Here is a 59,372-nt window from a genome sequence, read left to right as displayed (position 1 = left end):
ATTGCAGTCAATTGTTTTAGGACATCATTTGGACAAACCCCAATTTCAAAAATTGTATATATCAAAATAACGGATTTTTTCCACGTTTAAAATAAAACCTTTACCAACTCAAAGGATATCCTGGATCCAAGCTTCACTGCCAAACAAGTTTAATATTTGATTGATACAGTGGCATCCTATCCTTTCACTTGCAGAGGATCGCAGCCAAGCAGGTTGCCAGCGGAGGAGAGCAGGAACCCAGCGCTATTGCAGGGCAGGCAATGGAAGGAGTGGCTTTTGACATCACAGCGCTCGGGCATGCTCCTCCCCCGTACCTCCCGCCCGTGCGCACACACCATCATGTGACCGCCACCTGCACTATCCTGTTCGGCCGCCCGCGCACATCTTCGGCTGCCCGCCCACACACATCATCATGGCAGCCCGCGCACAGCTTTTTTGTCCCCCCCCCCCTCCAGTTTGTGCACCGCTGCATTCAATCACAACAACCACACAATCACAACACAGACAGCACACATCACAACCAACAGACAAACACACAACACAGACACAACACCCACACAATCACAACACACTGGCAACACACACAGACAACACACACACACAACACATACTCAATAACAACCAACACAGATAACACACACAATCACAATACCCACAAAATCGCAACACACACCCACACCTAATCAATCACAATACACAGACAATACACAATCACAACACACACAGACAAAACAAACAGACAACACCCACAACACACTCAATCACAACACACAAACTCAAACAAGACACACTCAATCACAACCAACACACAACACACAATCACAACCAACACAGGCACTCAATCACAACATACACAGACAAAACACACACAATCACACACAACACACAATCACAACCATCACAGACACAAACTCAATCACAACACACAATCACAGACAAGACACAGTCACAACAAAACATAGACAACACCCACACATACTCAATCACAACACAGACACAACACACACACTTTAACCTGGGGGATGGGGGCGGGAGAAGTACTAAGCATGCTCTGGCACCCTGTGTGCTGCTGAAAACTGGGGTGGGTAACAGACAGGAAGAGAAGGAGGGGATGTCGGTGTGCAGGGAAGGCCCCACCCCCGCAGTAAGCCACAGAGAAGCAGCAGCAGCACGGAGCTGCTTCTTGGCCGCCCATGCACAGCTCTGCCCGCCCCCAGGTTTCCCCGCACGCAGCCTGCGCTCCCCATAAATAATGTTGCGACCCCCAGTTTGCGCACCGCTGGAGTAGAGGCGTGCAACTGCAATACCTGGAAGATCATTGGAGAGGCCTTCATTCAGCAGTGGATCAACAAGACCTGGAAAAAAAAATTGTGTGTGTACACACACACACACACACACACACACACACACACACACACACACACACACACACACACACACACACACACACACACACACACACACACACACACACACACACACACACACACACACAATAACCAAATCATGAAAAAAACCTTAATCACTCCCTGGGGCTTACCTCAGACCCTTAGGCACGACACCTTTAATCCATACCAATAAGCTTGGACAGCGTCCCGGGACTTCACAACCTCAGTGTACAGGGTCTCCAGTCTCAGGAAAGCAGGGCTGCGGTAAGAGAAGACAAGTCGGGCATTTTTCTACTTGTGTGTGATCATGTAATCGCATGACGGCACATGCGCGCCTCAAGGTGGAAACAAAATCTGTGCCATAGACGCAAGCAGCAGAGTGGGGAGGAACACAGAACGTGCACTATCCCCATGAGGGCCAGGCCTAGACCGCCGTCATTCAAGTTGCAACCATGGCGGTATTAGCAGCTTAGTCTGTTCAGGGCTCCCCTGCGATCGTTAAGGCCTCAAAGGGATAGGCCAACAACTCTCCTGGATCAATCTCTTAAGAGCAGTCAGGTAAATCCCAAATCTTTAGGGGGAAAAAAACAAACAGATAACCTCAGCTAGTAGGAGAGAGTACCTGGACAGGAGGTGGTGGCTACATATGGGTCATCATACAGGTAGAATTGATTCTGTCCTCTCTCTGCTAAAGGGTGAGACTTAATTTTCCTTGTTGTCCCCATGGCAGTGGGCACCCAAAAGTTACATATCAGAATTTGGGGAGCCCTAGAGCTTTGAGTGCCATGGTTCAGCTCCAGCGGATCCCCTGGTTCATACAAAGGGTGTGTGTGTGTGTGTGTGTGTGTGTGTGTGTGTGTGTGTGTGTGTGTGTGTGTGTGTGTGTGTGTGTGTGTGTGTGTGTGTGTGTGTGTGTGTGTGTGTGTGTGTGTGTGTGTGTAATACAATTTAAAAAAATCCTTTTTTTGGGAGGGGGTATTGCTGTTGTAACATTAATGCTTCTAGTTTGAGCACTATGCAGCCCAAGTTTAGATCTTAGTTTATGGAAACAGTTTAGTTAGCTGAATATTCCAAAGTAGACAACTACAAAAATGAAAACAAAAACACCCATTTGTTTGTAATGTATCCGATGTGAGGATTACCACTAGAGAGTTTGCTTCATCTTGGATGATTTAGGAAATGATAAAATAAACCTTCTGGGATTGTGGAAAGGGCAATGTGTTATAATCATTATTTAAATAAACCTCACTGTGCACAGTATGCAAGTTTAGATCACCTAGTACAAAACTGTATTAACAAACAGTTGTACAAGAGAAGCACTCAAAAGAATTACCCTCTTTTCTTGGGTGAGCGGTCTTGCTTTGATGTTAACGTCGCAACTGAAGTCATGGGGGTCAATGTACTAAATTGAATGTTCCGTTACGATAGCACCAAGTGAAGGAACTCCACAATCTAACACCATCCAACTTTGTGTGTTTCATAATAAAAAAAAGTAGGCACCAGATGGTTACATAAGCGTAAGCAGCCAAAATACTTGTAGCTGCATAATGGGGCAAACATGTGATAATCAGCATATCTGCATCATTTTGCAGCCAAATTTACCAGGTATCCAGCAGGTGAAGCAGGCTCCAGCAGCTACTGATCTTTGAGACCAGCCGTCTCACAATATTAGGATTACAAGACAGGGTAATTTATTTATATCCCACAAGTGAATTATTTTAAGTTAATGCATTGATCTCAGAAGGTAGCAATGAAAACCCACCCAGAACCTTATCCTTGAGCATTAGATCGAGATAGCTCGGCCAGGAGAACAATAATCTTGTGCATCAACGGGAAACCACTTCAGTCTTTCCTTAAAGATTATCGTTAATGCTTTTGGTAGTCCTGACCAATTGTGATGGCTGTTGGGTTTATTATAATTTGGGGGAAGTGTACTCTATAAAGTGTTTTGCATTTGAAAGAGTCCATCTCTTAGTTGATACCCTGAAGTTGATCGTAATTCCTTAAGGAGACAATACTAGAGCCTCCAGTTGCACCCGGCAATAATACTTGCCCACTGAACACAAAATGGCAACGGTGTCAGGCTCAATAGAAAGCCGCAATTTCATTGCAAGAGGGAATTACGACTTTATTGGTGACCCACGGCCATATTTGTATTGTTGCTGTTCAAGAGCCGGCTTTTTTTATTTGTATATTTTTTTTTTTAATATTGGACTTAGCCATTTTATGTAGAAATAGATCTAAAATACCCTTGAACAAAAAACAAGTATTGTATGTGAAGATTTCACACGCGAGTGATCAGCATAAAAGAAATGCAAAAGGAGTTTGTTTATACAATAAAAAAAGATGGGACACACCGAACCAAAGATTTGTAAGTAAAGAGCTATAAAATATCTTTGGCTAATTTAGTCTACAGAAGGGGACCGGAACATTCTAACCTTTAGATACTCCATGCTTTAATTTACCAAGCATTTGATTTACTTTTATCTTTAAGCGCTTGACCGATTTGATGGTGAAATTCTACTTGGCTGAATTTGGACGAATCACATGATCAAATAGTGACAAACATTAACACTTACAGTGCCCTGAAGACGTACCCGATACATAATGGGCCTTGGCAAAACAGTAACGCTTCCGACTTGACATGTACGTTATGGGACTTTTTCTCGTTGTTCAAGGGCAGATCAGGCTGACCAATCCCAAACAGAAGGAGCCCGCTCTACTTCTATGTTCGGCATCCGCAAGCCTGGTGGGATTGCTCTTGATCACATGATGCCATGGTCCGCTGCTGCCTCTGCCCCCCCCCCCCCCCCAGAACTGTAAAGGTTCACGCAGTCTGCCCCCCCCCTAGAGACAAACATTGCGACAATGAAAACAAAATTATAAACAAAAAATCAAATTCTAGAGATCACCCCCAATAAAACAGCATAAAAGGTCATCCAATTACCAGCTACATTTTAAGTTAATGTTTTATATGAAATCACACGGAAGGTATCAGAATGCAAAGTACATTGAAATATGTATCTGGGAAGAGTAATATGGAATATAAAATTCAAAACAGACCAGTCCAATGGACATTACCCTATGCAATAGCTTAGAACTGCCAAAAACGTGGAAGAAAGGAGATTAGGGGAATGAAGTAAAAACAAGGCAAAGTGATCACTGTGGCAAAGCAGGGGTGTGCCGCCATCTCTGTAGCAAAAAAGGTGGCGCCAACATCCGGCAGTGGATATACAGAGTTGAGTGCAAATAGCCGCATGGCTATTCGCACTCAGTAGAACTTAACTGAGTGCGAATAGCCCAGCTGTTATGAACAGGTTTCTATGCCTTTATTCACTTGAAACAATCAGAAAGTCTTATAGCTCAGTGGATATGCTGCAGGCCATTAGCATGGTGGACTGGGGTTTGATTCCTGGCAGGGATGTTTATTTTTTCAATTTTATTTTCTACTGAGTGCGAATAGCCGTGCGGCTATTTGCACTCAAGTTAACTGATTTTCCATTTTATTTTCTACTGAGTGCTCACAGCCACACCATGTGACGCGTCAAAGCTAGGGATTACAATTCTCTTGTATCCCCTAGCGGCTGACGCGTCACAGCGTGTAGTGAGCTGTGCAGCCAGGGGGGACCGGGACCGTCTCGGGAGGATTCCCCTGCTGGTGGGGAAAGCCCGTGCAGCCGCCCGCGCCGCCGGGCGCAGCGGGTCCCAGCCCTTAAGGGCCTGTGAATGGGGAAGTGTTTGTCAATCAAGCGTTTTCTTTAACCCTAGCCTACCCTGTCCTTATCAGAGAGTCAATGGGGGAAGGGGGAAAGGGGAGAGAGAAAACTGTTGTTGAACACACAGTAAAAGAGACAAAAGGAAGTAGCGATAGAAAATTAAACCCCTCCCAAATCTTTTTGGATTTTGGTTAAAAAAAAGGGATCAATTACCCAGATGTATCCCCTTAAATATGTCAGTGGCATTGTACACTTTGAAAAGAAAAAAAGAGTTGGTGATAATAGCGCTAAGAACTAAACAATACTTATTGGTGTACAATAATATAAACACTTAAATCCCTTAGAATAATAAGGTAAGGCTGCCAAGAGATGCTGACCCAAAAACAAAGTCAGTTACAATACACAAACAAAAAATACAAACCGGCGCCTAAAAATGTCCAAAGATAGTCTATTGGGGATCCAATTGGACCAAACACACAGATCCACCTCCAGTCTTGTACTTCCAAAGTTGTGACCACGACCAGATGTGGCGTAATATGTGGAATCAAGCAGAAAAATAAATCATAGTGCAAACTGCTACTAAGAGGGACATACAGTACAAACACTAAACAAACAACAAATAAATCATAGACCAACTGCTACTAAGAGGGACATACAGTACAAACACTAGACAAACAACACTGACAGATAAGGCACGGCTGACTTAAATGAAGGAGCTAAATTTAATCCAACAAGTTACAATTGAGAACACAACAGCAGGCAGCTGATCCGGTTGTTCTAAAACCAAAATCCTACTCACGACAAGTCAGAAGTAAATGCGCGGTGGATTGTGGACATACGAATGTAGCAGCTTCTCCACCAGTGGCGTCGGGCTGATTTAGAAACTGCTCCGGCGCTGCAACACCTCCTAGTTCGATCGTCCGTCGCTGGAGGTGCGTTTGGGGGCAGATCCTTCTCTCACTGCTAACTGCTACAAAACCGGATGTGCGTGACAATACGATCAGTTTGTCAAAAAAGCCTCCAAAAACGGCTATTCTCGTAGCTCGGTTATTCAAACCTCTTCTAAAAACTACAAGAAAAAAAAAAATCATGCCATGTCAAGGGTGGTGAGATTGGTATTGCGAGTTACATCCAGCGCCTGAAATAGGAGGTTGGATAAGACAGCAAAACCTATAGGTCAGACTGGGGATGACCTCAGGTCATTCCACTTCTAAAGCAAGTACAGTCCAGGCGTTTTCGCTGTTAAACCATGAGATTTGTCACTTTTTATAGAGGCGGTTTAGAAGATGCCATTTGCAATAGAGAATAGGGTTTTTTCTCACTTTTCTCTCTTATTCGCACCATATACATAAAAATATATTTTCTGATTTAGTGTGGAACAATCTACTGGGGTTTTCTTTTTTCTTTTTGTTCATTGTCATACGGCATAGCATCACTTGTCCCTGTGTCCACATCAGATCATATAAATGGTAGTGATCTCTTTGTGATAACTCCACAGTGTTATAATTGGGTCGCATATCTTGTTTAATGCTTAGGCCGCGTTTATAGTGCCGGCGACGCGACCGATGACGTCACCCATCGCCGTTACCATTGGGGAAACTTGTATTTCAAGTTTGAGAGACGTCGCTGGCGACAAGGCCAGTGACGTCACCAAAGGGGAGGGCACAGTGCAATAGGCGCTCTGTGATTGGTTTAGAGGCAGTCACGTGGCGACTGTCTCTCCAAAAATCAAATATCAGTGACTACCAGATTTTTGGTAGCCCAGTCGCACCGTCTCGCGGTCGCGGGACGACGGCGACAATGCATTTGTTTTGCTGCGATGGTCGCGTTGCCGGCACTATAAGCACAGCCTTATAGTGGAACCACACACAACCCCTGCAAGCTCAGAACCCAAACCCAAAACACCACATATATCTCTGTCAAAAGGGAGTGCTACTGGTAGTGTGACCCAATATATACAACAAAAGGCAAAAGGCCTCAGTGCCACATCCAATATGACAAATTATATAGTTAAATTCTTGTGTTTTTCTTCATAAGTGAGGCTCATTTAGTTAAATCCTTTGGCCAAAGTATTTTAAGCTTGCAAACCATGCCAAGGTACTCCCTCTTTTGCCAGTCCTACCACTCCTGTACCCACAAAAAGCTCTCCTGGCCTCTCTAATGGAAGAGAACTGTCTTAATAGACTGCTCATTCACAGGTGCGTAAGCAGATAGTGTTTTGAGTGAAAAGTTTAATGATGTGGGAAAGAGTGTTCTTTATATATATTTTTTGCTGTGCAGAAGAGTCAGAGAAGAGGGGGAGTCTAAAAGCACAGCATAAATTGGTTTATAAGTGCCTCCGTCTCTAGAAGCACATTCCTGCTGCTCATTCAGAAACTATCCCTGGCTGGTACCTACGTTATCGGTTTTTTTTTGTAGTACAAAGCTTGTCTCTGTGCGCTGTTCTCCCATCACTCTTCGTGAGACTTCTAAGACGTTGTAGGAGACCGTGAGCTTTGCCAACACTCTGTTTTATGTCAGCATGTGTGACCTGCAACCTGATCACCATCATCACCTAGAATAAAAACAGGAATACTCGTACTATAGAAATACCAGTAACCAGACATAATTAGGAAAGAATTCCAGTGTGCCTTGTGCTCGACCTCTTTTCCCCTTGGAGTGTAAGCTCCCAATAACTTGGACTTTATTACCTATAGTATCAATATATCCTAGGTATTTATTATTTTATATGTAAATTATCATATTTAAACACTGGATTCCATGCCTCGTTGAACTTTACTATGGACTATGTTGGCACCCTATAAATAATTAATGACAATGAGCTTCTCTTCGCTGGATAACATTGGTCTTGGATTTCATTATATATAAATTTGTAGTAAATGTGTTAGTTGTGTGTGCAGTGGCCGTTATTGTAAGCGAGTTAACATGCATGGCCAGAGCTGAAGTGCTTAACTAAATAAACCTTGTGCTTGAAAGAATTAGCCTTTCAAAATCACAATTCTGCTTCTGCATCTATGCGGCGATCCTAAATACCAGGCTTTGTACACGATGGTGTCATTTTTACTGTGCGTTTAGTAAACCGGAACCAAGAACATTTTCAAATCTGAATAAGGATGATCCGAGTTTCCTTATCGGACACAGTCCTGATAGCTGTACTACTAAGGCTGCGTCCATAGGAAAGCGGGTGCCTTCCCTGGCCTTAGTTCGCGCACCGTCCGGGGGCGTGTCTATGGGCGGGCCAGTGACGTCATGGAGCTGGTTCGTCCTCATTGGGCGAACCGCTCACGTGACCGCCCTATCGCGCAAGAAATCGGTTTTAACTGATTTCTCACGCATCGCGCGCCCCCTCCCGCTTCCGCGCGCATGCACCAGCACGCCATATAGATGCGATTACTGCCTTTAGGCAGTCTGATCGCGTCCGCACGGTCTGCCCATCTATTAACGCAGCGTACTTCTAGACAATATCAAGTAGAAGGGGAAAGGGGGAGGGGAAGAGGAAGGTAGCTGCTCTTGCTACAGTCTAGGAGTGGGTAGGTGCCAGGAGCAATAGTGCATCAATACAGTAAAACGTGCAGGTGCAAGGGACAGAAGCTCCTATCAACTAGCACTCAAAGTGATGTATATGATATGATAAGTAAGTTAAAACATAACTTTATTCAATATTGAAAAATAATAGTGGACAGAGAACAAACAAATATATCTCCACGTGATACACAAATATTGAATGTGGGTTTGTAACATAGGGATCAGGACAGGCTTATATACCCTGGTGACCAGACATAAAGTGGGTGTGGCTTCTTTTACCCCAAGTCACTCTTTACCATGTGATGGGAAAGGGGCAATACTCTTTGTGAGCCCACAGTTAACCCATCGGGGCTATTAACCATTAACTCAATAGTAGCCCCATAGGGGGCTACACATTCCTTTCTTCATTGACTCCGGTCTTTGTTTTAAAGTACAGTATAGCAGGAAAAATATTATTACATATTTTACCCTTTTTTAAGGACAAACAAAATTAAGCATTAACAAGCCCAGGTTTGTGCCATTCAAGTAATTAAATAAAGGACAAAAAGTGAAGGCTGGCTCCCACAGACTTAATGTCAAGCTTTGTTTTTCCATTATAGTTGCAGACCAAACAACATCCTACATGTGTTTTTTTTTGTTTTTTTAATAAATCAGTTCTGTACTATGAGAAAATACTTGTAGCATGTTTTCAAAACAATTCTGAATTATATTTTTAATGTATTGTTATGTAACAGGCATTTTTTTATTTCTATAGCAACCATTTACAAAGTCACATCCCTTTCCTCTTCTGAAACAGACTCTGGCAAGCACTTTTCTAGCAGTGCACCAATTGTAACTAGTGACTGCCTGGTCACATGATCTTCCCCACAGAACTTTGCAGCTTTGGTCCTCTTCTGCTGCACTGACAGCCATTTAGTGAATCCCGGAGCCGAATCTTTACCGATCGATCGACAACTTAGCTAATTACTTCTCATTGTGTGGATTGCATTGATGCACATATTAAAGGGGAAAAAATATATAATGTAAAAAAAAACGCAGCTTGGACTGGTGCTTTAAAATATATCATAAACAGCAGGTGTGATTATATATTTTCTTCTATATATTTGATTGGATTAATAGACCAACTAATCATCGTCTTTTTTGTTATTGACTTTAATAGCAGTAAAAAAAGATACATTTTTAAATATGTACATTTTGAAAGAATTAGCTCCCACAAGTCCCATTATGTGCAAGTCACACTGCAATGCTCAGGGCACCAAAAAATAATTAGAAAGCTTTCGATCAGCTTGGTATTTTTCTCCCAAATATGCTGGGAGCAGGAGAGGAAAATATATCTATTGAACCAGTTGACTCCTTGTGATATGACAGGGTGGTCACAGACATGTCAACTCTCACTGATCTTCTGAGACACACTGGTTATGAATCAAGCTGATTTTCAACATTAGTGGTTTCGGCAGACTTCAAAGTCACAACTTTTCCATTAAAATTACAGTTTTTAGTCTACAACCCCCAAATCTCAGCCATTTCGGGTCATGGAGGTTCACTTCTATGTGGTCATACTCTTCTGGTCAGGATGTTGAAAGAAATAGTTGAGGCATTGGAGCCCTAACCCCTTGGATTTTTTTCCACCGCAGGGATACCAAGGAATTGCTTCTGAGCTCATGTGATCACTGTCACAGGAGACCGGGACAATTTACACGAGAGATCAATACACTAGACAGAACTGCAGAGTTGAACAAAAGTGAATTTATTGGAAAAAGTTTCCACAAACGTTCAGTACATAAAACACACACATTCACCCAACTGGGGTAACAGGGGGAAAAACTTAAAGTCCTAGGTACGGGGACCATTGTTCGGAAGCTCACCCTGATAACAGAAAAAAGAGGAAGCTGTTTTATTCTGATGCTTCAATAGACTGATAAATAACCCCTTGTGATGTCTGTCCTACATCCAATGTTAACAGATTAATCCCATGGATAAACACTGCTCATAAAAGATGTTATTTTGGAACAGCACATATGCCAAGTCAGAAATTTTCTTATGGCACCAGTGAGTAAAATAAAATATTTATTATCATTTGAAAGGCTTACGCGCAACTTGTATACATTATCATAAATACGTCGTTTGGATGGCATCTACATTTCTGTGTCACATTTCTGTAGCAGTTACTGTTTTTGACTATTAGATATTCATTTACCGTGAATCTGTTCAAACGAACGGTGATTACATACTTTATTTGGTGAGATTAACACAATCACAGACTTTGTTTCTTGCCAAACAGTGGAACATTTCTTATAGTTAACATAGACTTGATATGCTCTACAGAATTAAACATTTGGGCCGATGTACTATGATTACATTTAAAAAAAATGGTGGGTCAAAATTTCAGTGTTAAACACTAGTATAAATCTTCATAAAAAGTGCATGGTATGTATGAAGACTTCATACATATGATGCAAAATATGTTGTGTTAAATTATTTTATTCACATCCTTTAGTTGAATAACTGATTGACACCATTTAAATGGAAACAGACTTGTGTATTTATTTATTTACAACTAATATTAATTAATATATATAATTAGAGTAATATTATTTATGAGAGCCATGCTCTGAAAATAATATGGTCGTATTAACCTATATAATGAATCATCCTTGCTGCGTCAAATACATTTTCCGGTTGCTACATTGCAATGTCATTCTACGCTAACACTATTAACTAACGCCAAGTTAAGTTGAAGATTTGTGACACTTTTTGCTTTTATTTATTTACGCCCAGTAACTTTATTTTTAAATTACATATGATTTCGATCTGTACACCTAGCACAGTCCATTTCTGTGCGGCCAAAAACATTCTTTGACGCTGATGGTGCAGATAAGACGTTTCAGATTAGAACATAGGTGCACACGAGTGCAATTTAAAATGAGAAGCTGTTTGTGATGCTAAATACATAGGTTCCATTGACCTGGCACCTATAATAAAAAGTGGAAGGAGAAGCAGCACTTACATGGACTTGCAGAAGAAGTTGGTGAAAATGGCGCCAAGTTTCAGGTTGGGTAGCAAGAAAAAGTTTTCACTTGTTGGTTACCTTTGAGGTTTACATTTTTAACCCCATTTTGACAAAAGGTCCTCGAAACCAACCGATCTCGTTTGCAGACACTTTAGGAAAACCTAAATTAACCACTTCAGTGCTGAAGGAGGCTCTCCCTTTTAAAAACAGCAAAATGAATGGACTAACCGCTGTTTTACAATGTTATTGAATTTTAGCAGCTGTACTCATTCTGGAAAAGTACATATTATTTAATAGGCTGTGATATCTTCTGAAATACTGTGGATTGTGGTGAATTTAATTTACCCAGACATTTAAGCCACATAACAAAACTTCTAGTTACATTAAGTTGTCATTTAGCAGTACGCACAGCAAGCAGAATTTATAAAACCATGTTTAAAAAAATAAAAAAATAATCACCCTACTCTAAGGAAATGATGTATAACACATCAAGTGAGAGATGTTCATATATATTGAATTCTATTCAACGTGCTTCCCGGGGTTGGAAAAGCGTTCAGCCCCATTTAAATGAATGGGACCAGAATCTTCTCCAGTGCGGATAAGAATGCTTCACAACGTATGGAATAGAGGCCCCTAACCCTTGAACTGTCAAAGGGCCCTCTCTGGCTAATGCAACATTACATTAAAAAGGGAGTCTCACCTGAACTGTAATTTGCACCTATGAATTATTAAACCCGGCCAATGGCGGTCACTTCCCGGATGAAAAATGGGGAGTGTTGGTTCCCGTGGCGACAGAACTGGAAAATTAGCCAAGAACCCAAATGGCAGGACAACTCCGAAGCGTGGAAACACTAGAGGACGTATTGAACATCCTGCCGCTGGCCTCTACATACAACGCTCCCTACCTTGTAGAAGATGAAGCGATGTCGTTTACGGAGAATACCTACCTACGAATCATTATGTTTGTTATTTTACACCAATGTAACTGTAATACTGATCTGAGTTAAGAATCCCTACCCACCCCCACCTTCCCCACACTTAACTTCCTCGTTTCTGTACACTCCTACCCCATAGCCTCACCTTCCCCCCTTTTTTTTCTTTCTCTATGTGTCAACTAATTACTGTATGTTCGCAGAATATATTGTAAAATCAATAAAATATGAGGATAAAAAAAGGGAGTCGCTACTACATGACTTTCTTGTTGATTAACAACTTTTTTCATACAACAGTGCGTTGATTCTTTCATTTTCTGTATTTTCTCCCAAAATGCTTGGGAGAAACGGCAGGATTGAAAAAGCTTGCATTACAAACCCAACATTGAGAAAAGATAATGCTAATTAGGCTGCGAACCCGCTGCGGACGGCGGCCACCAGACCCCGAATGGTCCTTGCCCCCGCTGCCTCCTTCCGGCAGGGCTGACTGCGTACTGTGACGCGTCAGCCTGCTGGAGCTACAACCTCCCTGTGCTTTTCAGCGCTGGCGCGTCACGTGGTACGCGAGTCAGGGGAGGAGGGGAGGAGAGCTGCTTGTGTGTCTGTTTTGTGCGTTCGGCACATATCTTCCCATCATCTCTCTCACACATGGGGGGGGGGCGGGAGGGAGACTTTACAGCACCAGATCTGTCCCCTTGTATCACCCTCCCACCCCTCTCCCAGACCCATAACCTTCAACCCCTCTCCCCGGGCTCTATGGCCGCGCCCCCCGACCCGTTTGGCCACGCCCCCCGCTCCGGGAAAAAGTTTCCTGCAGACCGCAGATCGCGGTGCAGTGAGTTGCACGCGTCGCCGGCAAGCAAGACAGCCATGCGGACGCGTGCAGCGGGGCCTTAGCCTTACATAGTATGGGAAACAATTCACGGACAGAGGTGCAGTAACGTTTCATCAGCAGGGTTAGTTGAATGATAAAAGGATGTTTCTGACATAACTGAGTTTGATAAATCACTATTGCTATAATTTTACAACATGTTGACATTTGTTACATTTCAGGTGAGGAAATTAAAATCAAAACTAGATGAAGCTAATGTCTACTTTCCCATGATCCATGAAGCATCAAGGTGATAATAAAAGTATTCTTTCAGCCAGAGGAACAAGCACCTGACATGCTTCATCTGCCAGCTATGCCTGTTCATGCTGAGACCTGAAGTATAGGGGTTAATCTGTGGGAGTGTCAGCCAGTGAGCTGCAAAAAATGCAGTGTGTGGGCTAGTATGTTGTTGGAACAAATGTTTTTCCAAAGAATTTAATTAAATGAAAAGTACGAACCAAATGCATCTTATTAGTTCAGTTCTTATACGTTCTATACGTGATTTAAGTCAGGGGTGCGCAAAGTGGGGTGCGTGCCCCCCAGGGGAGGCGGGACAATTTCTAGGGGGGGCGCAGCGGCTACATTGGTCCCGCGCTCTCCCCCAAGGCACTTAAATTAACTGCCGGGGGTGTGGTACCGCGCAAGGTCTCTGCAGCTTCTCCTACCTGATCTTCGGCGATACATCGCCATGGTAACCGGTGTCAAATGACACCACATGGTTACGTGGCATCACATGACCCCCGCAGCGACTTTTGACGCCGGAGCCAAACAGGACAGGCGGCACGAGCAGGCAGGGGGCACAGGGTAAAAACTTTGCGCACCCCTGATTGAAGTGATGAAATGAGTAAGAGTTAGAGAGACAGTGAGTGTGAGTGAGACTTACTTTTCTTTGCTAGAGTCCCATGTTGCTTATTTACCCCCCAAAACGTCAACACCACATGCTGAGACACCTGTGCACAAAAAGGCGCAAACATGTAAAATATGCTAATTTAAGTCTTTGAAATATACTGTTGTAGACCCAAATTAGTGTATAACTCAGGTATCTTAGGCGTGCTCCTCTCAGTGCACAGGTATCTCTCCCCCTCCCCTTATTTCAGGGTCTGGGTGGGAGTGACGCCTCCTTTAGGTAAGACGCGCTTAAGGCCATGTTATCTGAGCCTATCGCCAGGCAGTGCTAACTTAACATGGAGCCTATGCTAATAAGAAAGATCTCTCGGATTTACTGCATCTGAAGAACGCTGAAGCTGGGGATCGTTAGTTCCGTGTGCACCCAATCGCAACTAAGCCAATAAGAGTGGGATGAAAACAAGTGCAAATTAATATTAGACGTGCAATGGTGAATAAATATAGGAAGTGAATGTGGTGCAGCTCCCACAAGGCCAAGTTTTCACTCGTCTTTAAAAATAGGAAAAACACAAAAACTGGGTTGCAAACACAATAACTAATTAGTGGTGAAAAAAAATGTCTAAAAAATTGTGAATATATGTGACATATAAATATAAAATGCTTACATGAGGTGCTTACATAAAATGCTTACTCTTTGTTAGAGTGAAACGCGTTGGATTGATTTTGCACGCTGTTATTCCACGGTGTCCCTTCAATGTGCACAGCTGTTCTCTGCCTTTGCTATCGAGATACAGAGTCATCCGGGTCCCTAGTTCCATCACTGACCTCCTTACCATGTCTCCGGGGTTCAGATTAGGCGCCGTGTTGCCATGGCGATGCATCGTCAGGAGCCGCCAGAGCCAAGGTAAGGGGAGTTACAAGGCCTTCACCGCCCCCAATTCATTTAAATGCCTTCGGTAAGAGTCCCGGGCCTCTGCAACTAAGTCAATACCTGGAGTGCTGACTGCAACTGTATATATTAATGTGTGTGTGTGTATGTATGCATGTATGTATATATATATATATATATATTATGGTTGACAAATCACCAAAAAATCTACTCGCCACACAAAAAAATCTACTCGCCACCTAGTACCAAACGTGTGCTGCTTGGGCCAATATTTACTCGCCCGGGGGTTAAATCCACTTGCCCAGGGCGAGCAAATGTATAGGTTTGTCGAACACTGTATATATATATATATATATATATATATATATATATATATATATATATATATATATATATATATATATATATATATATACTGTGTGTGTGTTAGTCTATGTATTAGGATTAAAAGCACCCTTTAAACATGCAAATTATTTAATTCATGTTGCAAAGAAATACCAAGCAACATATCAGTTATTCTGCTTGTTTGGTTTAAAAAGCCAAGCAATACTATAAATAATGCCGTCACTGAAATGTCTATGTATATTTTTCTGCCGGCAGATTGACGTTATGACTGAGCGGCTTTTCACTGCGGGTTATTTATGGTAATTCTCCTGTTGGTATCTAACAACAGCAACCAACCAGACTATTTTACACTTTGACTCACAGGAATCTCAGAGACACACAAGAAAATTATGCAAAGCATCCACAGGCTGCTTGTCAGTTGTGATAAGCAAGGTGAGGTAGTAAGTGGTTGAGAAGAAGTCATTCTGCACAAAGATAAGGACATTTCTTATTTCCATGCTATACTGATAACCCGTTTAACCATTTTACTGCCAGAGTTCACCGACACACTGTTTTGCAATGCATTGTGGGTAACTCTGGCAGCAAAGGTTAAACCAACTTTTCATGTTAGGAGAACATACAGTATACAACGGTATGGTTTGACTACACACATCCACCATTCACAGCTTTGTTTGTATTGAGTACAGCGCGCCATAAAAATATTGGAATGGACTGGCGTGGAGTTGGCGCCCGTGCTTTAGCTGATGAAGAGATGTCAACTTTCACTATATCATGTTCTACACATGAACTGATGCTTAAAAAAATAATCAGTCAATGGGGTGATGGCGGAGATTGTTCCTAAATCGTCCCTCCCTCCGACCTCACAACCACGAATAATATGTACCTTATTTTAATTTTCAGCGTTAACATATGTTCATTTATTTTAATTAATTACATTGATTTTTATTCCAGTTACGCGGATCATTTCTAATTATTATACTATGCTTATACTTTACGCACATTTTTTGAAAACCGTTACAGAATTGTTTCTTTCTTCACCTTACAAATGTATATTGTCTCTTTGGTTTGACATCACTTATTGTAGAAATGTTTCACTTGTAACTCAACATAAAGAATTTAAAAAAAAAAGAAAAGATGAAAGCTTGTGTAATTAATTTCCCATTGAGGAGAAAGCTATTTCTGAACGCCTAAGTGTGATATTACTTTTCCAAGTTCCAATGAGATTATTTAGGAGTGCTCCTTGATTAAATACTTCACAAGTAAAGTTGTCTTATATTTTTAGCTCTGACACTGAAACACCTGCACAAAAAGAACATTTTCCTTCACTGCAAACTGCATATTATTATTTCCCCTAACAAATATGACTTGTTATTAATTTACAGAACCTCTGATTATTCACAGCAATGTTGATGTCAGTACTTTGAAATGTCAGATTGATTTGACTTCCCCTGTTTCCCACACTTATACTCATATTGGTATATTAATAACCCCGTGTGTGCAAGACTGAAAACTCATTTAAATGACTGTATTTATACCAGTTGAATAGTTCCCTGTTCACAAAGCCCAGCACATATGGTATCTTCTCACTCCAATCATGTCTGCAGCACTGACCAGAGGAGATGTACGAATAAAAGGTTTATTACAATAAAGTAACAATATTTCCAGACTCAGCAATCTCTGATCAAAACAGTAAGTAATCTTTAAAAAAAAAAAGTGGAGGGGGGGGTTTGTGGGGAAATATTACGCCAGTTTAGAAAAACAAGTGACAAGCAGGCGCACTAAGGGATATGATTACTTTATTAATATAACAAGACAGTGGGCACAAGCATCCACTGAAGGGTTAAAACAATGGTGTCAACAACGTTTAAAAATTACTGGTAATACACAAGAAATACACTAATAGGTCGGTGAATAGCACCGGGTCTACACGGGATCTCGCTAGTACTGCAGAAAGGGTCCGGACCAGACTGAGTACTTACCCTGCTAGAAGTGTGAAGACCCGCTTCCACCGGCTGCAAACACTCCACGAGAACTGCTGCCACGTGAGCTCTACGCGTTTCGCACGTAGTGCTTCGTCAGGAGTCCACGTGATAGCGCTGTCCCCGGAGTATATATGCAGAGCAGCAGCCAATGGATCTTTTGATCTTAATGTCTCCGTACTCGGGTATCTCTCGTGTGTTGGGGGCTTCTTCCCCCCCCCTTTTTCCCCTTCTGTATGTGATCTTTTTTGGGTCGTTGACCTTGTTTGGGGCCTCGACGGGGGGTTGTCCGGTTTCTGGTCTAATCTTCTCTGATGGTGTTTTTCTCTCCCCTGCTAGAAGCGTGAAGACCCGCTTCCACCGGCTGCAAACACTCCACGAGAACTGCCGCCACGTGACCTCTACGCGTTTCGCACTTAGTGCTTTGTCAGGAGTACACGTGATAGCGCTGTCCCCGGAGTATATATGCAGAGCAGCAGCCAATGGATCTAACGTCATTAGGGAGAGTGAAAACACATGTCAATACAACAGAATGAAAAGTGGAGTCCCGTACAGCATGTTTAAGTAATCAAGTAACTAGTTAATTAAATAAATTAATTAATTAAATAAACCCCATTCAGAAGTGGAGTATTGGTAAATAGGACCCAGGGTTAACTGTGAGTTGACATACTACCCAATAAAATAAGTCACTCCTAACCATATATTACCTAACCCCCGTTTAGATCTAAGCATATATTTATACACACATATTTAAAATAATTTACATTCTTAGTAATACATTTTAAAAACATTTTAAAAAACAAATTATCACAGTATTAATAAAAATTAATTAGATCACATAGAGGAACTCCAAATATTCACGTAACAATTTATTCTTTCAGGAAGGGAACCAATTCTATATAATCATTTAAACCATGTGGGAATCTCGTTTGCATGGTATAGATCCAGAATTGTTCCCTTCTACTCAAGCGTAAATCTCTGTTGCCCAAGCGCTGATTTTCTGTGGCAACTTCTATACCCATAAATGTAATGCCACTCGGGTCGCACTGGTGGCAATCATAAAAGTGCTTTAAAAGGTGGGTTAGGGGCATATGTTTATCAATTAATTTGTGCACATTTTTAATGTTTCTCATATGTTCCATTACCCATACCTTCATACACCGTTTCGTTTTACCAATGTATTGTAACCCACATTTGCACTGGAGTACATATACTACATAAGCAGTGGAGCAGTTTATGAAATGATTGATTTTAAAGCTCCGTTTTGTGGTAAAAGAGACAACCTCTTTCTTATTCAATAAATTGGGACATATCTTGCATTTGCTACATTTATAATGGCCCTTTAGATCTAAAAAAGATCTTAGTGTGCCCTTGTTACTGGAAACAGACTTTAATTGACTAGGGGCTATTAGTCCTTTTAGATTCTGAGCTTTTTTATACACAATCTTAGGTTTCAATGACATTCCGACACTCAACACAGGGTCCAAGGAAAGAACCCTCCAGTGTTTTGCAATAGCTGATTGTATGGCCTTATGTTTGTCGTTGAATTGTGTAATAAACACTGGGAATTTATCACTTTGTGTTGGGTCATCATGTTTTATTCCCCCTTTTATTGGTACAAGCTCAGTCATAGCCTCTAATTTCTGATTAGCACCCCCCTTTTTAAAGTCAAATCTCTTTGTTCTTTTTTTCTTATTTTTTAATAAGTTTGTTCTTTTAACGAGATTGACTTTGTCAATGGCACGATTAATCAGAAGCTTATCGTAATCTTTCTGTATAAATCTTTCCTTCAGAAAGGGTACCTGATCTTGGAATTGCTCATCATTAGTGCAATTCCTCTTAAGGCGTGCAAATTGGTTAAAAGGGATATTGGTAATCCAGGGTTTAAAATGGCAACTAGAAGGATGGATATAAGAATTCACATTAGTATCCTTGAAATATGTTTTTGTACAGATTTGCTCTGATTCAATAGTGATTTCAAGGGCTAAGTAATGCACTGAGGTTACACTGTTTTCCCCACTAAAAAAGAGGTTACACGTATTGATATTTAACTTTGCAATAAACTCTAAGAGAGAGGCTTCAGTGCCGTCCCAAATGATGAGAATATCATCTATATATCTCCTCCACATGATTAACTGTGGAGGAGATATCTCAGTGATAGTAAGCTTCTCCCACCACCCCATATACAAGTTAGCAAACGATGGAGCAAACTTGGTACCCATTGCGGTACCAAGTGTCTGCAAATAAAATTCAGATTCAAACAAAAATAGTTATGAGTTAGAATGAACTCTATGGAGCATAACAAAAAGTCAATTTGTGTTTGTTTAATCAAATTGCATGACTCCAAAAAGTATCTAACCCTCCATACATCCCGCCTGGTGTGGTATACATGTGTACAATGATTGTACATCCAACGTGGCCAATCTATATCCAGTTTTCCACTTGGTTTGTTGGAGTAATTTAATAACCGCAGTGGTGTCTTTGAGATGTGACGGTAACTCAGTGACTAAAGGCTGTAAATAAAAATCCAAATACTGGGATAAATTTGATGTTATTGAATTAATGCCCGATATAATGGGGCGTCCAGGAGGATTTATAACAGATTTGTGAATCTTGGGTAGATGGTAATATATGGGAATGGTGGGTGTTGGAATATAAATGAACTCAAATTCTGATTTTTTCAATATGCCCTGTTCAAGGGCCGCATCAAGCAGTACCTTGAATGATAGAAGGAACTCACCTGTGGGATCCTTTTTCAATTTTTTGTATGATTTGGGATCCGACAGGAGTCTTTCCGCTTCTAAGCAATAGTCTTTTTTGTCCTGTAAGACAACCCCCCCTCCCTTATCTGCCTCACGCACCACAATATCAGTATTAGTGCGGAGGTTTTTAATGGAAAGGGCTTCACTCGATGTTATATTGGGACAACTATACTTTTTGCTTGAGGCCGAGTTGCAAATTTGCCTGAATTCTTGTTCTAGTAATTTACCAAACAGCTCAACATATTGTCCTCTAAATAGTAAGGATAGAATATCGATTTGGGCTTATACCCAGAATGGAAAATCCTTGTCTCATCAACAGTTTGTCTCCCACCATTCCCATATATTACCATCTACCCAAGATTCACAAATCTGTTATAAATCCTCCTGGACGCCCCATTATATCGGGCATTAATTCAATAGCATCAAATTTATCCCAGTATTTGGATTTTTATTTACAGCTTTAGTCACTGAGTTACCGTCACATCTCAAAGACACCACTGCGGTTATTAAATTACTCCAACAAACCAAGTGGAAAACTGGATATAGATTGGCCACGTTGGATGTACAATCATTGTCACTGTGCAGTGAGTACATAAGAGATAGGATACAAATACACACCTGCTCCCCAGCTTCATGTGAGCAATAGGGAAGTGCTCACATCTAAGTGAAGGAATAGCTGTAGCATATACTACACGCGAACCTACTATTAGTGCCACAGGACTACCTATAGTATATTAGTATTTTACATATACAAGAGGCACTTTAAACACCACCCTCCGTCCCCATTTACCCCCTGAAATTTTTTAACCCATTAATTGGTAATTGTCTTTGCATAAATGTTCAATAAAATGTTTTAAAGTAGATATATCTTTTTAAATGGTGCATGGGCTCCTCCCAGGGATTAAATTTTTCCTAACCATTTATTTGAAATAGTGAGTGCAAATAGGTTCTTTTGGGCTACCCTTTCTGTACCCTCCCCCTCTCCTTCATATGTATCAATTTATCCCGTATGCACCCTATTTTTTTACATTGTATATTATTGGTGGAGAGCGGCAACACCTCTTGTTTCATATATATATGCTAGCAAGAACTCTGTTCTTTTCTGATTGCCAGCTCCCCAGATGTGGTACATGGTTTCGGTTTTTGGTATTGTGTGATATATGCTATGGTATAGCCCTTTACCCGTACTGATTCTACATAGTGAACTGCTAACACACAATCCTGCATGGCAGGCTTTTTGTCCACAACACCTGACTTTGATGCCTGGAATACTGAGGCCAGCACGGTATTTTCTGTGGATTTTGAGGTACCTCCCAGTACAGGTCAAAATGACATAAAGAGTTTTTTCAAGGACCTAGAAAAGGCAATGAAGTTGCAAGCCAGAATATGGTGGGAAATTACTAGCCTACAGAATTATCTTAGACTAGATATAGTACCCCGAGGCCTAAGACTTAATCTGGCACCCTCGGCATATCACACAGATGAGGTGTTTCATAAGGCTTGGGAAACTGAACTGCTTAATTGCTCGGTCAAATTAATGAAACTCCTTCTGGAACACGAAAAAAACAAACTAACACAAACAAATAGCAATATCGAACAATTACGCAAAGAGATTGAGACATGGAGTGGGCAAGATGAGTTTAGCAATTTGGAGAAAAAACTACAAATAAACATTGACAAACTCAAGTCTGACATAAAAGCCAGAAAAGGGAAAAAGTTTGTAAGGGACTCTAAAGACTTTAAAGAAGGAAATATCTTCCGTTACAAAATTAAAGCCTCAAGGAGGAAATACACCACGGCCCCTTTAGAGTCATCTACAGAGTGGGAACACTCGGCCAGTGACACAGACCCCGATAATCAGGGAGAGGGACCGCCACATCAAGGTCAGTTTAGAGGTGGCTCTGAGCATCACACTGCAGAGCTTCAGCCTTTTTTAGGGAGAGGCGGCTATATTCCAACAGGCCGCGGAAGACCAGATGGGGGAAGGGGAGTACTGTTAAGAGACAGAGAGGTATGGGGCTATCAGCCACAGGCACCCACGAGGAGGCCCTACAGGGGGAGGAGGAAGAGAAACAGATAATCAACCTCTCCTCTAAGCAACTAGACACCAATCATATAGAGGTACTTAGAAAAGGGCTATCCTTCTCACCTACATGTGATTTGGTACAGTTTGACTGTATTAAAGACCTCAACTTATTCTCCAGGAAACTCCTGTTACACAAATTTTTCACCAGACGGAGAACAAGGGCAATACAGGGGACTCCTTTGGAGAACCTCACTACTAGGGAGCTTGACCAAATCAACATGATGGAAGAACTAGCTGTAGAATGTGACAGAGGGATAGGAGAAGGACCATTTACAACCCTTAGAAACCCATCTACCTTCACCCCCTCCCCAGAGTCGTGCTCTAATGTAGACACTTTTGTGAAATTAGTAACAACAGATATTATGGGACTACCAAAAGTGAAAAGGAAACAAAACCTAACATACACGCAACGCACTGCACTATCTGACCTAGAACGACACCCTACAATAGTCATAAAACCGTCTGATAAAGGCGGTAATATAGTCATTCTTGACAAAGAGGACTATGCCATTGAGTGCCGACGCTTACTATCTGACCGCAGTAGCTATAGGATACTGCCTGAGGACCCTACCACTCTATTTAAAGTACAACTTAGTAATATATTGTCTTCAGGTCTTGATAATAATGTGATTTCAAAAAGGGAATCCAAATTTATTATGGTGAAGTGTCCCCAAATTGCTACGTTCTATCACCTACCTAAGGTGCATAAAAACAAGATGCCACCTCCAGGAAGACCGATCGTTTCAGGGATTGGCAACTTAACAGGGAACGCGAGCAAATATCTGGACACCGTACTCCGTCCCTTTGTTAATGCACTGCCGTCCTTCCTAAGGGACACAAAAGATGTGCTCCTGAGGTTGGAGGATATGGTGGTTGCCCCTGACACGCTTTTGGTAGGACTGGACGTAGAGGGGTTATATACCAGCATACCCATCAGGTGGGGCTTAAGGCCGTGACACACTTCCTTTCGCAACGCGATATACGCTGTAATAGACATAATGAATTTGTAGTACAGCTCTTGGATTTCGTGTTGACACGAAACTACTTCCTGTTTGACCAAAAAGTTTACCATCAGATCCAGGGCACCGCGATGGGAACCACCTGTGCCCCCACATATGCCAATTTATATCTGGGCTGGTGGGAGGAAAGGGTGGTTTTCAGCGAGGCCCTGGAGGAGTACACGAAACACGTGGAGTGGTGGGGCCGCTACATTGATGACATCATTGTATTGTGGAGCGGTCCCGAACCACTGCTACATAAATTCATCGGTATACTCAATAATAATAATCATAACTTGAAGTTAACCATGGAAGTGAATAAGAGTGCCCTTAATTTCTTGGACTTGACAATCTCTAAGCAAACGGATGGTAGGCTGTCTACAACCATATTCCGTAAGACTACGGCGACCAACAGTCTCTTACGTGCGGACAGCCACCACCCACTACACATAACAAGGAATATACCCACAGGACAATTCCTGAGGCTACGTAGGAACTGCACTACAGCCCAGGAGTTTGAAAAACAAGCAATAGACATGAAGTTAAGGTTCACTAAACATGGTTACACCAGGAACACCATTCGGAGGGCGTACACACGGGCTAGAGACACACCACGTGCACCCCTGCTCGTGGAGAGACAAAATAGCAGCACACAGGAAACAAATATCATACGGTTTATTGGTAATTTTAACACACAGTGGGATGATCTGAGGGGTATTTTCGGACAACACTGGCACATTTTTATGAATGACCCTGACCTTCGACACGTACTGCAGGATAGACCGACGATGACCTGTAGGAGGGCTAGGAACCTTAAAGATAGGTTAGTGCATAGCCATTACAGAACTGTAACTCCCCGTACCTGGCTAGGAGAAAGAAGACCAGTAGGATCTTACCCCTGTGGTCGTTGCCCGGCATGTCCATTTATGGGGGTCACAAAGAGCATTCCGGGCAAGATAGACAACACAGAACATACTATCGCCAGTTTTATCAACTGCCTCACAATGGGAGTTATATACCTCATTTCCTGCAGGTGTGGTATGCGCTATGTAGGGAAAACCCACAGGGCTCTCAAGGTGAGAGTCCTGGAACATCTGGGGACGATTAGAAATAACGTTTATACCCCGGTCGCACGCCACGTGAACGACCTTAACAATGGGGACACTAAATATCTAACATTCTGTGGGATAGAACATCTTCCTGGGGCCCCCGCAAAGGCGATTGGGATAAGCGTCTCTTACAACGCGAATGCCAATATATATTCACCTTTCAGACCCACCAACCAAATGGAATTAATGAGGGATACATTTATTCCCCGTTTTTATAGTCTAGGGTGGCCACCATCCCCTTCACCATTAGTGTGTATTATGCATCTACTATACTTGCACCTTGAATAACAATGTAATATTCACATTTTTTGGTTTTGGGGTATACAGTTTGAGTATTAAACTCGCTGTGGCTGTATTGACTATTAGAGGCGGCCATCTAAGACCCAACATTCCTACACATGCACAATATCTTGTACATTTGTTTTTTTTGGGGGGGGGACTCATGGTATACAGTTGGGGAAAAACTCCCCTCTGTCGTTTTGACTCTTAGAGGCGGCCTCCTTAAGGATCATACATCCTACGATCAATACATATACCTGGGCGCGTCTACATATGTAGTAATATACACATATGCAACAGCATATACAGAGACTTAACATCACTGGTGCGAATTAATTACCCCTCATACCCCACCTTAGCTTGCTGCCACCGCATATATCTAGCAATTCCCTAACTACATCTATGGCACACTACATCTGTTTATTAAAGTCATGGGTGTACTTACACCTGTGAGGTTCATCTACTATATCAAAACATTTGGACCACTTATGTGGGAATATCCCCTTAACAGGGCACTAAGGAGTTAACAAAATGCCAAACTAAAATAATAGGCAGGACTCGAAATGCCCGCGTCATGCGACCCTGCCGAAGAGGATTGGCTCTTTTGAAAGGCGTACTTCCAGCCAATCTAGATAAAACACCAGGGTAATGACATTTTTAGCAGTACCTGCATTACCTTGAAAAAGCGCCAGAGGGCGCGAAACGTACGTCGGTTTCGTTTTTAGACGTCTCCGCTATGACGTCATCAGGTGGTGCGGGGTCGGAGAGGTGATTGTAAGACGAAGAGACGGAGTGAGCAGGTTGTATACTATCCTCTCCACAGGACTGCTACCCTTTGATCGATACCACCTCAAAGGGTATACTAAGACCGGGTCGCTTACAGCAAGTGCAGGGTGACGCAGCAAGCGGCTTAGAGCCGCAGGAGCTGATATCCAACTGCTCTATGACGGTCTCAGCACACATGCATTGATACAGTACATACTTACCAGCAGACTACAATGTCATATGGCAACAGTGATTGCATTAATTGGGATTAGTAAGCGTGTACCTATTTGACATTCCCCAACCAACAATGAATGTCACTGTGCAGTGAGTACATAAGAGATAGGATACAAATACACACCTGCTCCCCAGCTTCATGTGAGCAATAGGGAAGTGCTCACATCTAAGTGAAGGAATAGCTGTAGCATATACTACACACGAACCTACTATTAGTGCCACAGGACTACCTATAGTATATTAGTATTTTACATATACAAGAGGCACTTTAAACACCACCCTCCGTCCCCATTTACCCCCTGAATATTTTTAACCCATTAATTGGTAATTGTCTTTGCATAAATGTTCAATAAAATGATTTAAAGTAGATATATCTTTTTAAATGGTGCATGGGCTCCTCCCAGGGATTACATTTTTCCTAACCATTTATTTGAAATAGTGAGTGCAAATAGGTTCTTTTGGGCTACCCTTTCTGTACCCTCCCCCTCTCCTTCATATTACTCCAACAAACCAAGTGGAAAACTGGATATAGATTGGCCACGTTGGATGTACAATCATTGTACACATGTATACCACACCAGGCGGGATGTATGGCGGTTAGATACTTTTTGGAGTCATGCAATTTGATTAAACAAACACAAATTGACTTTTTGTTATGCTCCATAGAGTTCATTCTAACTCATAACTATTTTTTGTTTGAATCTGAATTTTATTTGCAGACACTTGGTACCGCAATGGGTACCAAGTTTGCTCCATCATTTGGTAACTTGTATATGGGGTGGTGGGAGAAGCTTACTATCACTGAGATATCTCCTCCACAGTTAATCATGTGGAGGAGATATATAGATGATATTCTCATCATTTGGGACGGCACTGAAGCCTCTCTCTTAGAGTTTATTGCAAAGTTAAATATCAATACGTGTAACCTCTTTTTTAGTGGGGAAAACAGTGTAACCTCAGTGCATTACTTAGACCTTGAAATCACTATTGAATCAGAGCAAATCTGTACAAAAACATATTTCAAGGATACTAATGTGAATTCTTATATCCATCCTTCTAGTTGCCATTTTAAACCCTGGATTACCAATATCCCTTTTAACCAATTTGCACGCCTTAAGAGGAATTGCACTAATGATGAGCAATTCCAAGATCAGGTACCCTTTCTGAAGGAAAGATTTATACAGAAAGATTACGATAAGCTTCTGATTGATCGTGCCATTGACAAAGTCAATCTCGTTAAAAGAACAAACTTATTAAAAAATAAGAAAAAAAGAACAAAGAGATTTGACTTTAAAAAGGGGGGTGCTAATCAGAAATTAGAGGCTATGACTGAGCTTGTACCAATAAAAGGGGGAATAAAACATGATGACCCAACACAAAGTGATAAATTCCCAGTGTTTATTACACAATTCAACGACAAACATAAGGCCATACAATCAGCTATTGCAAAACACTGGAGGGTTCTTTCCTTGGACCCTGTGTTGAGTGTCGGAATGTCATTGAAACCTAAGATTGTGTATAAAAAAGCTCAGAATCTAAAAGGACTAATAGCCCCTAGTCAATTAAAGTCTGTTTCCAGTAACAAGGGTACACTAAGATCTTTTTTAGATCTAAAGGGCAATTATAAATGTAGCAAATGCAAGATATGTCCCAATTTATTGAATAAGAAAGAGGTTGTCTCTTTTACCACAAAACGGAGCTTTAAAATCAATCATTTCATAAACTGCTCCACTGCTTATGTAGTATATGTACTCCAGTGCAAATGTGGGTTACAATACATTGGTAAAACGAAACGGTGTATGAAGGTACGGGTAATGGAACATATGAGAAACATTAAAAATGTGCACAAATTAATTGATAAACATATGCCCCTAACCCACCTTTTAAAGCACTTTTATGATTGCCACCAGTGCGACCCGAGTGGCATTACATTTATGGGTATAGAAGTTGCCACAGAAAATCAGCGCTTGGGCAACAGAGATTTACGCTTGAGTAGAAGGGAACAATTCTGGATCTATACCATGCAAACGAGATGCCCACATGGTTTAAATGATTATATAGAATTGGTTCCCTTCCTGAAAGAATAAATTGTTACGTGAATATTTGGGGTTCCTCTATGTGATCTAATTAATTTTTATTAATACTGTGATAATTTGTTTTTTAAAATGTTTTTAAAAATGTTTTTAAAATGTATTACTAAGAATGTAAATTATTTTAAATATGTGTGTATAAATATATGCTTAGATCTAAATGGGGGTTAGGTAATATATGGTTAGGAGTGACTTATTTTATTGGGTAGTATGTCAACTCACAGTTAACCCTGGGTCCTATTTACCAATACTCCACTTCTGAATGGGGTTTATTTAATTAATTAATTTATTTAATTAACTAGTTACTTGATTACTTAAACATGCTGTACGGGACTCCACTTTTCATTCTGTTGTATTGACATGTGTTTTCACTCTCCCTAATGACGTTAGATCCATTGGCTGCTGCTCTGCATATATACTCCGGGGACAGCGCTATCATGTGACTTCCTGACGAAGCACTACGTGCGAAACGCGTAGAGGTCACGTGGCGGCAGTTCTCGTGGAGTGTTTGCAGCCGGTGGAAGCGGGTCTTCACGCTTCTAGCAGGGGAGAGAAAAACACCATCAGAGAAGATTAGACCAGAAACCGGACAACCCCCCGTCGAGGCCCCAAACAAGGTCAACGACCCAAAAAAGATCACATACAGAAGGGGAAAAAGGGGGGGGAAGAAGCCCCCAACACAGGAGAGATACCCGAGTACGGAGACATTAAGATCAAAAGATCCATTGGCTGCTGCTCTGCATATATACTCCGGGGACAGCGCTATCACGTGGACTCCTGACGAAGCACTACGTGCGAAACGCGTAGAGGTCACGTGGCGGCAGTTCTCGTGGAGTGTTTGCAGCTGGTGGAAGCGGGTCTTCACGCTTCTAGCAGGGTAAGTACTCAGTCTGGTCCGGACCCTTTCTGCAGTACTAGCGAGATCCCGTGTAGACCCGGTGCTATTCACCGACCTATTAGTGTATTTCTTGTGTATTACCAGTAATTTTTAAACGTTGTTGACACCATTGTTTTAACCCTTCAGTGGATGCTTGTGCCCACTGTCTTGTTATATTAATAAAGTAATCATATCCCTTAGTGCGCCTGCCTGTCACTTGTTTTTCTTGTCTGTGAGTCCCCCTTGTGGGAGCTCACTCTTTTAGGGGATGTGTGGAACCCCCCAGACTAAAGGCTGCAAGAGGGATTTCTTACAGTGCCATCATTAGCGCGGAGCAACACACTTCCCATTACGCCAGTTTACATAACAATAATACTGCGAGAGTCACACACATGAAGAGTGCTACCTGATGTAGTGATAAAGACACTAACCTTGACTGGGAGTTTTGCCGCTAGCTCCTTGTGGGCAAGTCACATTAATGCCCTGTGTGTCCAGAATCAAACATTAGATTGCAAGCTCTTTGGATCAGACACATAGTACCTGTAATCATTACTATGCACTGAATTATGCAACTACTATATTAACATATATTAGTCATAGTAGTAGTATGACGTGTATGCATGTATATCTTGTATATCTATGTCTATTTGTATAGCGCCATCCATATAACTAGGGATATAAAAAAATAAGTAAACATGACAAGGATGTTGATCCAGGGAGTAATCTGATAACAATATTTGAAGTCAGGAAGGAGTTTATTTTTCCCCTTATGAGATATCATTAGATGATATGTCACTGGGGTTTTTGTTTGTCTTTCTCTAGATCAATATACTGTAAGTACAAATATAGGATAAAGTATCTGTCTAACTAAATTTAGCATAGGTTGAACTGGGTGGATTTATTTCTTTTTTTCTACCTCATCTACTATGTAACTATGTAATTATATATGTAACTATGTAACTAGCGCTTCACAGCAGTAATAGATGCAACAAAATAATAGGAACTATAGTGGGAATAATAGCTTTTAAAATAAATGTGAACGTCCCTGCCCCAGAGAGCTGACAATCTTAAGTCTTTATTATATTCAATATGAATCTTTCTTATTTTTAATAGGAAAAAGACGGATACAAATGATGTGCAGCGTGTATGACGTCACAGAAGAGTTGTTCAACGTAGTCCGCATGTGAGATAATAGACAGGGCTGTGCGAGGAGTGCAGCATGAGTGGCCCCTACAGGCGGAGTGCAGCATTAGCAGCCCCTATAGGCGGAGTGCTGGAGGAATGTAATCAGAGTCTCTGGTAGTGACTCCACCACCCAGCAATCTCTCCCCATCCCTCCCTCCCTCCTTCCTCTCACCTACAAGAGCAGCTCCCGGACTTTCCTCCGGCCCGGGCAGCAGATAAATAGCCAGGAGTCCTCCAGAGCAAGCACTCAGAAAGGGGAAACTGCAGGAGGCACACACCGGATCTACACAGGACAGTAACACAAAGAGGAGTGGAGTTACTGTCACTGGCTTGCATTAACCTCGTCAACGTATTGTCTTCTACACACTGCTTGGTGATTGGGGATTATCGCTCTGCTGGAGGTCTGGAAGATTAGCTCTGGTGTTTTGGAAGCGCAAGCAGGTCATAAACAGGGGGAAATAATTCACATTGTGTGTATCCGGATAATACAAGGACCATGTGCAGCCTCTCTCTGCTCCTCCAAGCTGCGGTGTGCTTCTCTGTCCTCTGCTGGCACAGGGCCCCAGCCACAGGTAAGAGATCCTCTGCCCTCCTCTGCCCTCACATCCAATGCAGTGATTGTCCTTACAGGGTCTGATCTTCACTAGTACAGAAGTGTAACAGCAGGATGTATACTTATAATGATTAGCAGGTCCCACACAATATGGGAGTAATTACCCTTTGACACACAAATGTATGGTCTGTTTTCCATAATGGCTCTGTGTATATAATGTTAAGCACATACATGGGTAAATTACTAAATAAACCAACCCGCATATCTATCCTCAGCAGTCCCCAGCCCTGCTAGCTTTACTGGGAACCCACTGATAAATGGGAAAATACGTATTTGATATCAAATGTAATACTACAAAATATGTACCACCGTGCTATGTATTCACTGCAGGCTGATGTGTATGGCCCATGGTAGATGTATAGATATGTTCAAGGTCTTACATTCTGTGTGCAGACTATAAGCAGAATTTGAATGTACACATCTGCAAGACTTTAAAGTTTGCAGATCATCTATTTGCCATTTATTGATCTGTAGCCAAATCAGTTTGGAAGAGCTATACCAACAATCTATCAATTATAATTCCTATTTCATTTTATTACATCATTTTAGTACAGTGATACATGTAAGGAATGCATTTAATATGTACTTTTAGCTGGTGGGATCGTCTTCTATGAATATTAATAGAGGGACTTTTGATGTTTAGGATAATTTTTACTGTATTTCTCTCTAAGCGTGAATTGTTCTTCTCCATGTAATAAAATATGGCGGTCTTATATTGAGATTTCCATGGTAACATGCATTACAATTTCACTACTAGGTTCTGGAAAATCAAATAATTTCCAATAGTTAGTCACTAGCTAGTTTATTGAAACTACCTCTTAATGTATACTACAAAAACAAATATACAGTATACACACACACACTGTACATACTGTGGTTAAATTATGATTTCTCCAACAAAATCTAGTGTTAAATATATTTCTACCATGAATATATGTGCTGTTTTAACAGGTAAAAACTGCAGGTAGAGGTTAGATTGTGCAATAAAAATAATTACATTGAGGACGAAATATATAAAAAGTAGATGTATCCGAATAAATACAGGAAATAACTTTCTTACAGAAGACAATATGCATGGTTGTGCATTTTTGTTTTTATAATGGGTGTACTTACTCTTCACTTCATAAAATAAATATGTTGTCATTTATATGCATTTTATTGTTATGCATTCACATCCGGATAATATAAATAAATACAATATTCACAGATTGAAACGATTTACAAGGGGGCTACCCGGTTATGTTTGTGTATAAACAGCACTGGGTTGTTTTATCGAAATAATGTCATGTTTTATTTATTTATATGCAGACGAACTATACTTTATGACTGCTGTAAACATTAAATGGTCATCTATCAACTTTAAGACTATACTTGAGTGGCAGCCTGTACCTACAAATCATTCCTATACAGTTGAAGTGTCTGGGTCTGGGTGAGTGAGATTTCAAGTTTATCACCTATAGATCTATTTGTGTGACTTGTTATCATTGGCGATCTAGGACAGATACACACTTTGATCTTGCTTACATTGTTATAGTTTACATTATGCTGCAATAAAAGTATTCTAGTGTATTTATTTTGTATGTAGAGGGACCCAAAGAATAGAAACGGTGTGTGTCAGAAATGTATATTCCAAAATGTGAAAATGGTATTCGGTAATAATATTTTAAACTGTGATACTTCCATAAAAGATTTGTAATTCCATGTCAACTACTCATAGTAAATATTGTGCCTCACTGAGAATATTACATTTTAATTTATATATGGCAGAAACATCAGTACTTTTACATTTGTCATTAGATTGATAAAATATCAAGTTTAATATCTATAGACTGCAAAACAATTCTTCCCCCAAAGTCTCACAATGAAAGGGTTAAACACCACTGATACTTTGTCTGGTATCTAATATTACTCACTCTGGAACAAGCAATTAGCAACTTTGGAATTTTCTCATAAACCTGATGCGTTTGCAAAATATAGTTTCACCTGGTGACAAGTCATTTCAGATATGAGTTCCTAAAAACAGTTTCTTCTATTTTATTGATCTCAACCTTTCATTTTTTTTAAAGTTTGAAAGTAGAGCTCGTAGCTGGAAGTTAAACCATTGACATTACTAGCAGTAATCATTTTGGCATCAAAGGTGTTAACATTTTACCTATTACACATTTGTTCCCATGTAAGCCCTCATGTCTCATCTTTCCACCTATTTTTTGTCTTAGGGTGTAGTAGTAAAAGTAATGTGACACCTTCAGCTACAGTCAGAAAGGTAACATGTTCCCATGGCTAGGGCACCTGGCAGCGAATACCAAAAACATGCAATATAATCTCTATGTATTCTTAAACATGCAGAATAACACGTCTTCCTTTATTGCATTTGTTCTGGACAGGTGTGGAATTTCCGTCTCTATTTAAGTGTACACTGCAGACAGACAGATTAGCTGATAATGGTGTTAATGGACGTGTAGCAGTTATGTTCCTGCACGCACAGAATTCTGCATAACACAGAGCTGTGAAGGTTTAGAATTCTCATGTTAAACAGAGGCGTAAAGAATTGTATATATATTTTTGAAATATATATATATATATATATATATATATATATATATATATATATATATATATACAGTGGTTGACAAATCACCAAAAAATCTACTCGCCACCTAGTACCAAACATGTGCTGCTTGGGCCAATATTTACTCGCCCGGGGGTTAAATACACTCGCCCGGGGCGAGCAAATGTATAGGTTTGTCGAACACTGTATATATATATATATATATATATATACACAGAAATGGAGATATAGTTTTAATGGTATAGCAAGGGTGGCCAACTCCAGTGCTCAAGGGCCACCAACATGCCAGGCTTTAACGATATCCCTGCTTCAGCACAGGTGGCTCAGGCAGATTAATTTAGTCTTCGACTGAGCCTCTGATTGAGCCACCTGTGCTGAAGCAGGGATATCATTTAAACCTGACCTGTTGGTGGCCCTTGATGACTGAAGTTGGCTACCCATGATAAAGGGGTCGATGTGTTGTCCATTTGAAAGAAAAACTTTTTATTTTGTGTACCTAAATAAATCACCCCCAGCATAAGGCTGTATTTTACATCAAAAATAAAGTAAAAAAGGCACAGGAAATGATTTGACATAAATATGTTTTACATGGAGATATGGACTAAAAAGTTTTCGTCTCTATGGGATTGTATTAGGGGTTCCTTGGGGGACTGAAGCATTGATATGTATGTATATCTTTTTGTATAGTGCCCACAGCTGTACTTAGCTCTTTACAAGAGAGACAATACAGTACAGGGAATTATAGTACAGGAGGGCCCCGCTCGTACGGCGGGTTCCATTCCCTGGCACCGCCGGCAAGCAAAATTCGTCGAAAAGCGGAACCGGCGATTTTTGGCTTCTTCGCAGACTTGCAGTCCCCCTTTTGCTCATGCGCGAACTCAGCCGCTCCCCCGTTCTGCGTATGCGTGACCTCGGCCGTCCCCTTTCTGCGCATGCGCAAACTCGGCCGTCCCCATTCTGCGCAGAGATGGCTGCCCCTTCTCGGTACCGCCTTATTGGCGGATCGCCGAGAAGCAGGGCCCTACCGTACAATAAGTGCAACAAATAAGTTCAAACAATAGGAAAGGAAATCCCTGCCCCGAGCGTACAATCTAAGTGGTATGTTGGGAAATTTACAGGGACAAGCAGGAGAGGGAATAAGAGCAGTGCTGTACATGGCAGTTGTTGGTAGGAGCGACGGTGGCTGTGGCACAGTAGCCATGAGTCCAGGCTAATGAAACATTTCATTTAAGAGGTTAGTTTTAAGGTTTGTCTTAAAGGTGGGGAGAGAAGTTGCTTGTTGTATTCTGAGTGTGAGGGAGTTCCACAGGTGAGGGGCAGTGATGGGCAGTGAGGGGAAAGGGTTTAAGGCGAGAGAGCCGTAGAGGACATTGGTCCATATTTCCATGTTATGTCAAATAATTTGCCGTGCCTTTTTGCTTTATTTTGAGGTGCAGTATTTGCCCCTTAGTGGAGGCGTCAATATTCCATGTCAAAGTAATGCATTATAGGCCTGTATTACACTGAAGCGGTTGCATGTGTTCTATACTGTATTTGTGTGTATAAGATCATATTTCAAACACAATCGCACTATTTGGACACTGATTGTAAGGTTATAGAAGGGAATTGTTCTTTTGCATCAGAGTATATAGGAGATTATTCATTGTAAGGGTACAGTCTACTTTATTTGGTTTTATAATACACATTTCTCATTCATGTCATAAATAAAATGTGACTTCTTTTAAAATGGCTGCAAATTCTTCACATTGCAATGAATTCAATAATGTAACAATGCAACAATGTAACAATGTAGTTATCTTCTTTAACAAATGTAATGATTTCTAAAGCTAGTCTACTCTAGCCCTCCCTGCTAGGGGCTGATAAGGAGGGAGGAGGGGGGCTTTTGTCTCTGCTAACTCCTTTCCAGTACTGTACACACAAACAGCACAGCCATAGCCAATGAAACCCCTCCAGAGTGTCAGTTCACCAGGTTTACAAAGTATCTTTAAAACATTTTTGTACATAAGGTGTAAACAACCCAAATGTAAACAATTAAACAGGTCACGCCCTTGGCTCATGTTGCTCCTAGGAAGCAAAAATAATCTAATTCTGTGTGTTATTCATTAAAATTATCATTTTAAATATTTTGATATCCTATGTTCTCTCATATGTCATTGCAGCCCCCACCCCCCTCCCGCCCCCCACCTCATGCTTTTGTTAAAGGAGCATTACAAGCTGCCCTTTATTTCCCCCAACGTAGGATTGGAGTAGGGGGGGTCTCTGGAGATTAACCCCATTCATTTTATCTTCAGGGACTCCCTGTTTCCCGTGATACTTATCTCCAAAGGAAAGGGAGGCGGTATCGCCTCAATTTTAAAGCTCCCGCATCAGTGAGCCAATAGGAATCCGCACCGGATGACGTCACTGCTTCCTATTGGCTCGCAGGAGCTTTGAAATGCAGCCATTACGTGAACCCCAGCTAGAGAGCCGGATGGGCCACCGGCACCCTCTATGGAGATAAGTATTTTGGGAAGTAGGGGGTCCCCAGAGCTGAAATAAATGGGGTTTAGCTCCGGGGACCCCATGCTACAATCCTATTCAAAATTTAAAAAAGGGCTACTTGGATTGCCACTTAATTAGCTTGTGCACAACTGACAACTTATTTCCTATTTTGTCTAACGGAAATTAATCGTTGCATAGTCTGATTAGTTTACACTTTGTCATCTGCACATGGAATATAAACAGCTATTTCGTAAAAGCATTTGATTTTTATTATTATTATGTAATGTATGTGGCTTCAATTGGCCAATGGATAACATAAATAAATAAATAACAGTATGTGTTTTATTCCCTCTCTAGAAAGAAACCCGACTGGAAAACGAAATGTTTATATACTATGAGCACAGAGTGTGACGTCACGGATTTGTTAGACAACCCAAAGGACACATACCATGCTAAAATCCTCTCGACAATACCACCGAATTCAGATTTCTGGCAGCATTATCCTTTCAGTGTCAGCCCTCCGTTCGTACCTTACGAAGAGAGTAAGTCACATATAGAGACTGGAAATATGAGGGGCCTGGGAAGTGATGCAAGGGTTAAACAGGAGTGGCCAACTTCAGTCCGCTAGGGCCACCAACTGGTCATGTTTTAAGGCTATCCCTGCTTCAGCACAGGTGGCTCAAAAGACTGGGCCAGCTGTGCTGAAGTAGGGATAGCCTTAAAACCTGACCTGTTGGTGGCCCTTGAGGACTGGAGTTGGCCACTCCTGTGTTAAACTAACCACATTACTGCGTGTGATATTTATGTAACAGTTTTATCATCATAGGGGAATTTGTGTAAAACATTGCAATACTTTTTAATCGCACAAAATATGGCTGATGCGGCATTCATGACTGCGTTAGACCTCACATTAGACAAACAGTCTCAATCAGTCCCTGCTTCAGCACAGGTGGCTCAATCAGAGGCTCAGTCTTTGTCTGAGCCTCTGATTGAGCCACCTGTACTGAAGCTGGGATGTCCTGAAAACATGACCTGTTGGGGGGTTGGTACATATCAGTATTTATTGTACCTGTAAACCATGGCGTTATGAGAAATGCAAGGATTGGATTTGATCTCATCCTTGTAACAAGAACATGGCCTTTCCCTGCCAATTCTCAGAATATTTGTTTGTTCTGATACGGTAAAGTTTTTAAGAAAATATATATTTCCTACTTTAACACTACTGTATATAACAGCGCAAAGCAGCATACAGAACAGGCGGCTGAACAGGTGGGCATGCTTGGCTGGTCCAGAGACATCATGCTCTTGTTGGTTGTAAACCGATTAACTTCCAGAGGGGGCCCCCCTGTCAATGGAAGGGTGAAGTTAATTAACAGAAAGATTTGATCTTGATCCATGTCTGAGTTAGCAAAGTCCTGAAAGCGCCCACAAAATAATGAGACTTTGGTGATTTCAAAGTGTTTCGGGTGCCGTCCTATACTTTCAATGTTAGTGATAACATGCTTCATTGCGAAATCCTTCTGTGAAATTGTGAAACGTTTTATTCTATTCAAACATCGTTGCTATTTTTCTAAGAACTGGTTTAAGATGTCAGGATGGTTCTTTGCAACTTTGGAATTCCTGCAACACAACTTCTGTATTTGGGAACCAAACCAAAGCAGTATGGCCATATTTGCTAAGCAGTGCTAAGCCATAAGACATTTCCTGGTGCTGGAGGACACTTTCTAGCCTATTAACTTGAATGGGCCATAAGGTGTCTTCCAATGCCGACAGTGGTTTGTGGCATAGCACCGTGTAGTTATTAGGGTCCTATGCGTTTTGTGTCCCATTGAATTTGCTTCCCTGGGAGAATTATCTACTGATTTTGTGGTTTATTTACATGAGTTCTGTTTCTTGTTATCTTCATTAAATGCCTTAGATATTTGCAAGTCCCCATAATTGGCAAAGACCTTTCTGTGACATTTCTTGGCAGTGATCCCGCTGTCTTTAGCGTATCTTAAAATCTCGGGCATTTTTTGTCCCCTTTCTTTGCTTTAGCAATCATTGGAAAGCCAGGCATCGGACAATACAAGTTACACAAAGAAAATGACACGCTCCAAGTCACCATTGTCGATCCACTTACACCGTATCGATTCCCCAACAACAGTTTGCAAAGTATTCGAGACATTTTTAAAGATGACTTGAGATATACCGTCTATTTCTGGAAAGCTTCGAGCACAGGCAAGGTACGTGGAGACTCGTTTGGCATGAAACCAAAGCTACCTTCAGGTATTGAGAGGCCCCCATCACCAACCCTTCAATTGCTTGTGTTACTTATATTCTGCGCTGGTGTGTTTAGGATTTGGGGGCCTAAAGTAGGATTATTGGAAGCACTTCTCCCATATATCACCTCCCAAAATAAAACATTATTCCATACATCCTTACATATAAACTGAAGGTTGAAAACATTTCCTTTTTAAGGGTTGATTTTTAAGTTATACATCCATTTAATATCCTCATTAACTGTCAATTGGACCAAAAATGAGACGTTTGTAGGTCAAAGAACAATTGCTTTTTGGGGTAGGAGTGCAGGGAACAGAATAGAGAAAGTGATTAGTAGGGAAAAGTATAATAATGGAAGGAAGACAGTCATCAACGTTAAATAAACAGGTAACAGAATATAAGATGGATCAATAGTAAATCGTGCTGATGGAACAATTGAGGAATACAGAGACAAGATACAGGGTTCTTGCATTAAATGCTATAAAAATGATTAACAGAACCCAGGACAAGAACTCAGAGATGTTACTGAAGGAAGAGGAAATCTATACATTTGAAATATTGTAGTCTATTTTCCTAGAGAGGTTTAAACACGTGACTATTATTATTCACCAAACACACTTTAATGGAATGATTATGACTTTGGTCCCTTACAATTTGGCTTAATGATTTAAAGCCACCGGTGGAATTAAACTGAATTCACCTCAATATTCAAGAAAGAGGGCGGGAGAATAATGTTTTTTTTGCAAGTCTAGTACATTTCATAAAACTGCTGTCTCTTTTTTGTTTGTAGAAGTCGGCGACAACACAGAGTAATGAGTTTGTAATCCGTGTGGACAAAGGGGAGAGCTATTGTTTTTACGTGCAGGCGACAATCATGTCTCGTAAACTCAACCGCGAGAGCCAACAAACCGAAACACACTGCACAACTAATGGGGGTATGTATCGCAAGACATTGCCGGGTGGACAGGCTAAATCGGGGGTGGGCAACTCCAGTGCTCAAGGGCCATCAACAAGCCAAGTATTGGGGATATCCCTGCTTCAGCACAGGAATGGCAGCCACCTGTGCTGAAGCAGGGATATCCCTGATACCTGGCTTGTTGGTGGCCCTCGAGGACTGGAGTTGGCCACCCCTGTGCTAAACAAACAACTAGGATTTGATGATGGGAATAAGTCTACAACGGAAGAAGGGGACTGTGTTTTAAAGGGGCCTATTTGCTTGTCGCGCCGCTGCAAAACTGAGACATAAGTGCAAAAAAACAGCACCAGATTTAGCAAAGAAATAGAATTCCATTGAAAGCAATGAGGTGCGTTCCTCTGATAAATCTGGGGCTGTTCTCTTGTGCTAGCTTTGCAGCTGGGAGGCTAGTAAATGGCTGCAAATCCAGGAAAATGTGGAGCAAAAAAAAAAAATGGCACCAGATTTTTCAAAGCAAATAAATCCTATTTCTTTCCATGGTAAACCAATTTATTTTTATGCATTCACATCCGGATAATATAAATAAATATAATATTCACAGATTGAAACGATTTACAAGGGGGCTACTGACTGATGTGTATGCAACATGGGATCTTTGTGAAGACCGGTTATGTTTGTGTATAAACAGCACTGGGTTGTTATATCGAAATAATGTCATGTTTTATTTATTTATATGCAGACTTACCAACTGCTGTAAACATTAAATGGTCATCTATCAACTTTAAGACTATACTTGAGTGGCAGCCTGAACCTACAAATTATTCCTATACAGTTGAAGTGTCTGGGTGAGTGAGATTTCAAGTTCATCACCTATAGATTTATTTGTGTGACTTGTTATCATTGGCGATCTAGGACAGATACACACTTTGATCTTGCTTACATTGTTATAGTTTACATGATGCTGCAATAAAAGTATTGTAGTGTATTTATTTTGTATGTAGAGGGACCCAAAGAATAGAAACGGTGTGTGTCAGAAATGTATATTCCAAAATGTGAAAATGGTATTTGGTAATAATATTTTAAACTGTGATACTTCCATAAAAGATTTGTAATTCCATGTCAACTAATCATAGTAAATATTGTGCCTCACTGAGAATATTACATTTTAATTTATACATGGCAGAAACATCAGTACTTTTACATTTGTCATTAGATTAATAAAATATCAAGTTTAATATCTATAGACTGCAAAACAATTCTTCCCCCAAAGTCTCACAATGCCACCAACATGCCAGGCTTTAAGGATATCCCTGCTTCAGCACAGGTGGCTCAGTCAGATTAATTTAGTCTTCGACTAAGCCTCTGATTGAGCCACCTGTGCTGAAGCAGGGATATCATTTAAACCTGACCTGTTGGTGGCCCTTGATGACTGAAGTTGGCTACCTATGATAAAGGGCGATGTGTTGTCCATTTGAAAGAAAAACGTTTTATTTTGTGTACCTAAATAAATCACCCCCAGCATAAGGCTGCATTTTACATCAAAAATAAAGTAAAAAAGGCACAGGAAATGATTTGACATAAATATGTTTTACATGGAGATATGGACTAAAAAGTTTTCGTCTCTATGGGATTGTCTTAGGGGTTCCTTGGGGGACTGAAGCATTGATATGTATGTATATCTTTATTTGTATAGTGCCCACAGCTGTACTTAGCTCTTTACAAGAGAGACAATACAGTACTGGGAATTATAGTACAGGAGGGCCCCGCTCGTACGGCGGGTTCCATTCCCTGGCACCACCGCCAAGCAAAATTCGTCGAAAAGTGGAACCGGCGATTTTCGGCTTCTGCGCAGACTTGCAGTCCCCCTTTTGCTCATGCGCGAACTCAGCCGCTCCCCCATTCTGCGCATGCGCAGACTCGGCCGTCCCCATTCTGCGCAGGCATGGCTGCCCCTTCTCGGTACCGCCTTATTGGCGGATCGCCGAGAAGCAGGGCCCTACCGTACAATAAGTGCAACAAATAAGTTCAAACAATAGGAAAGGAAATCCCTGCCCCGAGCGTACAATCTAAGTGGTATGTTGGGAAATTTACAGGGACAAGCAGGAGAGGGAATAAGAGCAGTGCTGTACATGGCAGTTGTTGGTAGGAGCGACGGTGGCTGTGGCACAGTAGCCAGGAGTCCAGGCTAATGAAACATTTCATTTAAGAGGTTAGTTTTAAGGTTTGTCTTAAAGGTGGGGAGAGAAGTTGCTTGTTGTATTCTGAGTGTGAGGGAGTTCCACAGGTGAGGGGCAGTGAGGGGCAGTGAGGGGAAAGGGTTTAAGGCGCGAGAGCCGTAGAGGACATTGGTCCATATTTCCATGTTATGTCAAATAATTTGCCGTGCCTTTTTGCTTTATTTTTAGGTGCACTATTTGCCCCTTAGTGGAGGCGTCAATATTCCATGTCAAAGTAATGCATTATAGGCCTGTATTACACTGAAGCAGTTGCATGTGTTCTATATTTGTGTGTATAAGATCATATTTCAAACACAATCGCACTATTTGGACACTGATTGTAAGGTTATAGAAGGGAATTGTTCTTTTGCATCAGAGTATATAGGAGATTATTCATTGTAAGGGTACAGTCTACTCTATTTGGTTTTATAATACACATTTCTCATTGATGTCTTATTAATAAAATGTGACTTCTTTTAAAATGGCTGCAAATTCTTCACATTGCAATGAAGTCAACAATGCAACAATGCAACAATGTAACAATGTAGTCGTCTTCTTTAACAAATGTAATGATTTCTAAAGCTAGTCTACTCTAGCCCTCCCTGCTAGGGGCCGATAAGGAGGGAGGAGGGGGGCTTTTGTCTCTGCTAACTCCTTTCCAGTACTGTACACACAAACAGCACAGCCATAGCCAATGAAACCCCTCCAGAGTGTCAGTTCACCAGGTTTACAAACTATCTTTAAAACATTTTTGTACATAAGGTACAAACAACCCAAATGTAAACAATTAAACAGGTCACACCCTTGGCTCATGTTGCTCCTAGGAAGCAAAAATAATCTAATTCTGTGTTATTCATTATCATTTTAAATATTTTGATTTCCTATGTTCTCTCATATGTCATTGCAGCCCCCAACCCCCTCATGCTTTTGTTAAAGGAGCACTACAAGCTGCCCTTTATTTCCCCCAACGTAGGCTTGAAGTAGGGGGGGTCTCTGGAGATTAACCCCATTCATTTTATCTTCAGGGACTCCCTGTTTCCCGTGATACTTATCTCCAAAGGAAAGGGAGGCGGTATCGCCTCATTTTTAAAACTCCCGCATCAGTGAGCCAATAGGAGATCCGCACCGGATGACGTCACGGCTTCCTATTGGCTCGCAGGAGATTTGAAATGCAGCCATTACGTGAACCCCAGCTAGAGAGCCGGATGGGCCACCGGCACCCCCTATGGAGATAAGTATTTTGGGAAGTAGGGGGTCCCCAGAGCTGAAATAAATGGGGTTCAGCTCTGGGGACCCCATGCTACAATCCTATTCAAATTTAAAAAAGGGCTGCTTGGATTGCCTCTTAATTAGCTTGTGCACAACTGACAACTTATTTCCTATTCTGTCTAACGGAAATTAATCGTTGCATAGTCTGATTAGTTTACACTTTGTCATCTGCACATGGAATATAAACAGCTATTTCGTAAAAGCATTTGATTATTATTATTATTATGTAATGTATGTGGCTTCAATGGGCCACATGGATAACATAAATAAATAAATAACAGTATGTGTTTTATTCCCTCTCTAGAAAGAAATCCGACTGGAAAACGAAATGTATATATACTATGAGCACAGAGTGTGACGTCACGGATTTGTTAGACAACCTAAAGGACACATACCATGCTCAAATCGTCTCGACAATACAAGCGAATAAGGACACCACAGAGGTGTTTCCTTTCAGTGTCAGCCCTCCGTTCGTACCTTACGAAGAGAGTATGTCACATATAGAGACTGGAAATATGAGGGGCCTGGGAACTGATGCAAGGGTTAAACAGGAGTGGCCAACTTCAGTCCGCTAGGGCCACCAACTGGTCATGTTTTAAGGCTATCCCTGCTTCAGCACAGGTGGCTCAAAAGACTGGGCCAGCTGTGCTGAAGTAGGGATAGCCTTAAAACCTGACCTGCTGGTGGCCCTTGAGGACTGGAGTTGGCCACTCCTGCGTTAAACTAACCACATTACTGCGTGTGATATTTATGTAACAGTTTTATCATCATAGGGGAATTTGTGTAAAACATTGCAATACTTTTTAATCGCACAAAATATGGCTGATGTGGCATTCATGACTGCGTTAGACCTCACGTTAGATAAACAGTCTCAATCAGTCCCTGCTTCAGCACAGGTGGCTCAATCAGAGGCTCAGTCTTTGTCTGAGCCTCTGATTGAGCCACCTGTACTGAAGCTGGGATGTCCTGAAAACATGACCTGTTGGGGGGTTGGTACATATCAGTATTTATCGTACCTGTAAACCATGGCGTTATGAGAAATGCCAGGATTGGATTTGATCTCATCCTTGTAGCAAGAACATGGCCTTTCCCTGCCAATTCTCAGAATATTTGTTTGTTCTGATACGGTAAAGTTAATAAGAAAATATATATTTCCTACTTTAACACTACTGTATATAACAGCGCAAGGCAGCATACAGAACAGGCGGCTGAACAGGTGGGCATGCTAGGCTGGTCCAGAAACATCATTTAGCTTATGCTCTTGTTGGTTGTAAACCGATTAACTTCCGGGGGGGGGGGGGCCCTGTCAATGGAAGGGTGAAGTTAATTAACAGAAAGATTTGGGGCCTCATGTAGAGAACAGCGCTATTTGAAATCTCGCCATTTTCCGGAGAAAATCGCGCTAAAAACAGCTGAAAATGGCGAGCTAGGGAAAATGTGCCATTTTTTTTTTCTATTTCAAAATCTCTCCGCGCGGCTGGCGAGAAACTACATCTCGCCAGTCTGAAAATTATCCGAATTCAGAAAGGCGCGCTCGCCATCTAGCGGCTGTTTTTGGCGCGATTTTCGTCAATTTTCTCCGCCAACTAAAGTTGGCAAGAAGCAGGAGGTCGCCGGCTATAGGGGAAAAAAAAAAAAATGCGCGATTTCCCCCCCCCCCCTTTCAGCAGCGCGCATCTCCTCATTTACAATTCTCCACATGCAGTCATGCTAAAAATAGCGGATTTCGCCCATTTCTGCATATGGAGAATAAAACTCTCCATTAAACCTACTTTTTATTCCCCTCTCCAATTTTAAAAAGCGCTGCTCTCTGCATAGGCCCCTTGATCTTGATCCATATCTGAGTTAGCAAAGTCCTGAAAGCGCCCACAAAATAATGAGACTTTGGTGATTTCAAAGTGTTGCGGGTGCCGTCCTATACTTTCAATGTTAGTGATAACATGCTTCATTGCGAAATCCTTGTGTGAAATTGTGAAACGTTTTATTCTATTCAAACATCGTTGCTATTTTTCTAAGAATTGGTTTAAGATGTCAGGGTGGTTCTTTGCAACTTTAGAAGTCCTGCAACACAACTTCTGTATATGGGAACCAAACCAAAGCAGTATGGCCATATTTGCTAAGCAGTGCTAAGCCATAAGACATTTCCTGGTGCTGGAGGACACTTTCTAGCCTATTAACTTGAATGGGCCATAAGGTGTCTTCCAATGCTGACAGTGGTTTGTGGCATAGCACCGTGTAGTTATTAGGGTCCTATGCGTTTTGTGTTCCATTGAATTTGCTTCCCTGGGAGAATTATCTACTGATTTCGTGGTTTATTTACATGAGTTCTGTTTCTTGTTATCTTCATTAAATGCCTTAGATATTTGCAAGTCCCCATAATTGGCAAAGACCTTTCTGTGACATTTCTTGGCAGTGATCCCGCTGTCTTTAGCGTATCTTAAAATCTCGGGGGTTTTTTGTCCCCTTTCTTTGCTTTAGCAATCATTGGAAAGCCAGGCATCGGACAATACAAGTTACACAAAGAAAATGACACGCTCCAAGTCACCATTGTCGATCCACTTACACCGTATCGATTCTCCAACAACAGTTTGCAAAGTATTCGAGACATTTTTAAAGATGACTTGAGATATACCGTCTATTTCTGGGAAGCTTCGAGCACAGGCAAGGTACGTGGAGACTCGTTTGGCATGAAACCAAAGCTACCTTCAGGTATTGAGAGGCCCCCATCACCAACCCCTTCAATTGCTTGTGTTACTTATATTCTGCACTATCACAATATTGAACCAAACAGTGGTGTGTTTAGGATTTGGGGGCCTAAAGTAGGATTATTGGAAGCACTTCTCCCATATATCACCTCCCAAAATAAAACATTATTCCATACATCCTTACATATAAACTGAAGGTTGAAACCCTTGCCTTTTTAAGGGTTGATTTTTAAGTTATACATCCATTTAATATCCTCATTAACTGTCAATTGGACCAAAAATGAGACGTTTGTAGGTCAAAGAACAATTGCTTTAATGGAATGATTATGACTTTGGTCCCTTACAATTTGGCTTAATGATTTAAAGCCACCGGTGGAATTAAACTGAATTCACCTCAATATTCAAGAAAGAGGGCGGGAGAATAATGTTTTTTTTGCAAGTCTAGTACATTTCATAAAATTGCTGTCTCTTTTTTGTTTGTAGAAGTCGGCGACGACACAGAGTAATGAGCTTGTAATCCGTGTGGACAAAGGGGAGAGCTATTGTTTTTACGTGCAGGCGACAATCATGTCTCGTAAAGTCAACCGTGAGAGCCAAGAAAGCGAAGCACACTGCACAACTAATAAAGGGAGGGGTATGTATCGCAAGACATCGCCGGGTGGACAGGCTAAATCGGGGGTGGGCAACTCCAGTGCTCAAGGGCCATCAACAAGCCAAGTATTGGGGATATCCCTGCTTCAGCACAGGAATGGCAGCCACCTGTGCTGAAGCAGGGATATCCCTGATACCTGGCTTGTTGGTGGCCCTCGAGGACTGGAGTTGGCCACCCCTGTGCTAAACAAACAACTAGGATTTGATGATGGGAATAAGTCTACAAAGGAAGAAGGGGACTATGTATTAAAGGGGCCTATTTGCTTGTCGCGCCGCTGCAAAACTGAGACATAAGTGCAAAAAAACAGCACCAGATTTAGCAAAGAAATAGAATTCCATTGAAAGCAATGAGGTGTGTTCCTCTGATAAATCTGGGGCTGTTCTCTTGTGCTAGCTTTGCAGCTGGGAGGCTAGTAAATAGCTGCAAATCCAGGAAAATGTGGAGCAAAAAAAATGGCACCAGATTTTTCAAAGCAAATAAATCCTATTTTTTTCCATGGTGTCCCTTTTCTATGAGAAACCTGGTGCAGTTTGTCTTGTTGTTTTTTTTTTTCTGCTCCAAGTTTGCAGCTGGAAGACTTTAAAGCATAGGCCCCTGGAAAGGCTGACTGTCCAATATGACTGAACGTGAAGCTATTACACCTGGTAGCAGAGGGGTTAATGTTGTGGTGGAACAGGGGCATCCGATAGGGCCCTGTGTGAAATAATTACAGCATCTACAAGCTTCTAATTGTCTGATAAATCTATTGTTTTTGCCAATGACAACTAATGATAATGTCACAAGTATTGTGTAGTGCAACCTTTTTATTAACACGTTTTGCATTCCAAATGCTCTTTGCCAATCAGCGAATATGTGTCTGAAGTTACTTTTGCATTTCAGTACCCAGTGGTGTGTATTCCTCCATTGCGTATTTGTACCTCTGTGTAAGTTGAGCCCAGTCTGACTTTACTGAACATGTGGGAAATGGTTGTTCTTGTGTGACACTCTCGTTAATGCTTTGCAGTCGGGGGTGAAGAATACAAGTGTTGATACTTCTAAACTCTGCACTGTTCTCATAACTTATCTTCTCCTGTTTGTCGGTTTTAACTACTGTAACAACACATTGCAGAGGAATGTGTTGGAACTTTCTCTGGCACTACGTGGGTTAATAGCAGTGGGAGTGGATAAGGTGGTCATTTTTTCTTTCCAAACTACCATCTGCATCCAAACAAACTAATAAGTCAGAGTAATACAACTGCACACACTGTGTACTGCAGCAGGGTGGGTTTTAAGGACATTTCTTGTTTTAAAGGGAATCTGTGAGCTACAAACTAACTCTGTGAGCTACATCAGCGGTGCTCAACTCCAGTTATCAAGCTCCCCCCCCCCCCACCAACAGGTCAGGTTTTCAGGATATCCCAGCTTCAGCACAGGTGGCCCAATCAGCGGCTCAGTCAAAGACTGGGCCCGATTGAGCCACCTGTGCTGAAGCTGGAACTGATTGAGCCACCTGTGCTCTTCCCCAAAGCATTTAAATTAAATGCCAGGGATCGCGCGCGAGGCCTCTGTAAGGTCCCGTACCATGTCTCCGGTGACTGCTGGTGATGCGTCGTAAAATTACGGCACGTTGCTATGGCAACATGACGTTGTGACGTCAGAACGCCGTAGACAAGGTAAGGGCGAGCAGGCAGGGGGCGCAGAGGAAAAAGTTTGCGCACCCCTGATCTAGGAAAAACATTTGGGGACTCAACGTGAGACATAGATGAAGTCTACAGGGTTTTCTGTCTTTATTGACCAATCTAAACTTTCACTTTTTGTTTGAATCCTTTTAAACATGGTTTCCCAAAAAACATTTCCCTTTGGGTTTGCAAGGATATTGGGTTCTCCTTTACTACAGTAGCTGGTTACACTACTATCCCACTCCAGCCACTGGCTTGTAGTTTCTTTTCCTGGGTGACCTGCAGTCGGACACAATAACCTGGCCTCTCTGGCACTAACGGGCATAGCCATTGCTTTTGCGGGAAGCCAATAACATGCAATATGCATATTTATTATGCATATATATCTATCTGTATATGCTTCTGTTTGTCAGGGTATGTCAATTTATATAGCTGTGTGCTGAGTTAAACTCATTTGTTCTCTCTTTTCAGAGTACGACTATACTGTATATATTGCTGTGATAATACCAGTGTTCGTTATCATCGGGATTATCATAGCTCTGTCTGTGATGCTCTGGAAGCGCAAAAAGGCAAACAAAGAAGAAAAGGCAAAAGAAAACATGCCACTGAATGATATCTGAAGAGAAGCACAAGAACCTCCCTGTACTATCTTTACTACTGCGAACTGTGACCGCACACTGCACTGGTTGTTATTAGCGGGATATGATGGCGTTTTATATTAATTTACTGTGCAGTGAAAGAAATCTTTTTGTTTCTGTGAAACATTTCAGAGTCAAGAATTTTTTTTTTTTTATTCAGGTCCAATTTTGACTTGGGTTACTAGTCGAAATTGCTTTAATTTTTTTTAATACGGCGGTATGCATTGATGTATATTTTGGAACCCTAGGAAATGTATTTAAATAGCAGACTGACATATTAATCAGGATGGGCATTCCCCGTTTCTCTACTAAGAGAACTGACAATGCATTGTAGCACAATGCTTTGCAATCCTCCCCTGCAGTGAATGGGGTTGGTAAATAATAGTTGTAGTAATAATAATATTATCAAACTTCTAAAGCACTACCCATGTACATTACTCAAGGTACAAAAAAAGCTGTGTGTGCTGTGCACGCGCATAGTAAGTGAAACTTCTTTGACTTTTGTCGCAGAAATTGACTTATAACGCGCGTGCTCGGCACACGTGTCAGTCAGTGTATGTGTCAGTCAGTGAGTATGTATGTGCGTGTGTGTCAGTCAGTGTGTGCATGTGTGTCAGTGTGTGTTTGTGTGTTTGTGTGTGTGTGTGTGTGTGTGTGTGTGTGTCAGTCAGTGTATGTCTCTCTCTCTGTGTTGTGTGAATGTCTCTCTGTGTCGGTCAGCGTGCGTGTGTGCCAGTCCGTTCGTGTTTGTGTCAGTCTGTGTGTGTTTGTGTCAGTCAGCGTGTGCGTGTGTGTGTCAGTCAGCGTGCGCGCGTCAGTCAGCGTGTGTGCGCGTGTGTCAGTCAGCGTGTGTGTGCGCGTGTGTCAGTCAGTGTGTGCGCGCGTGTGTCAGTCAGCGTGTGTGCGCGTGTGTCAGTCAGTGTGTGTGCGCGTGTGTCAGTCAGTGTGTGTGTGCGCGTGTGTCAGTCAGTCAGTGTGTGTGTGCGCATGCGTCAGTCAGTGTGTGTGTGCGCGTGTGTCAGTCAGTGTGTGTGTGCGCGTCTGTCAGTCAGTGTGTGTGTGCGCGTCTTGTCAGTCAGTGTGTGTGTGCGCGTGTGTCAGTCAGTGTGTGTGTGCGCGTGTGTGAGTCAGTGTGTGAGTGTGAGTCAGTGTGTGAGTGAGTCAGTGTGTGAGTGTGAGTCAGTGTGTGTGTGTCTCTCTCTGTGTTGTGTGAATGTCTCTCTGTGTTGTGCCCCCCACCCCTCCTCCTCCCCCCCTCCCACTACCCCAGGCGGAGCTGCGGACACAGCTGTGTGTCCTGCTGCAGCCAGCCCCCCCGGCGACACGGTGGTCCCGTTACCCCCCTCCTCCCGACTCCCACTATCCCCGGCGGAGCTGCGGACACGGAGCTGCGGACTCCCAGCCCCCCCGGCGACACGGTGGTCCCGTTACCCCCCTCCTCCCGACTCCCACTACCCCCGGCGGAGCTGCGGACACGGAGCTGCGGACTCCCAGCCCCCCCGGCGACACGGTGGTCCCGTTACCCCCCTCCTCCTGACTCCCACTACCCCTGGCGGAGCTGCGGACTCCCAGCCCCCCCGGCGACACGGTGGTCCCGTTACCCCCCTCCTCCCGACTCCCACTACCCCCGGCGGAGCTGCGGACACGGAGCTGCGGACTCCCAGCCCCCCCGGCGACACGGTGGTCCCGTTACCCCCTCCTCCCGTTACCAAAGCAGGAGCGACAAGGCAGGGGGTGGAGCCTCGGCCTCAGATAGCCACCCTACCACGGAGCAGCGTACTCAACAGCGGGCAGCACCGCAGAGCCCGTGCCGGATGAGGGGAATTAAGGGACCCCTTAACTGACTGACAGCCCCTCAACCAATCGTCAGCGGCGGGACGCGACAGCCAATCACCGGTTGCCTCGCAGCAGCGCCCTCTGCCAACCACACCACACACACGAAACCTGCCATCCACAACATGGCTATGGACAGAACATCTGCGCATCCGTTGAGGACGGCTGCCGGTGTGGAGGAGCGGGTGAGGGAGAGCGGCGCCGCCGCATGTCAGCGGCTGTGTGGGGGATGCGGCGGCAGTTAGATGTCAGCAGGCGCGAGCAGCGGGCGGGGAACGGTGTGGGGAATGGTTGGAATGGCAGCCGTTAGGAGCGGCGCCGCCGCATATGTCATCGGCCGTGTGGGGGGAGCGGTGCCTATTAGGAGTGGCGCCATGTGATTTGCCAGAACACAGCCCGGCCTCATCTGCCAGCACTTTGACGTCACATCCGTTTCATTTTCTGCCCCTACAATCCATTTTTGTCCCATTAGGGATGAGGTGCCACTAAGAAGTTTCACTTCAAAAAGTACTAGGTAGACAGAAATAGCTGGTTACTGAGTAGCAGATTCCCACTGCAGAGGCCTGTGATATAACTACAAGGATTCTTCTAGACAACTTGGTAGACAAACCTGGATATACCACTTGCATATTTTTGCACTTATAAGGCATGGACATCATCCGATGGTAACAGAATATATGTGTGTCAGATTAATGTCTGTAGTGTATATTACTGTGTAAAGTCTTGTGTAAACGGTACTATATTCTTTCTTTCCCTAAATCTAATCTATTTCAGAGAATACTAGAACGGCTAATTCCAATAGATTCTCCGCGGTGGAGGCTGGGAGGTACAAACATTAGGACTGGTAATAGGGTTCCATTTAATGTTGAAGCGATACGGAGAATCACTACACACTAACTACAAAAAAAAAGAAGTTCTGTATAGAAAGACAAACACTAATTTCTAATCACACTGAAGTCAGCTCGTTCTTCTCTAGAATGAACACATTCAATGTTCTTGCTGCTTTTCTACACTTCTCATAGACGCCACTTTTACATGATACCTCTGCTTGGAACATACTGTATGGAGTAGTTTTATTTTTGTGTCTACTTAGCAAACATTTGGTTTGAATACTGGGGAAAGAGCACTTGTCAGATTAATATTATATTTTTATAACGGAACTATTGTAGACGGATTTAATGCTGTCATACTTTGGGATGACTTTTATGCGAGAACAATCAAGGGTATTCTTATTTATATATGTATGATTTTATAAGACGTGTTTATACGGAGTAATATTTTTACATTTCTATGTATATATTGGAGTAACTTATTTTTCATGGGCTTTATTATTGAAATAAAGGTGAATGGGAAGAATACTTTCAATCTTTTTGTCATTATTCAGATGATAGAGTGTTACAGACATATACTGAATGATTCACTTCAAATACTGTCAGCGTCGATTGCAGTTTACTCCTATGCAGTAATCTTTAAAAAAAAAAAAAAAAAAAAAAAAAAAAGCCACTTTTATGCCCCTTGAGGAAGTCTTTTGGACGGAAAGCGTAGGGCAACACAGGAGGTCAAGCTAATCTAATTGAGCAGGGGTACTGTGGAGGACTGTCAAGGACGTTTGGACCCCTAAATACAGTGTCTCTGTGGATGGCCACCACGAGTGTTTGCTGCAAGAAGGGCTTCTCCTGATTTTTTCCCCCCACTCTGGGACCCAGGGGGTCCCATTGCCTACATTTGCTTATATACCTGGAGTATTAGTTTCCTCCAGTGGATGATCTATTACCTGAGTTGGTCACTCTGAACAACCGAAAAGCCTATATTACTCATAAAATGTAATATTATAATTTTTTTTACTGTTGCAATTTATTTATTTTACTGTTACACTATTTTTTGGTGTGTTTTTGCCTTTTTTTTTCTTTTTCAAATACCCACCTGGATGAGAGGGCGCTTCTGGCCTCTTTGCTGTGATTTCCATAGTGGATCTGGACTGAATCCACCCAATATAGGACAGTACGCCTATTTATGTAATATTCACTCTTTACCTTATGGTTTGTTGATAAACAGTATTGGCTCTCTATTCTTTGTTCTTGCCTTTAGGATATTGCAGCCATTGTGAATCTGAACTAGATTACAATAATTTAGCTATTTTGAGAGATTAATTAGATAGGACATAAATTGTTAGTCTCCGATGGCAAATGGTTTCACGTTACGTTTTTTACATTTCCTTTCAAAGATCTTCAACCGCCAAGATGACATAACTCATTAAAGCCGCCATCACCACCATCACTTCACATTGTTTTAAATGTGTGATCAGACAATGCTGTCTTTCACTGGTCCGCAAAATTATTCTACAGGCCTAATCTGAAAGCCTTTTATCTTCAGCATTCGGATAACTGCCCCCACCGCATGTGGAGCAAAACTGTTCCAATTTGAATACAATGTAGCTAAAGATTTTTCTACCTCTAACTCCTGTCCTGCTGAAGATCCTGTAAAGAATTGCTGTGCCGTTTCTTCCGGGCCTGATTGGTGTCAGATGACGGTTTGGTGACAGCAGCACACTCAGCCCTTCTGAACAATGGGATAGTAACACAGGCCACGTATTGTTAATAATGCGATTAATGGATTTACTGGAATCGCTGCCCTTGTGATTGCGATGCAGCGTTGGACAAAAGGCTTCTTGCACAGATTAGTTGGGAAGAAATAGCTTTGGGAAAGGTGACGTGTGTGTGTGTAATATATATATATGTGTGTGTGTGTGTGTGTGACCTTTCAGTACGAACATTCTCACCAAGTAAAAGGATCTAGAATTCAATGTGATTTCTAACTTGGACACCTGCTTCTAGAACTGCAGACTTAACCTTACATTTATTATTCGGCTACCATTTTAGTACTAAAACAGAACAGAGACTAAAAACGAAACTGTTTGCATCCAAACACATTATGTGCAAGAGAACCCACTGAGCAAAAGCAAACAGTTTGAATGTAGTGCTGCTGGACAATGTTAGGAGACATACAAAGGAATCCCAGTAAGAATAGGTCACAATCAATTAAAATACATGCAAAGTATAACATGCACAATTAAAGCAGCGTGTGTGTGTAGCAAATGGAAATATTACTGTATGCTCATTTGCATGTCAGACAGGTCTGCAACCCTGCCTTTCACCATTATCACCCAGCACTTCCACTGCAGCAAGGGATTCTGGGGAATGACATGCAAATGAGAACACAGTGCCACCTTTTGTCTCAAGCTCACATTACATGAACAACCCTTAATACAATGCATGTCATTCCCCAGAATCCCTTGCTGCAGCGGAAGTGTTGTGTGCTGAGTGATAACGGTGAAAGGCGGGGTTGCAGACCTTAGACATGCAAATGAGCATACAGTAATATTTCCATTTGCTATATGCTTTACTGTGGAGGGTTTTTGTCACTTTTTTTTACCCACCATAACCTTAATAATATATATATCCACCGGAGTTGAACCTTGCCATTTTCAGCCGCAGAGACCCGCTGGATCCAGAGATAACACAGGTAACTAATGGATAGTTTCTCAACCAGGGTGCCATCTGAATGTTACAATTACAGTACATGTACAAACAGTTAAGATAACATGAATTGTAAGTGTGTAAATAAAATTGAAATTATTTATATTCAGTTTCGACCCAGTTTTTTTGGAACTCAAAAAAAGTGACAATTGATAGAACGATGGTGTGTCCCTGCACCCCCCTGAGGAAGATCCCCCTGTGGGATCGAAACGTTGGAGTTATGTGCTGTATTTAATACATTTATTTTCATTCACCTGAGTGCTGTCTCCTTTTTGCTGCTATGCGGTAATGTATACTTTTATTATTTATATGGGACATGCACCTATTTATTATTGAATTTTTATTGGAGTGCCAGTGATTCTTTGACACACACACACACACACACACACACACACACACACACACACACACACACACACACACACACACACACACACACACACACACACACGTGTGGCAGCTAGAGAATTGCACTAGCATACGTAAGGTCATGTGTTCGATTCCTGCATGTGTATTATAGAACTGTAGAAAATGTATTCACTGTTGGGCTGTCATTGGTCAGAGAAGGGTCATGTGACCCTCCTCTGCACTCGAAAGGTACGCAAGAGCCACGCACAGGGACGCAATCCTGGTTATAACGCAGTCTCATTATGTGGACCCCGAGCACTGCGTTATAATGGGGTTCAGCTGTGTGTATATATAACACCCTTTTAGAGAGTATTCCCACAGAGGTGAGGAAGGTGTACCTGTCGCTCACCTGTGGTAATTAGGATGACCCTGAGCCTCCGCTGAATGAGAGATTGAGGTAATGAATTTGGCAGTGCCTCCACCTGACGGCCCTGCCTAAGAACAGGGATAATCCCTCTTAGACAACTATATTTTATGCAATAAACACACACATGGCGAGGGAGTGAACAATATATATAACTTTATCAAACATAAGTAAACCTAAGCATAACATATACATACAAACATTAATTAAATAAACATACATGTGTTTATGTACATAGCAATATGATCCCACCGTCTTCAGCCGAGGAGTTCTCAGTGACAGCTTGGTGCGCTCAGCGCAATCAATTTAAATCTGTCTGGCCATGCTCACGCAGCGTGCGCGCACGTACGCTCGCGGGCGCTTGCCGAGACAGATGAAATTGACTTTGTGGGGTCACATGACCTCAGCCAATCAGCGCCAGTCACGGTTTAGGCCACGCCCCCCCCTACTCGCACTTGCCGGAAAAGTTGCAGGACACTCCAACGCTCATGCTTGGAGATTTAGTGATGTCACCACTCTCAAGCATGAGCGCGATCCGTGGTAAGGGGGACGCAGCCTTATTTGGAAAGTCATGGCTCTACTACCTTCTCCTAAACTACCCTTAACTTTTCTAAGTGGGAGAAAGTCACTCTGAAATTCTTGTTGCCTGGGATAAAAAAGATGGCAGGTATAAAAGGAGAGCGACTTATTGAGAAAAGCAGGGGATTGTGTTGGAGAGGAAACGGCTACATATGCCGTGATTCACCAAGTGCCGATAAGGGTCATTGCACTGCGACCCTGCATCAACTGCCATTGATTTGCATGGGCAATAATGTGTGACCGCAATGCGATACCTTGCATGGGTGACTTTACTTTGTACAGTGGCAACCCTTAAAACTAATATGGTGTATAGGTGAGTTAATGGAGAGATTCTTTGGAATACTAGTAGGGTAGTAATAGCGCCCGGGCAAGTCTTTCATGTTTAGCTCAAGGCCGATTTTCATCTTAAAAGCTTTAAACACACTCATAAGGGAAGTGAAATGAGAGATGCTGTAATTAAAGCACGCTGTCCTTTGACTTGCTTAACTCTGCCCTCGAGAATTTCAAGAATCTCCAACAAGCAGCGTCATCCTTCAGTGAACAGACAGAGATATTGGCAATTTGTTTCATTTTGTTTTTGCAAAGTATAGAACAGAGGTGCTCAACTCCCCCCCCCCCCCCCTTTCCCTCCCTCTGAGCCACTGACTGTGCCACCTGTGCTGAAGCTGGGATATCCTTAAAACCTGACCTGTTGGGGAGGGGGGGGGGAAGGGGGAAGGGGTGGGCTTGAAGACTGGAGTTGACCACGCCTGGTATAGAATACACTTCACATTAGACAATCAGCAGGATTGGTTCAGGCTTCTCAATCCCCAACCAACAAAATTCCTTATTCCAGAGCAACACAAAAAACCCCACATTTGATTAAACAATTGATTCAAGCGTCAATTGAAACAAGATATGTTTTTTTTTTTTGTAAACTTCATGTCTGATGGGTAAGGGGTTAATCCATTGTCTGCTACAGGGATAAACAATGGCTGGTTGACCCATTTGTCACAGAAGGGATTACCATGCGCGTTTGCAGTCTCTCTCCTCCCCCATTCCCTCGATGGTTGTTCTATTGCCTATTTCTTGTCTCTGGCTCTTTTGGTTACTGTCACCAACAGCACAACTATGAGCACGATACGGGACATGTATGTGTGACCAGGGTTCATTCACACAACTATCTAGCTGGTCCACTTTTCTCCACAGCAGGGTCCCTCAAAGGAGCAATATCTCCCCTCAATCCGTCACAAATGTCACCTTAAAAAGCTGCCACCACTAAAAATAGTTGCAAGCCGTACCCGCAGAGCGTCTGGTCTCTGCTTACCAAGAAAAATATGTAATTAACACAAAAATCTATTGTCAAAAAAACGTGTCAGAAAATGCAATCGGTGTCTTCAAAGCAGGTAACGTTCAATTAGAGCCCAATGCAATACTTATTAGATTTAATATACCAAATTAGTACATGGCTTAGTTACAGAAAATAAGGTTGCAAGAAACATACAATACAATATATGCAGACAGTTTCATAAAAACAAAACAAAAAGAGCAGGATTCCTATACGTTAGCACAGAACAATATCAGATTCCTCCCAAAAGAGGTATTTGGAGCATGGAAGATGAGGATTCCCGTGTCTGATTCATATCAGAACACACCTGTTAAATTATAGATTATTATCCTAAATGCATTTTTTTTTATCCTAAAAATCCTGCGCATTGAGAACAGCTTAAGACTACCTTTTGGGTGTATATTTAACCATGTACAGTATTGTTATCATAACTCTGTGCGCAGGACATACATGAAAATGAGAGGCAACTCTCAATGTATTTCCTGGTAAAACATTTTATAAATAAATTAATTAATCCCCCATATCAATCTCCAGTGACACCATGATGGCATGTGGAGAAAAAAATAGCTTTCCTTTTAAATCAAAATGATGCCTGAATATAGAAAATACCCCATAACTTTAATTCCACCACATCTGGAAGGATGCCACTTTCACTGTTGCATTGGTATAATTAAAATACACAAGTGGCTATTGAACGTGATATGGTTAAATTCAAAGCTAGAGAAACCAATCGGATATCTGACCTTTGTACCCTCACAAGATCTATTTGTTATTCTTGTGAATCATTGTCAGATCCCCGATATCTTTATATTTAGTAAATTTACACACTATTGTGGAGCTCTCCCTGACCACATCCTCTGGTGTTCCTCAGAACACATAGTAATTTAAAGTTGCATTAAAAAAATTTTATTTTTTTATTTCTACTGTCAGAAAGAGTTGTGACTCCAGATTTTAATCACCACACTCTCCCAAACCAGGTGTGCTCCTGGATAACCCCACTTCTAGAAAAACACATCAAAACAAACTGGGTTCAGGCTAGCTTGACATCCAATAAAAAATAAATAACTTGTAACTCAAATTAACTATTTGTGCCAGATTATTAAAATACTGAATATTTTCATGGCCTTATCATGACTTTATTCCCATTACTATATTCCCATTCAACTACTCTACCTCCTGCTATAATGCAAAGTAATTCAATTCTCTACAAGTTCTGTTTGTTGGAGGCCACATAATGACCTGATAAATATATAGATCATAGTATGATTATTAACAAGGACACAGCTTTTAATTTACAACATTATGGGTTAAACTCATAGCTAACACACATGTCACTTGTAAAATGTAACTACATCAGTATCAGATCTATAGACTGGTTGGGGGTTATCATATGCCTAAAACAGGATAACACCTGCTGATAACCAAACTTCTGCAGGTGTTTTTTCTTAAAGCTCTATTAATTTGTTTCTGTCATGTACTATACCACTCCGTTCATTCATGTAATGTTGGGTTGCAGGTTTGGGATACAAAAGCAGCAGATATTGCAGTTAATTGTTTTAGGACATCATTTGGACAAACCCCAATTTCAAAAATTGTATATATCAAAATAACGGAATTTTTCCACGTTTAAAATAAAACCTTTACCAACTCAAAGGATATCCTGGATCCAAGCTTCACTGTAAAACAAGTTTAATATTTGATTGATACAGTGGCATCCTATCCTTTCACTTGCAGAGGATCGCAGCCAAGCAGGTTGCCAGCGGAGGAGAGCAGGAACCAAGCGCTATTGCAGGGCAGGCAATGGAAGGAGTGGCTTTTGACATCACAGCGCTCGGGCATGTTCCTCCCCCGTACCTCCCGCCCATGCGCACACACCATAACGTGACCGCCACCTGCACTATCCTGTTCGGCCGCCCGCCCGCGCACATCTTCGGCTGCCCGCCCGCCCGCACACATCATCATGGCAGCCCGCGCACAGCTTTTTTGTCCCCCCCCCTCCAGTTTGTGCACCGCTGCATTCAATCACAACAACCACACAATCACAACACAGACAGCACATATCACAACCAACAGACAAACACACAACACAGACACAACACCCACACAATCACAACACACAGGCAACACACACACACAACACATACTCAATAACAACCAACACAGACAACACACACAATCACAATACCCACAAAATCGCAACACACACCCACACCTAATCAATCACAATACACAGACAACACACACAATCACAACACACACAGACAAAACAAACAGACAACACCCACAACACACTCAATCACAACACACAAACTCAAACAAGACACACTCAATCACAACCAACACACAACACACAATCACAACCAACACAGGCACTCAATCACAACATACACAGACAAAACAAACAGACAACACACACAATCACACACACAACACACAATCACAACCATCACAGACACAAACTCAATCACAACACACAATCACAGACAAGACACAATCACAACAAAACATAGACAACACCCACACATACTCAATCACAACACAGACACAACACACACACTTTAACCTGGGGGGGGGGGGAGAAGTACTAAGCATGCTCTGGCACCCTGTGTGCTGCTGAAAACTGGGGTGGGTAACAGACAGGAAGAGAAGGAGGGGATGTCGGTGTACAGGGAAGACCCCACCCCCGCAGTAAGCCACAGAGAAGCAGCAGCAGCTGCTTCTTGGCCGCCCATGCACATCTCTGCCCGCCCCCAGGTTTCCCCACACGCAGCCTGCGCTCCCCATAAATAATCTTGCGACCCCCAGTTTGCGCACCGCTGGAGTAGAGGCTTGCAACTGCAATACCTGGAAGATCATTGGAGAGGCCTTCATTCAGCAGTGGATCAACAAGACCTGGAAAAAAAAAAAAAATGTACACACACACACACACACACACACACACACACACACACACACACACACACACACAATAACCAAATCATGAAAAAAAAAAAAAAAAGAACCTTAATCACTCCCTGGGGCTTACCTCAGACCCTTAGGCACGACACCTTTAATCCATACCAATAAGCTTGGACAGCGTCCCGGGACTTCACAACCTCAGTGTACAGGGTCTCCAGTCTCAGGAAAGCAGGGCTGCGGTAAGAGAAGACAAGTCGGGCATTTTTCTACTTGTGTGTGATCATGTAATCGCATGACGGCACATGCGCGCCTCAAGGTGGAAACAAAATCTGTGCCATAGACGCAAGCGGCAGAGTGGGGAGGAACACAGAACGTGCACTATCCCCATGGGGGCCAGGCCTAGACCGCCGTCATTCAAGTTGCAACCATGGCGGTATTAGCAGCATAGTCTGTTCAGGGCTCCCCTGCGATCGTTAAGGTCTCAAAGGGATAGGCCAACAACTCTCCTGGATCAATCTCTTAAAGCTGCAGTTCAGTCTTTTTTTTTTTTTTTTTTTAATTT

General features: G+C 42.1%; 1 protein-coding gene across 2 annotated transcripts; it reads left to right on the top strand.

Annotated features, from left to right (window-relative positions):
- Positions 1 to 30,022: 30,022 nt before the first annotated feature.
- On the top strand, positions 30,023 to 51,056 carry F3 (coagulation factor III, tissue factor). 2 transcript variants are annotated; one of them, XM_075616449.1, is made up of 11 exons: positions 30,023 to 30,458; positions 31,808 to 31,928; positions 35,907 to 36,091; positions 37,587 to 37,774; positions 38,602 to 38,746; positions 39,467 to 39,572; positions 42,517 to 42,701; positions 44,691 to 44,878; positions 45,401 to 45,551; positions 46,449 to 46,492; positions 47,699 to 51,056. In XM_075616449.1, the coding sequence occupies exons 1-11, from the start codon at positions 30,383 to 30,385 to the stop codon at positions 47,726 to 47,728; spliced, it is 1,419 nt and encodes a 472-aa protein (XP_075472564.1). In that variant the 5' UTR covers positions 30,023 to 30,382; the 3' UTR covers positions 47,729 to 51,056. The 2 variants fall into 2 exon arrangements, with proteins under 2 accessions (XP_075472564.1, XP_075472563.1); XM_075616448.1 differs by lacking the exon at positions 46,449 to 46,492.
- The last annotated feature ends 8,316 nt before the right edge of the window (positions 51,057 to 59,372 follow it).

Source organism: Ascaphus truei, chromosome 10 (assembly GCF_040206685.1).
Source record: "Ascaphus truei isolate aAscTru1 chromosome 10, aAscTru1.hap1, whole genome shotgun sequence".
In the NCBI taxonomy this organism is placed as follows: domain Eukaryota; kingdom Metazoa; phylum Chordata; class Amphibia; order Anura; family Ascaphidae; genus Ascaphus; species Ascaphus truei.
The sequence above is the reverse complement of the archived record's forward strand: the minus strand, read 5'-3'. Positions and strand labels throughout refer to the sequence as shown.

Coding starts and splice junctions, on each gene's coding strand:
- F3 (XM_075616448.1), top strand. CDS start 30,383: ATGTGCAGCCTCTCTCTGCTCCTCCAAGCTGCGGTGTGCTTCTCTGTC. Junction 31,929..35,906: donor GTTGAAGTGTCTGGGTCTGG/GTGAGTGAGATT, acceptor TTCCCTCTCTAG/AAAGAAACCCGACTGGAAAA. Junction 44,879..45,400: donor AAGCTTCGAGCACAGGCAAG/GTACGTGGAGAC, acceptor TTTTGTTTGTAG/AAGTCGGCGACGACACAGAG.